The sequence below is a fragment of the Elephas maximus genome, chromosome 12 (genome assembly GCF_024166365.1).
Source record: "Elephas maximus indicus isolate mEleMax1 chromosome 12, mEleMax1 primary haplotype, whole genome shotgun sequence".
In the NCBI taxonomy this organism is placed as follows: domain Eukaryota; kingdom Metazoa; phylum Chordata; class Mammalia; order Proboscidea; family Elephantidae; genus Elephas; species Elephas maximus.
In genome coordinates this window covers 15737338-15809426 of record NC_064830.1, presented here as the reverse complement: position 1 = coordinate 15809426, position 72089 = coordinate 15737338, and positions in this window count along the sequence as shown.

Here is a 72089-nt window from a genome sequence, read left to right as displayed (position 1 = left end):
GCCCGGCCACAATCGATGTCTGCCCTGTCAGGGAACACAACAGACAACTCCTGAGGGAGCAGGAGACCAATGGGATGCAGACCCCAAATTCTCATTAAAAGACCACACCTAATGGTATGATTGCGACTAGAGGAATCCCAGAGACAATGCTCCCCAGAACTTCTGATGGCACAGGACAGGAACCATCCCCGAAGACAAATCATCAGGCATGAAAAGGACTGGTCAGTGGGGGGGAGAGAGATACTGATGAAGAGTGAGCTAATTAAATCAGGTGGACACAGGAGAGTGTGTTGGCAACTCTTGACTGGAGGGGGGATGGGAAGATAGAGAGAGAGGGAAGAAGGTAAAATTGGCACGAAACGAGAGACTATAAGGGCTGACTCAATAGGGGGAGAGCAAGTGGGAGAAGGGAGTAAGATGTATGTAAACCTACATGTGACAGACTGATTGGAATGGTAAATGTTCACTTGGAGCTTAATAAAAATTAAAAAAAAAAAAAAATTCGATAAAATAGTTATTAAACACACACACACATACAAAAAGAGGCGGTGTTGCTGTTGGTTGCCGCTGAGTTGATCCCAACTCACGACTATCGCGTATAACAGAACGGAACCGTGCCCAGTCCTGGGCCATCTTCAGGGTCACTGGTATATTTGAACCCATTGTTGTGGCTACTGTGTCAATCCGCCTCATTGAGGGTTTCCCTCATTTTTGCTGACCCTCTACTAGTTTTTCTACTTTACCAAACATGATGTCCTTTTCTAGAGATTGTTCTTTCTTTCTTTTTTTTAAGTAAACTTTTTATTTTAGAATTTTTTTTTAATTTTATGTTTATTTTGTTACTGTTGTTGAGAATACACACAGCAAGACATACACCAAGTCAACAGTTTCTACATGTACCATTTAGTGCCACCGATTGCTTTCTTCCAGTTGTCCAATGATTCTCACCCTCCTTTTCTGAGTTGTTTCCCTCATTAATGTAAGTTCACTGCCCACTAAGAGTTCCTACCTAATCATTCAAGTTGCTGTTGTCAGTTTGGTTCCATGTAGATCTTAAAAGAGCATAATGCTCAAGGCAGACCTTTTTTACTAGTTAAGCTAAATAAAATATTGTGATTAGTCTTTCTTGATGACATGTCCAAAGTAAGCAAGACAAAGTCTCACCACCTTCACTTCTAAGGAGCATTCTGGTTATATTTCTGCAAAGATGGTAAAGAATACAATTTAATACTTTAATTTTAAATACAGTATTGGATTCAAACTTCAATACAGAAGCCTAGTAAACTGGGCTGAACAATAAGGCTTCATTTTCCTTTCATTTGTTAAAAAAAACAAAACAAAACAAAACAAAACAAAAAAAACCAGTAACCACTGCTAGGAGTTTATTGCTGTGTTAAGTTTAAATTGGGCATTTTTCCGTAGGATGATGTAATCTGTGTGCTTTTGAAAAATGCCATCTAAATTGCATTTCTGTAAATAGAATTTTTTTTTTTTAAGAACTGATTGTAACGTTTTCACACATTCATGAAAATGTTCTATATCTCAGGATGGTTACAAGGTTGTATATGGTTGTGAAACTGATCAAACTACACTTAGTATCTGTGCATTTTTGTATACAAATTATATACCAATTAAAAGAGAGAGATATAACTGCATACTTAGAAACTTTGCCTCCTCACACCCTGCAAGTACGTGTGAAAATATTGCTGGCTGACTTCTTTAAAAGCCACGCCCACAGCTTCCAAGTCTGGCAATAGAAGGAGGTGTTTCATCTGAGTGTTGCTTAGAACTTTATGTCTTGACTTTTGTCTTTAGAGTTTTAGTCTGCTTTCTCAATATCTTTTAATTATTGCATCATACACGCCTTGCGGTACTTAGAACATATATTTGTGTCTCAACAATATTCCAAATTAGTACATGGCATATATCGGGCAGCCTTAAAGGGAAAATACTCAGTAGAAGTTGGAGAATTACATTATCATACCCCGTTCGTTAAAAATGTATTTTCCTTTGGATTTTTTTTTTAAATCTAATTATTGTTCACCTGACTTTAGAGTCCTTTGTCTTTCAATATCAGGCTACCTGGTGATTATTTGGGTCCCTGGTTATGTTGTGACATATTTTTCCTTCCCTTGTTTTTTTAAAGCAGGTGCTGTATAATTTTTATACTCACATGCAATTCTAATGTAAAACTAAGATAGAATTCTTGCCATACCCTCAATGTCTTAAATGTCTAGGAAAGCCAAGTGACTGCTGTGCTTATGGATGGAATACTAATATCTAGGAACTCAAATGCTCTCAAACAAAACAGAGAGAGGACTTCAGAGGACAGTTCTTTCTGAATGAGATCAGGTTGGGAAATCCCTTCTATTGCAATCCTGATGTGAAGCTCAGAGAAGGGGGGATTCCTGAAATTGGTGGAATGTTAGGAAGTATTGTGCAGCGGTAAGGAGATCCTTGGAAACTGCTGATTTCCTGAAAAGATATATTCATCTTTGAAAAAAGGCGTGAGGTTTCTCACTGCCTGCCTCTAAGCCATGCTTCAGCATCAGTAGCATAAGAGTATTTTCCAAGCCTGCGACCAGATTGGGTCTCCCCTTTAAGGCTGCCCTACAGTCCAGATTCAGTGATTCTGAAGGGGTGTAGGGTAACTTACAGCAGCCAAAACGTTGAATATTAACTGTGGGATCAACAGGTATCTTCTGTAAGAGCAAAAAATAGAAATGAGAGCTTGTTTTTTTTTTTTCTTTAAATGGATAAAACCAAACTAGTTAACAGATACTGAAAGGACATAGTTATTCAGTAAGCAGGATACAATCCTTTTAAAAGGAGATTCTGAAAGAAATTTGAAGTAAGAAGAATCTCATATTTGAACATGTGTTGATGGTGTAGAAGACAGGGCACCACATCTAGATGCAAGGTCTTGGATCTTTCAAAACTTAGCTGTAGAATTTTGATTAGTCGTTTTATTTTTTTTTCTTCCTTTGTCCTAGTTTTTTCATAGCTTCCATGATTCCAGACTATTCTGGTTTTTCTTTTCTTTCTCTGGCAGCTTCTTCTCTGTCTCCTCTGCCATTTCCTCCTTCTTTTCCCTGCTCCTTTTTTTAAAGGGTAGAGTTATTCAGCTTGGTCTTGGAGCCACTTCTCCATTTATCTCTATATTTGTTTCTGGTAATCTCATATGTGTCTACAACTTTAAATTAATTGGTGGGAGCCATGCACTCATGACTTTCACATATGTACCTCTAGTTCTCAGCCTTGAACTCCAGAGTCTTATCTCCAATTGCCTTCTTAATATATCCACTTGAGTCTCCAATACCATCATCCAGCCATTTGCTTTTTTTTTTTTTAATCATCATATCCAGTCCAAAACCAAGTTCTGGTAGATCTCCCATCAAAATGCATCCTGTATTATATGTTTTTCTTCATTTTTACTGCTGGCATCCCAGTTAAAGCCACTATTATCTTTTTCCTGGATGACTGTGATTGCATAGTAATTTGTTTCCCTATTTTTACTGTGTTTCTACTCTTGCTGACTCCTAACCCTCTAGAATCTACCTTCCTGAACTTGTTAGTTAAAATAATCTTTGTGTCAAATGCAAAGATACTGATGACGCCATTTTGATTCAATCCCTCCCGTGGTCTCCCATTGTCATCGGAATAAAATCTAAATGCCTCACTATGGCCTATGGATTATCTGCCTCCTGTCTTCTGTGTTACCTTCTACTTGCCTTCTGATTTTCTATCCAGCCTCATGGGACTCCTGTATATGCCAGGGTTGTTAGCATCTCAGGCCTTTAGAGTAGATGTTCTCCTGACCCAAAAGTCTCTTCATATACTTTTCTTTCAGTTCTGTGGTGTTAAGTATCCATTGCCAAGAAGGCTTCCTTGACTACTCTTTCTAACTCTGTTTTCCCCTGCCATCTTGCCATGCTTTAATTTCTTCATTTATCAATGCAAGAAAATATCTTCTTGATTTATTTTTGTATTAATTACCAATTCTCCCACTAGATGTATAACATCCATGAACACAGTATTCACGTCCATCTAGTTCACCATTGTATCTTGGAACTCTGCCTGACACAAGGTTGGCTTTAAAATACATGGATAAATACATTAATGAGTGAATGAATGCGTTAGTAAAGAAAGGAGAAGATGTGGTAATCTGTAAAAGTCTCACCAGCACATATAGCATGCATCATTAAGAAGATGAGTTGTGTTTTCAGTAAAATGTTTTACTTTTGCACTGCTGGTGTGACATGTCTAGAATTTTCACACAGAGGTGCCTCGGTACCATACAAATCTGTTGGCTGATTGGAGGTAGCTTAAAGAAGAGGAACATATGATAAAGGGACAAAAGAGATTGATTTATGAGCAAAATTAAACAAGCTAAATGCATCCAACTTGCCTAGAACACTGCAAGGGATGAGCAGGAGATACTGTATAAAATTTGGAAAATTGACAAAGTTAGGACAGAGATAAATTTTTTAGCTTTGTGTAAGGATTTGTAATTAGACAGCAAAGCCTGAATGGAACCTGGAGAACTCTTAGGTTGGGGAGTTGTCTTCCGCGGACTATCATGCCAATCCTTTTATTGTTGGACAGAGAAAGCTACAGAAGGCAAACATGGGAATTAGGGTTTGCTACTTGCAGCCTTCTTAAGGAGGTCAACATTCTGAAAGTCTTTGAAAGAGGGGAAGGATAATTGGAAAAGTGCCATCACTTTTTATGTTCACTCTAATTCCTGGTCAGTCATCTGGACCAATCTCAAATTTATGAGAACCTCAAATTCAGCATCAAAACCCATTGCCGTCAAGTCGATTCCAACTCATAGTCACTCTATAGGACAGAGTAGAACTGCCCCATTGGATTTCCAAGGAGTGAATGGTGGATTTGAACTTCTGACCTTTTTGGTTAGCAGCTGAGCTCTTAAACACTGCACCACCAAGCCTCCAAATTCAGCATAGGTAGTCCCAAATTCAGAGTAAATAACCGCCCCCTGCCCCACACAGGGATGTTGTGTGAATGGACAGTTTTTCCTCTTCCAAATTGTATTAGCTTCCTATTGCGGCTGTAACAAATTACGGCCCAGTTAGCAGCTTAAACAACTCAAATTTATTATCTTGCTGTTCTGTAGGATAGAAGTCCTACATGAGTCTCTCTGAGCTAACACCAAGGGGCTGGCAGGGCTGTATTCCTTTCTGGAGTTCTGGGGGACTACACATTTTCTTGACTTCTCTAGCTTCTAGAGTGAGCCCACATTCCTTGGCTCGTGGTCATCTTCCTTCATCTTCAAAGCCAGCAATGTTGCATCTTTGTGTGCCTTTCTTCAGTAACTACATCTCCCCCTAACTCTTCCTTTCTGCTTCCGTCTTCCACTTTTAAGAACTCATGTCATGCTATTGGGCCCACCCATACAACCCAGGACAAATCTCTCTACCTTAACTCACATGAATAGTATCCTTAATTCCATCTGCACCCTTCATTTTTCTTTGCCAGGTAACCTAACATATCCACATTTCTACAATTAGGATTAGGATGTGGGTACCTTTGGAGGGCCATTTTTTCTGCCTACCACATACATTAAAAGAATATGGATATGGCTGGGGCACAGAGGCAGAAGGAGACCTTTCGAGGCTTTCCACCCCGTGGCTTTGAGGACCCTGGTTCTTACACACACACACACACACACACACACACACACAAACAAAACAGAAAAAGCACAACGAGGCAGGTTTTTCCAGTCAGGATCCCAACAGGAAACAATGGCATACTCAAACTGTTGTGGGTTGCCACTGGTTGCCATTGAGTTGGCTCTGGCTCATGGCGAGCCCATGTACAGCAGAAGAAAATGTTGCCTGGTTGTGCTCCATCTTCATGATCATTGGTAGGCTTCAGTCGATTATTGTGTCCTCTGTGTATTTTGAGTAACTTCCAACCTAGGGGCTCACCTTCTAGCACTATATCAGACAATATTCGGTTGTGATTCCTGGGATTTTCATTGGCTGGTTTTCAGAAATAAATTGCCAGATCTTTCTTTCTAGTCTGTCTTAGTCTGAAAGCTCCACTGAAACCTGTCCACTATGGATGACCCTGCTGGTATTTGAAATACTAGTGACATAGCTTCTAGCATCATAGTAACACACACAAGCCACCACTGTACAACAATCTGACAGATGAGTGGTGGATACTCAAATTAGGGGTGTCTGTTTGGCACCAGGAAACCCTGGTGGTGTAGTGGTTATGCGCTACATCTGTTAAGGTTAGCAGTTTGAATCCACCAGGCACTCCTTGGAAACTCTGTGGGGCAGTTCCACTCTGTCCTTTAGGGTTACTATGAGTCAGAATTGACTTGACGGTAATGGATTTTTTTTTTTTGGTTTTGGTTATTTGGTGCATTGGTTAAGAGCTTGGCTGCTAACCAAAAGGTCAGCAGTTCAAATCCACCAGCCACTCCTTGGAAACCCTGTGAGTCAGAATGACCTTGATGACAGTGCGTTTGGGTTTTTGTTGTTGTTGTTTATTTAAAAAAGGACTAATTATAAATCTGGGCTTGGGGTGTTGAGAACCACAAAAGGTAGTGCAAGATCACAGGTCTAGAAGCAGCTGAGCTGCCAGCACCCTGAAAGGGTGAAGCCAGGGAACGCTTATTGGATCTCCTGAATAGAGAGACTCTTATAGAATGGGCCACCTTGAGTAGAACAATTACTTTCTGTGAAGGACAAGTGTAGCCCAAAGTAACCCCACAGAGGAGCCAGGAGAACAAACACCCAGCCACCACCGTCTTCGCTCCCTCTGATCTCCTGTCAAATGCGGCCAGAAGCCAGAGAGCATGCGACTGCTTTGCGAATATTCATACATGCTGACTTGGGGCAGAAAGGAGTTGAAAGTGAGGGGACCTGACGGGGCAAAAGGAAAGCAGGTGGCACACCCATTTTAGAGATGCAGAAAGTGAGAGACAGAAAATTTCAGTAAATTGCTGATGTTCTCACAGCCAGTAAATTTTGGAGCTGGGATTAGAACTCAAGCAGTTTAATTCTAGAGCCTTATTCGCTGTGTTGTATTGCACCAGCCATAGTGGGTATGCACTTTTGGCCAACTGTTACAAAGAAGGAGGTGGAGAGGCAGCAGGAAGAGCTATTTCCCTAAGGCAAATAGGTAGATGCTAAGTGAGAGCCAGAAACGGGCTTGAGAGGAAGAAATGGTATGTGTGAGGAAGAAGATCACTTCAAGTAGAATTACAATATTCAGAATGTAAAGGGTGATAAATAGGGGCAAAGAGAGCTTGTGATGCTTGTAGGCCTAATATGGTGGCAGTAGTGGCAGCGGCAAAGGAGAAAAAAAAAAAAAAAAAGATGAGAAAAGAAGATTGGCTCCATGGCTTCCTCTGCCAGCCACTAGGTCAGGCATCAACTGACACATTTTGTTGCTCTGAACCATTCATTTGGTCATGAATGACAAAAGAATAAACCTGGTAGGGTGAGGGGGTTAAGGGCTGGCTAGGGCTGAGGTAGGATTTCTGTCTACCATGCTGGAGACACTGGTTCAATTCCTGACTGATGCACCGTACGCACAACCACCATCCTTCTGTCAGTGGAGGCTTGCGTGTTGCTATGATGCTGAACAGATTTCAGCGGCGCTTCCAAACTCAGACAGACTAGGAGGAAAAGCCTGGTGATCTACTTCTGAAAATCAGCCAGCGAAAACACCATGGGTCCCAATCAATTACGGGGACGGCACAGGACCGGGGGCCTGCAGAAGGGGCTCTTTTTCTTAACAGAGGTGTTGTCAGTGACTCTGTCTTAGACTTGTGTGAGTGACTTCATGAAGAAATAGAACATGTATGAATATCAACTTATACCAGCTTGGTGACTTTTGTCATGAAGATTGCCTGTGATTTGGGATTCTAATATATCTACATTTCTTTAAACAGATCGAAATCTCCCCAAGACACCACCTCCAACCACACACCATGTTAATAAAAATATGTCCACATTACAAAAGAAAGATAGGTTTTGATTGAAGCATTCTAAATAACTCATCAATGGCCTGATGTGCTCTGATTTGTCTGGATCAAAATCCCTTCTAGATCCTGGACCTTAACTTCCTTTCTGGTAAACTTAAAACTTAATTATTTAAATCCTGTATTTTGGTGCCCACGGACGGCACATAAAAAATTTTACCATTACAAATCTAAAAGGTAACATTTAAAAACTTTTGGAGATGCCTTCCACTTCAAGCTCATTTTACTACCAGTCCATATTCCGTAATGAAAAGAAAGTGTCACACTTCTACAGAAGGTATAATCTCCTGGCATATTATATTTTGTTCCTGAGCTGGTTTGTTTAGACTGAAGGGGTTTTAACAAGCTGTGTTGGATGTGAATATTAGAAGGAATCAATGCAGCTTACCTTTTGCCTTGAAGTCTTGTACAGCTTGTACCCCCTTCTACTGTATAAAACAATTTACCCATTTTTCCTTGCATAATCAAAAAAATGAAATTTAAAAAAAAGAAAACAAAAGAACTACTACTAAGATGTCTCTGTTCAGCTGCTTTAGGCGGCTGACTTTTCTTACAGAGAGAGAACATTCCTGGAAATGGATTTCATTAATTTTAAACAGCAAATGGATGTATTTAAAAAAAAAAAAAAATTACCCATCAAAGCCAACAACACTGCAGCACTCAGTTATTTATGAGATCATAAATCTAGTTCTTCCAATGAGCGTCACAAAATATAATATAAGGCGGTATTGCTACTTAAGTTATAAAAGGGCTCACACACTAGCATGCGTGGGATTGTCTGAGAATATTACATGCGTCACATCTGTTTCCTTTTTTTTTTTTTTAAAGCAAATCCAATATATCTAAACATTTCCTCAGGAATAAAATGCAAAATGGCTCATATTTCAAGGTGAAAGGCCTCTGTTGACTAAAGGGGCTTCCATTTTTATTGTGGTTCTTGCTCTTTTTTTTTGTTTTCAGTAAACTTTTTCCTTCCAAGCTGATGCATAGATATATTTATGGTTCAGTTTCATTTAACTACATTCATTTGTACTGATCTCTGACAGATTTATATGATCATAGATCCTCGGTTCACTGTTGTATTATTTATCTTTCTATAAATTAAGGCCATTATTATCCAAGATGGCCCCTGACAATAGGCTGCGGTAGTTGGAAATAGCATTTAATATTTCCTCTGCTCTGATGAATTCTCTATGGATCACATCCTGATGCAGACTCAGAAATCATTGTCTTTGCTGGGAAAAAGGAGGTCTTGAGTAATAATAATAATAAGTCACCAATGAACGACCAAAATATCAGGACTATTTGTAGACACTGGTTTTTAATCTCCCTAATGATAGCCCTGACGATAAATAGATCAGAGAGGTAATACATGGCTGATGACACCAACCAAGCCAGCTTTTCTCCTTCTCCAGGGCATGCAATTAGCCTCTGGGACAGACCCCATCATGCATTTTAAATCTTCCTTTTATCTCTGTATTGGAGTATGATGTCTCCACCAAACGATGCTTAAGCAAGGGTTTTATGACAGATGTAGAACACGAGAAACTTTATCTGCCTGATGCCAATAAAACAATCAAACTTAATTGGTGACTTCGGCATAAAACAGTTTATTTGTGACTCTAGTATACAGCGAATTAATAATCAGATTTAGAGGATGGGTATAGAAAAGGCCAAGGGAAAAGAGTTGTCTCAGATTGCTTTTAAAAATTGCTTTATAGAACCAATCTGGCAGTAAAAAGCTAGACAGAGATGAGCTTGACTGCTGGCTTTCTCTCCTCCTAGCTGTGTGAGCTTGGTCAAGTTATGTAATCTCATTGAACCTCGAATTGCCTATCCGTGAAATCAGGATATTTATACCACAGAATGTGAGGGGCTTCATTCCTTAAATTTAATTGTTGTTGCTATTAGCTTCCGTCTTGTTGGCCCCAGACTCACGGCAACCTCATGCACAATGGAACAAAACATTACCTGGTCCTGAGCCATCCCGCAGTGCCAGGCCTGTAATGGGTGCCTGTTCTGCTGGGACTCTTCTACCCATTCCATAATACCTTATGTTTCAAAGGCTCTTGAAGTCATGTAAGACTAAAAAGAAAATAATAATGCAACGAGAAGGAAATGACCCCAAAAGTCAGGGAGATCCCAGTGTCACCAGAACTTTGCACATTGTTTCCCTCACTCCTCTCTCAGTCCCAGACTTGGCCCCAGACTGTCATCTCATTGGTACCTCAGGCACAGGGTGAAAAGAAAGATATAAGGGATGGGGAGCCAGAATGACAAGCCACAAGAGGGGTTCAGATTCTCACTTGAGAATTAAGAGATGAACTGAAATTTGTCTTGAAAAGTTTTTATTTTGAAAATCTGGACCCATCCATTGAAGCTGGAAATGCCTTTTTTTAGAAACAGCAACCAAAGACATAGAGGTCCACTTAGCCCCAGAAACCTGCTCCTCCAAACCTGACAGGCTGCCTCTCCTCTGCAACTTCTATTCTGATGAACCATATGGCTTTTTCTGTACTTAACTGTTGTTTGAGCTACAAACCCGGCAATTTCATTCAGCTCAACCTATGTTCGAAGTATGAAATGTTTTAATAGTCTCTAAAAATAACCTCTATGACTCTTTCTTTTTTTAATCTTAGTAGAAAGCTTATTTTCACCTCATGCTTCTTCACATTGCTTTTAGGTTCTGGGTCAAGATATGCTAGAGTTTAACACTCTAGGATATAAATTATTATTTAGACAGCAGAGGTTAGGAGAAAATATGTAAAGATATCATAGAACTTGCATTTAAAGGTAAATTTTAGAAGGGTGGATAAACCAGAAACTAAAAGATCAATTATTATTTTAATAATTCCATTCCTTTCCATATGCCTGTTCGTTGTCTAATGTTTTTGCCTGAGAATTTATTCCTAAAAGCTGATGTGGAATTGGCATCCTAAGAACACTCAGGGCCTCATAGATCCTTATGGGCTAAATGGAACTGCAAGAACATATAGTTAGTGAGGGCTTGGGGGCGAACCATCCGGTTTACACCTTCTTGGTTGAAAATACCTTGCAAAAAATGTGCAAGATATTCTATATCAGGCCACTGGGGAAGATAACCCAAGATCAGGCATATGGTGCCAGGATAATCTTAAAAAACAAATCCGATCATGACATGCCCCATTATGTAACCTCTATTGGTCTGTATACTAAACCACTCTCCTACCTTGTCCTTGCTGGGTACCCAACTGTCCCCTAAATCAGACTTTGGGTCTCTTCCTGGGGTTGTCCACAGAAAGCAACCAGGACCTCTTATTCTTGTTTCTGCCCTACTCTGCCTACTGTTTTGTCTGTCTGATTCAGGAACCAGATCCTGGCCTTTGGACCTTTGTCTCTGTCAGTACTAGATCTCTTCAACTCAGTCTGACCAACCAGGCTCTGGCTTAGCTTCACCCTGAGTTTTTATTAAAAATCTGTGCTGCCTCAGGGGCCCTAATTACCCTGAGCAGGGCCTCCCCCAGGCCCTGAGGGGAGGAGCAGAAATTAGAAGGCAGACAGAACAGCTGAAATATCAAATATCAAATTTCTTCTCTGAGTCATCCTTAATTAAAATGGTTCCTATCACTTTTGATGCTGGCTTTCAAAGAATATGTATTTCACAAGCTGAGTTCACTCAAGCTTTTCTGGTTTGGATTCCATTTCTACTAAGGAATTTATTTAGGAGGACTCAGAGGAAAATAAGCTTTCAAAATATTACAAATCTATTCTTAATTTTCTATCAGTTTTCATAAATCATTTAATAAGAACTTAGCCTACCATTTTCTTTGACTAGGTTAGAAATAATAGATTGAGAAAAAAAAAACATGAAAAATATTGTTTTAAATCAATTACCCTTATAGAACTGCCAATTATAAATTTTTGCACATGTTATAAGTATTATATTTTGTGTTACTTCTCTTCATTTAATAGCTTGTTTTCCCAAGAGTGAAGAGTCAAATAAAATACATAAGAGTTTTTCTCTTATGAGAAATACATCGCATAGGATCCTGAGACATGAAGCCTGAGAATTGCTGTAGAGATAATCTAGTCTAGGGAGTCTTGCTCCAGGCTGAGTATTCCTTCGAGAATGCATGGTGAGCCCCAAAGAAGCAGTGGGTGCCCTGAGATTGCACGTTGTGTGAATGAGCTATTATTCTTTTCCCCCTGTGTATAAATTTCATAACTTTCATCAGGATTTCAGGGCAACATATGTCTCTCAAAATTTAAAAACCACTAATCTAACACTGGACTTGTGGAAAGGACCCTAAGACTCAAAGCCTTAAGGTCCAATGGTGAATTAATATCAAGACTGGAAGTAGGACTCAGGTATTGTCCTGTGTGCCGTGTTATCGAAAGAAGTGGGCTCAAATGGCATTTGGTGTTAAAATAATTTGTACTCTGTCTCTTCCACTTTAGCTGGGACAGTTTGGGCAAGTTCACTTAAACCATTAGCCCCAGTTTCTTTTTTACAAATGAAGGTACTAACACATCCACATTAAACAGTTGTTGTGAACATCAAAAAATATATTGAGTGTGAAAACAGACCGTAAGCTACTAAGCCTTGAGTAAATATTTATGAGTTATATCAGCAATTTTCAAACCCCATTTAGGTCTGAGAAAATGGAGGCTCAAAAAGTCACATAACTAGAACCTACATCTTTCAGCCAGTGCTAAGCTTTCCCTGTTTGTTTAATTCACTTTTATTTTCTAAGGAACTGATATCGCTCACTTTGTTACAGAGAACGGAGAGAAGGTTCTGGCACACAAACACTATTTAACATGTGTTTTTTGTCCTTATCTTATTGACTCAACATGCAGATATCTCTGCCAGAAATGTCCAATTTTACCTTCGTCTAAAGAAGATTTTATATTGATCTTAATCTAATTAGCTGGTTTGAACTATGGTTCGTGTCATGATTCATGCCTTGATCTAATTAGCTACTGTAGTTCAAGCAGCAGAGATCTGAAATCGTAATTGCTGGTGTGCAGAAAGCTTTCCTGTCAGAATCTGTGTGCTAGATAGAGACATTTCTAAACATCGCAAATCACTGATGGCTTGAAATATGTTTGCTAAATTGGCCCCAAATTCTTCTAGGAATGCCATTTGATGTGACATCAGTAATGAGCCCTAACCTTGGCTCACTCACTCCCCAGCTATGTGACCTAGGCAAGCTACTTATCTCTCTAAACCGAATTTTCCTTATCTGCAAAATATGCCTGGCTTTGGGGATTAAATAAGGAGATACCTAGCCAGCTAGCTACATACAAACATAGCACTAGCATAGCACCCAACAGGCGGTAGGTTGAATCTTTTCCTCATTCCCTTACTCTCCTTGAGCTTTCTCCACAAGGCTGAGGAAAAGGTTTTCTCCTGTCTGTATAATTTCCCACTCAGAGATAGTGGTTCTTTTCTTCTCTCTTCCTGTCTCCCTCTCTCTTTCCCTCCCCAATGGCTTTCTTTCTTTTTGCTTTTGATTTTCACATATGATCCCTTGAAGTTATAATCACTAAACATGTCAGGGAAAGCAAAACAAGTCCAACGTGTGATAACATTTTGAGGAGGCAGAAGTGGGTTATGAACTAAGCAGAGTGAAAGCAAAGCCAGAAAACTGTCTACAATCTGAAATTTGAGGAAATAGTAGAAAATGTTAGTCCAAGTGTGGGCATGTCACTTTGGACATGGTATCAGGAGGGATCAGTCCCTGGAGAAGGACATAATGCCTGGTAAAGTAGACGGTCAATAAAAAAGAGGAAGGTCCTCAGTGAGATGGATTGACACAGTGGCTGCAACAGTGGGCTCAAACATAACAAGGATTGTGAGGATGGCGCAGGACCAGCAGTGTTTTGTTCTGTTGTACATAGTGTCGCTATGAGCTAGAACCAACTCAATGACACCTATCAACAACAACAAACAATATGGGCAAGCAGGAGAACGTCAGTGAGTGGGGCAAGCTTAGAGCAGGACCCAGACGGGCTGACCAAAGACAGGTCAAGGTTAGCTGGATATCCCTAGCTCCTTCCTCATGGGCACAGTACATTGTTCTCGGAAGCCACTGGCACCCTGTGCAGCATTTTAGTTACTTTGAAACTTTCCTGGTCCGACAGCTACTTGGTGTTTGTTATTATACACTGTGAGCATTTTGCCTGCATTCATTTTCTTTTTTCCTGCCCTGCTGTTCTGCCCTGGGCCCTAGGGCCTTAAAGTTAATTAATGGGTATTGCCGCCCTTTGAAATTCACATTAGCCTTCCAGCAGGTTGCCTTTATAGAAATATAGAAAGCTTTCTTTCTTTTTTTCCCCATACTCCTTTGTCATCACGTCTTGAAAGTAGCAGGTTGGTGTTTATTTTTGAGCTTCAAAGATTATTTTTGAACTGTGGTTTACTTTTTCATGGAACCTTGAAGGTTTTGCATTTGTGAGAAGCCACGGCATGAGGTTTTAGAACTCCCATATTGAATTTTAGCGAGTTCTGTTAACAGAGACCCTAACCGCTCACTTGTCCTGAAAGCCCCTGTGCTAAGAAAGCCAACTCATTTTCCCCTGGAGACATGTAATACAATTAGTTCTGTTAGCTTTAAGGAGATGTAAATGTTACAAATTAAGATCATAATTAGAACAAACATTAATATCAATTTCCTTAGCCATACCCATTCCTGCCCTAATTAAAAAATACAAAAACAAACAAACAAACAAACTTTAGTGTAGCTGGATTTAAATAAATGGTGCCAAATACCTAAATGCTCAGAGAAACACCACAAACTATTGTAACTGAATATATTTATTGTGAGTAGATATGATTTGAATCAGGCAGCATCAGGTGGAAGGTATCAGGAAGGTTCTCCAAAGAGGGGAGAGTGAAAGCAAATTATATAGGCAGGGCCTGGGCAGGGTAGTTTCCTTAAGGTCATTGCAATTCTCCAAAGAAGCCTAATGCCTGTGGTAGATTAGTTACTTTTGTGTGTGGCCTTTCTAGCCATGGTCTTGTAACTCCTACCCAGGTGATTGTGTAAGAGGGTAATTGTGGCCTACCAAGGGCATTGGCCAGTTTTGCCTTAAAAGAGAGCCAATTCCAGGGTAGAGGGGAGGGGCCCATTACCACCACCAAGGAAGGAGGGACTCAGCAGCAGGAGACTACTCATTGGGCTTCCCAGCCCACTGAGAGAGAAAGCTGAGTTCTTTAGGCAGAGACTAAGGGCCAGGGAGATGGGCACCTGTGAGCACAGCTGGGGAGAGGCTATCCTGACAGAAGAATTATATCCTAAATGTTCTTAAGCCTGAATGGTAACTGCTACTTCCTTTATAATAAACCCCATAATTGTAAGTGTGGTCTTGGAGTTCTGTGTAGCCACTGCAATGAATTATCGAACCCAGCAGAGAAGTAGAGAGTGCTGTGCAAGGGACGGTTGGTGTCAGAATTAGTAAGGATGGTGGAGAGAGGAGGCTTGTCTGACCCCCGCCTCATTGGTATCAGCCCTGGGCTCTTGATCTTTTTTTTGTGGGGTAGGAAGAGATCAGATACCTCTTCCAAGCCCTTGTTCACAATGCCTAAGGCAAAATGATTTCGCTAAACTGCTTATTGTTGTTCTGTGCCTTCCTGTGGATTCTGACTCGGAGGGACATATAGGACAGAGTAGAACTGCCCCATAGGTTTCCAAGGAGCAGCTGGTGGACTTGAACCTCTGACCTTTTGGTTAGCAGCCTGAGCTCTTAAACACTTAACCACCAGGGCTCCAATAAACTACTTACTAGGCTATTATTTGACTTGGAGGTGATTTTAGGAAAACAATTCCTTAAAGGCTCAAGGTTCAAAAGGACACCTAAGGGCAAATGGCCTGAGTGGGTCACGCAACACCATGGACCCAGAAATCTGTATTCCAGGAGAATTAAAACAATTTCTCCATTGTTAATAATAAATTGCTAAAAACACAATCCAAGACACATAAGTTAACATTTAAAAAAATGTTAACTGGTATTGACACCACTTCAGCTGACTTCCAAATCTTCAGAGAAAGGAAAGTTGCAGAACCAAATTAAATGCACGGTGTTATAGACTGAATTGTGTCCTCCCCCAAATGTGTTGAAATCCTAACCCCTATACTTGTGGATGAAATCCCATTTGAGAATTGGGTTTTCTTTGTTATATTAATGAGGCGGAATCAGTGGGGGTTGTGTCTGAAACCTAAAAACTTATGAGATATAAAAAGAGCAGATTAGAGACAGAGAGAAGCAGGCAAGCAAGCAAACATGAATAGGGAAGAGAGAAATGCCAAGTGACATCTCCAAGGAACCAAGGAACCCTGGGGTTACAGAAGCTGAGACAAGTATCTTCCCCTAGAGCAGGTGGAAAGACAGCCTTCCCCTGTAGCTAGTGCCCTGAATTCAGACTTTGAGCTTCCTAATCTGTGAGAAAATGCATTTTAGTTCTTTAAAACCACCCACTTTGGCATTTCTGTTACAGCAGCAGTAGGAAACGAAGAAACACAGCTATTCCAAATTGCAGATGAATGTCCTTTTCCGTCATCTACATTAACACTGTCATTACTACACAGTGCCTGTGAGGCTCAGGTGGCATCTTCTGGAAAGCTTTATTGTCACTGGATTAGTAGGGAGAGGAATTTGTGGGAGTGAGGTACAGCTCATCTGCCCAACAGCTTCATTAGTTTGTCTTCATGTTCTGGAAATTTCTACCGTAAATATCCTTCTTTGTGTTAATACATTGTCTCCAGAAGGTCACAGACATGTTAACACATTAAAACCCACAAGAGTTAGGAGATTGGATCAAGATGAAAGAGTAAACCAAAACAAAACCCACAGCCGTTGAGTCAACTCCGACTCATAGCGACCCTATAGGACAGAGTAGAACTTCCCCACAGAGTTTCCAAGGAGCCCCTGGCAGATTTGAACTGCCGACCTCTTGGTTAGCAGCCGTAGCACTTAACCACTACCCCACCAGGATTTCCAAAACACATGTGGAAATTCCTTCCTGCTACAAATCCTGTGGAATGACAAAAATATGGTGTTATTAAAAAAAAGTATTAGCACTGGACTATAAGAAATGATGGTTGTTAGTAAACCTGAAATTGTTAAAACCCTAGGAATAGAAAGTAGAGGCGATTGGATTTACAGAGAAACAAGAGGGCAGAAAAGCACAGTCTAAAACACACATCACCTGATATTCATCACGTGCTTGTATTGGAAACGTCATCTATAAACTGCGTTCAGCACTTAAACATAAGCTTTTGGTAGAGATTACATACTTCTCACTTGGCTGTATCACTTCCTCATATCATAACCCCTCACTTGGAGCCTTGACAAGGGCCTCATATAAGGCAAGTGCTCCAATATGTTTAGTGCATAAACACTACCTCAAATTTTACCCAAGGCCGCCCTGAATATTGTACTTTTCTCGGGAAATTTAGCCCGTCCTAGGTTTATAAAGGTCTGGTAATGAGTCTACACTTTTCTGCCCAGCCCAGTGCCGCCAAGTCGATTCCGACTCATAAGTATTTCTTAAAATGCTGTTTCCTTGGATTGACTGTTGGAACTTTGGATGTTATATGTCATTTAGGATCCAAAAGCTAATAAGGAGCACAAAATAGAATTCTTGTAATGGGAGGGTTTAGGCTGATTTTGAAAAAGATACCTACAATCTTCTCTGCTTATTCAGGAAGGTCTGGCATGGTTCCTTGATTTTATATCGTCTCTATTAGTTTTGCAAAATGCATCACTAGTGTTCCAGAGGCAACAAACTTGCCCACCTTAGCATAGGCTTGATAATATGCTAGTCAGAGAAGCAAAATTAACTACCGATAAAGGAATACTAGCCTGCCTTCTCTAACTGCAAAGGTCAGAAGTTCCATAAACACCTTAATATTAAAGACTCCCCCAATCAAGGTGGGCTTCTTCCAGTTAGAAGCAATCCCCCTTGACATACACACAGGCACACATCCTGCAAACCTACTCTGTCTCTTGCTCTGTATCTCAGGCTGTTACCACCAAGCTGGGCATCTGGGAGTCATCCGAGACCCTCTGCCCTCCCTCAACCAAACACCAAACTACTCTGTATTCCTTTAATCAATGGCCTCCTTTTTTAAATTCCCACCACTGTCTGGGATCGGGACACATCTCTTGCTCAGACTATGTTAAAAGCCAGTTAGCTTGTTTCCCTGCCTTTCCTTTTTGCTCTTTAACTCCTCAAACTACTTCTCAGATAATTTTTCTACAGTTGCAAATGTGACTGGAAATTATTCAGTCGCCCTCCATTGTCCTCAGGGTAAAGTCTCTGACTTGGCCATATCTCCTTAAGTAGCCCTTCTTACTTTTTACACACCCATTAATACTAAATTGCAGTTTCCTACACACACGTGCGTGCACACGCACAGAAGTGCATGCGTGCACAGACACAATTTCGTGCCCCCATGCCTTGGTCATGCTCTTTCTTTTATCTACAGCCTCTTCCCATTCCCACCACTACAATATTATCATCTATAAATTCTTTTTCCTCTTTCAAGACTCAGTTTACTTCTTTTCAACTCCAGGAAGTTTTCCCCGAATCAAGACCGGGTGAGAGTCCCTTGTCCAAGTTTTCATAGTACCTTGCTTATTTATGAAATAAATAAATATCAGCATTTGCTATTTTATAACAAAATTATGTCTTGATACATTTACGTACTGTTGTGCACCATGAGGAGCCCTGGTGGTGAAGTGGTTAAGAGTTCAGTGACTAAACAAAAGGTTGGCAGTTCGAATCCACCAGCCACTCCTTGGAAACCCTATGGGGAAGTTCTACTCTGTCCTATAGGGTCGCTATGAGTCAGAATTGACTGGATGGCAACGGGTTTGGTTTGGTTTTTAATTGGTACACTATGGACTCCTCATGGGCTTGGGCTATATTTTACATATTTTTGAGTTCCCAGATCCTATCACAGTGCCTAGATGGAAGATGCTCTCAATATTGAGCTGAAATGAAGCCAACTGATTTTTTAAAAATTTTAATAATTATCCTGACTGGACACAGCTTGTTTTATAATGATGGAGGTTACAAAGTGAAGTAGAACATTCTCTTGCAGGAATTGTGTCCCTTAATTTTCACACAATGCTGTGAAATAAAGTGAACCACTTTCAGATTTAAGGGATGAGAACACTGAGAATCAAGGAAAGAAGGGGGTAATTTTAGCAACAACCTATGTCAGGCCCTGGCCTAAGCCCTCTGTACCTGTCATCTCTCATTTTCAGAATAACCCTGTAAAGTCATTTCTCTCTATACAGGTGAAGAAACTGAGGTGCACTCTTGCCCAAGGCCACTCAACACATAGATGCCAGCCCTTTAGCCCCTGGTCATATGTTCTTTGTATCACCAAAGCAACTTTTACCACATTTCTTTCTGACACAATGTATTACGTGTTTAGGGAAAATTCTTAACTCGTTCTTATTTAAATTCTTAACATGAGCCAAACAAATAAATTTGATTGGGTTTGCAACATGTGAGAAACAAGCCAAATAAAAGATGCATGGGTAACAAATAAGAAGCTGACTAGCAAAGAAAAAAAAAAAAGAATTTTTCTAATCAGTACACACAGGATGATTTTCCAGGGAATGAGGAATCCAGCTCACCAACATGATGCTGGATCTTCCTTCCTTCTGATAAATTCCTCCCACAGGCAATAAATAATCTTTCCAGGACATCCGATAACATTTGAAGCATGTGGCATGTCATTATGTATGTTGCCATTAGCTACCACATGCTGGGTTGGAAAGTGATATATAATTCCATTAATCAGGGTTTTGCCGGTGTCTCTAGTTTGATGACATCTATTACTTGGGTAGAGTTAGAACTGAGAAAATGAAATCTTTCCAGTAATGAAAAACAAAACAAGAACATTTAGGATCGTGATGGTTAATGATATGTGTCAACTTGATTAGGGTATGATTCTTAGTGGTTTGGCAAACATTGGACTGATTGCTCCTCCATGATTAATATAATGTAATCACCTCTATGATGTGATCAGCCAATCAGTTGTAAGGGGAGTTTCCTTGGGGGTGTGAACTTTATCTGATATATATGGATGTTTGGCCAAGCTCGCTGGCTTTTCTCCGGATCCTGCATCTGACTCATCAGCCTCTGACCTCCAGTTCATGGGATATGAGCTAGCAGACTGCCACCTGACCTGTAGATCTTGGGATTCACCAGCTACCACAGCCCTGTGAGCCAGCAGCCTTTCTCTTGACCTGCTGATTTTGGGTTTATCAGCCCCTGCAACCACATGAGTCAGGAGACATCTCCAGCTTGATGCCTGACCCATAGATTTGAGACTTGCCAGCCTTCGCAACTGCATGAGCCATTCATTCCCTTGAGATAAATCTCTCTACGTATATTTACGGATTATATGCTTCACTGGTTTTGCTCCTCTAGAGAACCCAGCCTAAAACAAGGGTCAAGCTGTGCATAGAAACATTAGCAGCAGAGTAGAACAGTTGAGTGAAAGAATATGATCTTTAGTTTAAAAATTGTTTAAGACAGAAATCACTAATTCACATGACAATATAGAGAACTTACCAATAACAAAAACACACTTCTCAAATATCTAATGAATTAGATTATAATCAGAGTTTCATTGTACACTTTCCAAAACAAAAACAGTTGCCACTCGGTTGACCCTGACTCATGGCAGCCCCACATGTGTAGAATTGTGCTCCAATGAGTTTTAAAAGGCTGATTTTTCAGAAGTAGATCTCTGGGCCTTTCTTCCATGGTGCCTGTGGGTGGACTTGAACCTCTAACCTTTCACTTAGGAGCTGAGTGGATTAACTGTTTGCATCACCCAGAGCTGACCTTATTGGAAAGACTAAAGCCATTGGATAAATGTTTACATTAGAGATTAAGAGGGATGACCTTGGAAGTATTATATGTAAGAATTGCCTTTCTTCATGTCTTAGTTATGCAAAGTATATCTATATCTATTCCCTCATTTGACTGTCAGAATAGCCTTAATATGGAGGCAGAACATGGATTACCGTCCCCTCTTTTCAGGTTAGGAAAACAAACCACCTACTGACCTTACATGATTTGCCAAAACTACCCAAAGGTGAATGATGGAGCCATACTGTGAAACTCTGGCTTGTAACTTCTCTCAAAATACTTTTTTTGTTTTTGGCTTCATCATGCTGCCCTCAACCAAGAATAAGATGTTTGTTGACAAGTAGAGTATCAAGCCTTTGCAGGACACATAGAGATTTTGAAATTATGGGAAAAAAATGCATTTTGAGTTTGGAGAGGAAAGAAAGCTTCAGACAGGGCATTCTTCCTACTTCCCTATGGAGCCAGCACTTCTCCAGCATCTTGATAAATGGCCATTCTGGAAACTCTGGGATGCCATCCTTCTGAGGAGATACCAAAGATGGCCACCACTGATGTCGGCTGTGGAGAGTGTGTGTCCTTCAAGGAGCTTTGGGAGCCTCAGACATCAGTTTAAGGGAATTAGAGTTGAAAGAAATAACAACAAGCAGAGATATGTGATGGAAATGATATGAGAAAGACAGCACAGCCTCTAAATTTTAGACTACGACCTCCGCTGTTTTAAAAGTCTGAGGAAAGAAAAAAATGAGGAAAGTATCACCAGCCAGAAACTGGGTGGCTGCTATGTTTCATTTCTAAACTCATTAATTCTCTTTGATACGTGAGGACTATTCAGTGTCTCCCTACACACCCTTTCCAGTAATTGCTTTATGATCCAGAAGGAAAGAACTACACAAACTTCAAAAAAGCAAATGGAAAGGAAAATTGAGGATGAAAACATCAAAATAGACTATACGTTTGAAAATAACAGCACTCATGTTATTTGTTCAGAGAAACTATGGGAACTATGACAAGAAAAGCTATATTTGTTCAGGGGATTAAGCTATGTTAAGACGTTTTTGTATGTTACATTTTTAACTTAAAATATATAACATGAAAGTGTATCGATTAAGGAAGTATTGATTTTCTCTTTAACTACTGGCAATAAATTAGTATTTCTGTTTGCTTTGTTTTGTCTTTAGATAAGACTTTCTAGGAAGCCAGATAACTTATGAGTGTCTATAGAGCAATAATATGAACCTTGGTTAACCATTGTTAATATGATTTCATTAGTACCAATAGTATAGTAAAGCTTGGGTTGTATGTTTGCCTGTATAAACACACACACACACACACACACACACACACACACACACACGTACTGCATAGTGGTACAGTGGTTAAGAGCTTGGCTACTAACCAAAACGTTGGCAGTTCAAATCCCCCAGTCGTTCCTTGGAAACCATATGGGACAGTCCTACTCTGTCCTATAGGGTCTCTATGAGTCGGAATCTACTTGATGGCCAAGGGTTTGGTTTTGATGTATACAATACATGGAATCCCAGTGTGGTGCAAAGGTTAATGCTCTCAACTGCTATCCAAAATGTTGACAGTTTGAGTTCATCCAGAGGCACCTCAGAAGAAAAGTCTGGCTATCTACTTTTGAAATCTCAATCATTGAAAATCTTATGGAGATTCTACTGTCACAAGTGGGATTGCCATTAGTCAGAATTATTCAACAGCAATGGGTTTGATTTTGGTTATCTATGTATCATATGAAAATAATGTACAGTAATGTTAATGAGGAAACGCTGGTGGTATGATGGTTAAGAGCCAAGGCTGCTAACTGAAAGGTCAGCAGTTCAAATCCACCAGGTGCTCCTTGGAAACTCTATGGGGCAGTTCTACTCTGCCCTATAGGGTTGCTGTGAGTCAGAATCGACTTGACGGCAATGGGTTTTTTTTGGTTTTGGAATGTTAATGATATTGGAAAATAAGATACTTTTAAAGCTAAATATTTCCAGTAAGCATTTCCAACATCATTAAAAATTTCCAGAACATTTTAATAACTTTACTATGTTCTATACAGAGTTACATGTTTTTTACTCCTGTCATCTCATTTCATGCTGAATTTTTACGCATTCTTACCAGGTCTTCTATTTTATCTCTTGCCTTATGAACTATGTTTCTATTGCTATCATCTCATTTTGTGATAGAAGATTTAAATATTATTTGAAATTCTACTAGTAGCTACATGTAAATTTTTCAAAAAAATTCTTGAAACTATATTTTTGTTTTTATTAAAGTTCAGAATTAAACTTTACCTTGAATTCCCTAGAAATAAAACAAGGAACTGGTCATTCTTTTACTTCCTTTCTTACGTGGAACACTGACAAGTTCTACTAATGCAATCTGATACCTTGAACTATATAAATACTCATAGTCATCATTTCTGCATATTCTTTTTAACAAGATTTAATTTTGGACACTTGGAGTTACTTTTATAACCACATCTATATACTCTTAGATTTAAATTGAACTAGTTTCAATGCTCATAGGAATTATCATTTTATTTTTCCGTTGTTGAGTCCTTCATTTAAGTATTTGTCTTGTGATTGAAGCATGTCTTTAAGTAATTTTAAAAGGTTGTTGTTATCTGCCTACATTCTTGAATAGTACAGCATGTTTTCTTGTTACCCACATACATGATTTTCATTGTTCATAATTAACCTGGATTTTAAATGAGAAGTTTGCCGGGAGAAAAGGGCAGGTTGGACCATCTAAACCAAAGCAACGATGTTTACAAAGGCAAAGAGGTAGAAAAGGAGTCTGACAGCGTGGAGTATGGCAAGAAACTGAGGTACGTGTATTATTTTAGGGCACTCAGAAAGGAATGATGTTATATGAACAGAGAATTATTGTTTGTGGCGATCTTTCACAGAAGGTGAAAGGGTTTGCATTTCACCCTTTTAGTCTCTTTTCCCTTTCATTTCTGTTTTTGTGGATTTTATAATACATATTATATGGGTAAGGAAACCCTGATGGCATAGTGGTTAAGTGCTATGGCTGCTCACCAAAGGGTTGGAAGTTTAAATCCGCCAGGCGCTCCGTGGAAAATCTATGGGGCAGTTCTACCCTGTCCTATAGGGTCGCTATGAATCGGAATCGACTCAACGGCACTGGGTTTTTTGGTTATTATACGGATAAAGTAACAAGTGTCTAATTTATGAAGAATTGACATGCATGTATTGAGTGTGTGTGCTCAAAAGATATTTTTAACAAGAGTAATACCAAGCTTTAAAAACATTGTTGTAAATGATAGAGTTCAAGAAATTATTTTCCAGAAAAAGTAGTGACATGATAAAACCCAGGCTTTAGAAAGTATATTCCGACAGCTGTATGGAGGATGAAATCAGGAGGCAGCAAGACTGGAAGCAGGGAGACGCTGGGAAGCCTTTAGAGGAGGAAGGTATGGCTTCATGAGGTTTCATTAGCAGGAACTGGCTTACAGCGGGGTTGCCGTGTTGTAGCACTTCAGCAAGAGGTAAGTATATGACCACTAAAATCACATTTAGAAGGCTGTTCCTCCCAGAAGCTGTCATGCAAGCCAACGTGTATCTTCCTTCCCACGTTGCAGGGTGACCTTGTGATGGCTACCCTCAAAAGGAGTTTCAGGGAGCCTGCCCAAGAGCACAATAACGGAGGTGAGCTACAGCCATGAATTTTATAAACAGCTTGATGGAAGCCATATAAAAGGCTATGGTAGGCCACAAATCAGCTTAGACTGCTAAAGGCGATTCATTCAGCTTTTGCTGCCCATTGCACGCTTTCTGGCAGTGCCCTTTGTCCAGAGTGTCTTCAGTTCTTCTGATAAGGACTTTCTTTTAATGGCCACTGAAGCCGAGCTTGCATGTGTGCAATGACACCTGTCCAGTGCCTTCAGGATCCCCAGTGGAAAGGGCTTACCCAGCCACTCTTTGCTCAAGTATGACTGTGGGTGTCTGAACGAGCTGTCCTGGTGACTCTTACTGGGCCTCTAGTTTACTGCTTTGGAATGATTACCATACAGGCCTTTCTCCTTAGAGCTGAGCTAAGTTCAATTTCTGTATGCTATTGGTGGAGGAATAGATTGCTCTAAGGCTTTTGAAAAGACGGAAGTAGCTATCTAAAGCTTGAAAGATATAACTTCTGACCAAGCAAGTTCCCTTCTGAGAATTCACTCTATGAATAAATCTACAATTTAGACAAAACTATATGCGTGGAGATGCTGATGGAAGTATTACTTATTTAACATAATGGGAGATGTTATTCTAGTGGAGCTGCCCTTCTCAAACTAATACTCAGTGTTAGTTTGATTCTTTGGAAGCAGATGAGGGAGCCACGGGACAGAAAGTATAGGGGAGAGCTGTGTGGCAATGAGGCAACCACTTGGAAAGAAAAAAGAAGTTTTAGTAGCCCTGTGAGTGCCGATTTTTGAATAAACAGAGAACATACTAGATAAATTATTTAGGAACTCGTGCTGTGTGATGTACTGTATATACCTGCTGCTACACTCTTAAAATAAATATTCAATACAGATTAGTATTATTCTTTGGGACCTTGGTCAATGCACTGGGAGCACTTGGAACGTGACCACACGCTGAAATTGATAATAATGTGGGCAAGCCTTTTGTTAAGTTTACATTTTTAATGTGAAAAGACTGAAGAAAAAAAAAGAAAACAACTAAATGCCCAACATATGCCACTATTAGGAAAAATGGTGATTGCGGTATGCGTATTTTAAGTAATTATTTAGGATGATGTTTCACAAACATTTGACAGAACTAGAATTTTTTTTATTAAGCTGATAGGTAAAAAAGAGAGAGAGAGAAAGTATTTAGTAAATAATTACCACTAACAACATATACCGAAAAAAAAAAAAAAACCCGTTGCCGTAGAGTCGATTCTGACTCATAGCGACCCTATAGGACAGAGCAGAGCTGCCTTGTAAGGTTTCCAAGGAGCGCCTGGTGGATTCGAACTGCCAACCTTTTGATCAGCAGCCATAGCTCTTAACCACTACACCACCAGAGTTTCCTAACAACATATAAAAAAAGAAAAATGTGCAAAAAATAGACCAGAAGGAAAGAAATTAAAATATCACAAATACCACAGGTCAATTCCTTTCAGTGATGGAATGCTAAATATTTCTTTGACTTCTATTGCTTTATATTTATTAATTTTTTAATATCCTACTTTTTCTTCAACAACAACTACATAAAGTACCAGATAAATTCAAACCTGAGTCTGAGTTCAAACGGTACAACATTACACGCTTAATTCAATTCAACTCAACTTTCATTATTGTCAAGCACTCTTTGAGCTAGAATTCAAAGAGATAACACATGTTATGCTACTTGAACACAAGCAGCTTCTAATGTTATAGGGGAATTCGGAAGTGAAAACAATTTAAGTGCAAGACTGTTTGGAAAAACATGTTAGAGAGAAGAACACTGCTATACAGGAATATGGAGGAAGAAGCTAGTAATTTAGAGAAGGGGAGCCATGGAGAGTGTCGGGAAAGAGGTGGCGTATGGTCTGATATATTAAAATATAAGCTATTTGGGACACATAGAAAATAGGGAAAGAGCATTCTAGGTAGAAAGTCCAGCCTCATCAAAAGCCTGAACTAATATAGTTATTAGAAGATGGGAGATGTTTGGCTTTACATGGGGTGGAAGGTTGGTACAAAGATTTGGTGGGAAATCAGGCTGGTAAGTTTAGAGCCTGACCATGAGAACCTAGAAGACTACATGGAAGAATTTGTATTTTGTCCCATAGGCAGAAGGAGAGGAAGAGAGAGATTTGGGGGCAAGAAACCAGTTGGGTTTCTTCCTTCCACATTCAACAAGAGAAAATACATTCACGTTCTAGTAAAATTTGAAAATTTGAGGTAATTGCCTTTTCTTCTCTCTCTCTCTGGTGGTGTGTTGTTTATATTTTAATAAATTTACCTAAAATATTTGTTTTAAGTATGGAAGCCAAATAACTGGTGATACCAAATATGAAGGCAAAGTGAAAATGTGGTAGCATTTTTTTAAAGCACATAAAATCAGTTAGTCTTCAAGCAATTAGACTCTTATTGCAGTGATCTACCTAACACTTATTGATGCTTCTCTTGCTGAAATGCCAAAGAGGCACTTAAAAAAAGAATAATAGAAAATTGAGTTCAATATGTTAGAGGTCCACATCATTTTAGGCCACAAACGGTAATTTTGAGCTTAGTTACTTCGTTTGTTGATCTTTCTTTGTCCTGATGGACTTTGATCATCTCCAGAAATAAACTCACTCTCAAAGATAAAGGTTTGCCAAAAGGAAGACACTCTTGGCAACTGTGTATCTTGAGCAAAGATAGATTCATTGAAGTAGGCTAAGCCCACAATGAGGGGTTATTGGAAATGACCACCATTCCTTTGAATAAATTAAGTTTTATTTATTTGTTAAAAATATAAGACTCCTTATGGTGAGTAGGCATGTGAAGTTTGTTGGGTCCCAGAATAGATGGGTTTAAAAAGAAAAAGTAAACAAGACAAAATCACCTTACTTTTACCAAGTGTGAGAGGAAATTCAGAAGTCTTAAAAAGAAAGAACCCAAGATAGAGATAATACAGAGACTCTGAAAGCCCTGACTAACTCACCCCAGGACTCTTTTTCCAGCTTCAGCTCTTGTCATTCACCTCCTAGCACTTCGTGATGTCTAATATGCTCATCATTTCCAAGCACATGAGGCTACTTCTGGCTTCCACGGCTTTGCGTATGCTGTTTCCTAGGTTTAAATGGGGGTTCCTGGGTGGCATAAAAGGTTAACGTGCTCAGCTGCTAACTGAAAGGTTGGAGGTCTGAGTCTACCCAGAGGTGCCTCAGAAGAAAGGCCTGAGGGTTTGCTTCTGAAAAATTGGCCAGTGAAAGCCCTATGGAGCACAGTTTTGCATTGACACCCATGGGGTCATCATGAGTCAGAATATACTGGAGGGCAAACTTCCTTTTTTTTTTTTTTTTTAATGTTTAAGTGTCTTTCACCTCTTTAATCCACTAAGTAATCTCATTCCTTCAAACCCATATCAGATATTATACCCTCCTGGAAGCCTTCCCTAACACCCTCAAAAGAATGAGTTTTTGCTATTATAGCATTTATTACATACCAAAAAAAAAAAAAAAAAAAGCCAAACTCACTGCTGTCAAGTTGACCCCGACTCATAGGGACCCCAAAAGACAGAGTAGAACTGCCCCATAGGGATTCCAAGGCTGTAATTCTTTATGGAAGCAGACTGCCACATCTTTCTTCCCCAGACTGGCTGGTGGGTAAGAACTGCCGACCTTTTGGTTAGCAGCAAAGGGCTTTAACCACCGTGCCACCAGGGTTCTGTATTTATTTATTGGCTAAGATGTACGTCTTCGTATAACACAACCAACTCTTTAATATGTGGACCAGTGTATTTTGTCCCTCACCAAAGAGGCTGGCAATGTATTAGCTTCTCATTAAAGTTTAATGAATAATTTAAAACAATCAAAGAATGGATTTTTCATTCATGGCTCCATCACTTATTGTCTCTGAATTTTGAAATCCAAACATTTGTGAAGTCTACTCTCCTCATTTGTAGAACAGGGAGAGCAGTAATACCGTCACTTATTGTCATTTTGAATACAATTGTGTGCGTGTGTGTGTTTTAAGAACACTTTCTAAAACAAGTCAATAATCATGCAATAACCCTTTTAAGGTTTCTCTTCCTCAGCTTGCTGTGATCTTTATAAGGAGGCTGCCAGAACCTAAGGATTTTCCTTTTAAATGCATTTTCAGACAATAGACATGAGAACATGTCAATAGGGCTACAGGTCATTTGATACCCTTGGAAATATTAATAATAACTTCCTCATGAAGACGTGTTTTCTTAGATAAAGTGGTAAGTGGCATTTGAAAGCAGAAAGACCAAGAAAATGTCAGGCCCAACCAGCAATTATGGCTCCTCTGCCCCCATGTCTGTAGATGACTCATGAGGTCTTCAATCTTATAAAAGCTGAAAGCTCGATTCCTGCATTTGAAAACCCTGTGCTCTTTGAAGACAATAAACATAAGAGGACTGGGAAAGCAAAACTGTCAGAAAGTGTCCTGGAAATAGCCAGAACCACATATAAAAGCGCTGGGTAAACAATTTAAAACCTCTAACCTATCTGAGGAAACCCTGGTGGCATAGTGGTTAAGTGCTACGGTTGCTAACCAAAGGGTTGGCAGTTCAGATCTGCCAGGTGCTCCTTGGAAACTCTGTGGGGTGGTTCTACTTTGTCCTATAGGGTCGATATGAGTCAGAAGCAACTCGATGGCGCTGGGTTTGGTTTTTTGGAACCTATCTGAAAGGTCTCATGATAACGTGATCTTTCTATTTGTAGAGAAGTCACAAATAGTTTAGGACATATGTGTATCTTACAATAATATAAGCAATCATGTCAGAGAGAGGAATCTGAAAAATGCGTTTGAGTTAAATTCAGTGACAGAGCTCTCAGGCCTGAGAAGTGTGCTTTATTTGTTGAATGCTAAAAATATACCTTTGTACTAGATAATGAAAGGGTTTTATTTAGAACAGTCCAGAGCTTGGAATTGCACCTTTGTCAAGGGAAATATCCTTGAAAATTATGTTTACCTGAAACTATTTATTAGATTAAAAAAATAGTCATTACTAAAAGGATTTAGATACATAAAACTTTCCAAATAGAAATTTCTCAGTATAAAAAAATTGTAGATTAGATTTCTAATTATCACCTCAGAGCCCTATTTGACCAATCAATAAAGACAATCTCTGCCCCACAGAAATGAAAACAATTGAGTCTTTGGATGTAGAAGAGGAAGAAAATTCCAGTATAAAAAATGAAGCATGGAAAATGTACTCTCTCCTGGGCCTCAAATCTAGGGACGATGATTGGGTGTGAGTCTCAGACCTAAATTGCCATGACAACCTCATTTCTTATGTATTATCTTGAAGTAACCAGGATTCAAACTTAATGGGATTTATAGGTTGAAACCATCACCTCCTATTAACCCAGAAATAAATTGCAAGGTAGTATGGAGAGAGCTTTGCTGTTTAATAGTGCACGCTTACAGTGTCTAGGGCCCTCTACCCAATATAGGCGTGGCAGTCGCTGCCTTCTAGAAGACTGGTTTTCAGATATAAGGGTGTCTCAAAATAAACTCTCAATTTTTACATTCCTGAATGGCTGTCGGCAGCAGTTCGCGTGGGGCACGCATGTCCGTGAGTACACCTGACAATGGCTAACGCATGTCCGTGAGTACACCTGACAATGGCTAACGCATGTCTGTGAGTACACTCGACAATGGCTAACGCATGTCCGTGAGTACACCTGACAAGGGCTAACGCATGTCCGTGAGTACACCTGACAATGGCTAACGCATGTCTGTGAGTACACTCGACAATGGCTAACGCATGTCCGTGAGTACACCTGACAAGGGCTAACGCATGTCCGTGAGTACACCTGACAATGGCTAACGCATGTCTGTGAGTACACTCGACAATGGCTAACGCATGTCCGTGAGTACACCTGACAAGGGCTAACGCATGTCCGTGAGTACACCTGACAAGGGCTAACGCATGTCCGTGAGTACACCTGACAATGGCTAACGCATGTCTGTGAGTACACTCGACAATGGCTAACGCGTGTCCGTGAGTACACCTGACAATGGCTAACGCATGTCCGTGAGTACACCTGACAATGGCTAACGCATGTCCGTGAGTACACCTGACAATGGCTAACGCATGTCCGTGAGTACACCTGACAATGGCTAACGCATGTCCGGGAGTACACCTGACAATGGCTAACGCATGTCTGTGAGTACACTCGACAATGGCTAACGCATGTCCGTGAGTACACCTGACAATGGCTAACGCATGTCTGTGAGTACACTCGACAATGGCTATCGTTTACTGAATACGTCCAGGTGCCTTACAAACGTTGCCTCTCACAACAACCCTGCAAGGGCATCTTGTTGTTGTTAGTTGCTGTAGAGTCCATTCCAACGTACATCAGAGGAAATCGAATTCTAGAATTTAAGCAACTTACCCAGTGCTACACAGGCTCAAAGCCAACTTTTCTCCCCCACGTCATTGCATTGGCTCAGCCCCATAACATGATGTCCACCTCTGTGGATGTACAAAGTAGCTCTAGGTCTGCCTGACTTCCAGGATCCCCTTTTATATTAATATTTAGTAAAACAATTGAGCTCTGTTTAGCTGCAGAAATTCCATGTTTTTACTGGGCTCTCCAAGTGATTTTGCAAGCACTTCTCAGTGTGTGAGAACACCAGGCTTTCACCTTGCATAAATCTGTCTTAGGAGTCATTCGTCATGCTTCATTCTGTACATAGCTTTGCGCTTCACTGCTGCTTGCTGTTCACTGGCTAGTCACCTCCCAGCATACTCGCCCCCCTGTGCTCCTAGCCAACAGTGCCTTCTTCGTCTGCGGGGGCCTCAGGAAAGCCTGCTGGGAAGGGAGGGTGTACGTCCTCACTGCCCCATCTCAAGCAGTGACACAGAAGTTTCTTGTAATTTTGTACAACCAAACTGAAAAGCTCTGATGGTTAACAAAGCTGTAATTAGTAGCTGTCACAAAGAAATTCAATACAGAGGCGGAGCCAAGATGGCGGACTAGGCAGACGCTACCTCGGATCCCTCTTACAACAAAGACACGGAAAAACAAGTGAATCGATCACATACATAACAATCTACGAACCCTGAACAACAAACACAGATTTAGAGACGGAGAACGAACTAATACGGGGAAGCAGCGATTGTTTCCAGAGCCTGGAGCCAGCATACCAGTCAGGTACGGCACAAGCACAGAGACCTGCTCCACCCCCCTGAACTAACCCCGGGAGGGGGACTAGCCGGTTCCACGGGCGGCGTGGGACGCAGCCGTTAGGAGAAGTCCCCGGGAGGCAGTGACTGATCTTGGAGCAGAAAGAGCAGCATCCGAGCCGGGGAACCGTCCCACAGGGATTTGGACTGCACGCAGGTACGCCATAAACACAGAGAGTTGCTCCACCCCCTGAACTAACCCCGGGAAGGTGACCATCCGGGTCGCGCGGGCGGCGTGGGACGCAGCCGGTAGGAGAAGTCCCCGGGAGGCAGCGACTGGTATTGGAGCGGGGAGAACAGCGTTCCAGCCGGGACACTCGGTCGCGGCACAAGCACGGGGAGCTACTCCACCCATCTGAACTAACCCCGGGAGGGGGCCTACCTGGTTCACGGGGGCGGCACGGCCACGCGGCTGGAGGGACGAGAAGTCCCCGGGAGGCAGCGACTGATTTTGGAGTCGAGAGTGCACCGTCCCAGTAGGGGAGCCTTGACGCTGGGCGTGGGGCTGGAAGCGGAGGATCTGACCGTGACTCCAGCGGGCCAGACCCCCCGGGGGCAATCTCCACACAGACAGCACACATAGGCGACTGCGCCCGCGGGAATCTCAGATATAATAGTCTTTCCAAGCAAGACAAGCAACTCTGGCTATATTCTGAGGTGCTACTCTCCTATCTCTCTGTTCCCTCCCCCACCCTCCCCAGGCGGCTTCATTAACATCTGAATAGCCTGAGCCAGAGGGAGAACTCTGATAGGGATCTGACTGCAGTTTTTTTTTAGCGGATTTTCTGGAAAAACTAGTTTCCCAGTGATGGCTCGGAGACAACAATCCATATCAAACCACTTAAAGAAGCAGACCGTGACAGCTTCTCCAACTCCCCAAACAAAAGAATCAAAATCTTTCCCAAATGAAGATACAATTTTGGAATTATCAGATACAGAATATAAAAAACTAATTTACAGAATGCTTAATGATATCACAAATGAAATTAGGATATCTGCAGAAAAAGCCAAGGAACACACTGATAAAACTGTTGAAGAACTCAAAAAGATTATTCAAGAACATACTGGAAAAATTAATAAGTTGCAAGAATCCATAGAGAGACAACATGTAGAAATCCAAAAGATTAACAATAAAATAACAGAATTAGACAACACACTAGGAAGTCAGAGGAGCAGACTCGAGCAATTAGAATGCAGACTGGGACATCTGGAGGACCAGGGAATCAACACCAACATAGCTGAAAAAAAATCAGATAAAAGAATTAAAAAAAATGAAGAAACCCTAAGAATTATGTGGGACTCTATCAAGAAGGATAACCTGCGGGTGATTGGAGTCCCAGAACAGGGAGGGGGGACAGAAAACACAGAGAAAATAGTTGAAGAACTTCTGACAGAAAACTTCCCTGACATCATGAAAGACGAAAGGATATCTATCCAAGATGCTCATCGAACCCCATTTAAGATTGATCCAAAAAGAAAAACACCAAGACATATTATCATCAAACTCACCAAAACCAAAGATAAACAGAAAATTTTAAAAGCAGCCAGGGAGAAAAGAAAGGTTTCCTTCAAGGGAGAATCAATAAGAATATGTTCTGACTACTCAGCAGAAACCATGCAGGCAAGAAGGGAATGGGACGACATATACAGAACACTGAAGGAGAAGAACTGCCAACCAAGGATCATATATCCAGCAAAACTCTCTCTGAAATATGAAGGCGAAATTAAGATATTTACAGACAAACACAAGTTTAGAGAATTTGCAAAAACCAAACCAAAGCTACAAGAAATACTAAAGGATATTGTTTGGTCAGAGAACCAATAATATCAGATATCAGCACAACACAAGGTCACAAAACAGAACGTCCTGATATCAACTCAAATAGGGAAATCACAAAAACAAACAAATTAAGATTAATTAAAAAAAAATACACATAACAGGGAATCATGGAAGTCAATAGGTAAAAGATCACAATAATCAAAAAGAGGGACTAAATACAGGAGGCATTGAACTGCCATATGGAGAGTGATACAAGGCGATATAGAACAATACAAGTTAGGTTTTTACTTAGAAAAATAGGGGTATATAATGAGGTAACCACAAAAAGGTATAACAACTCTATAACTCAAGACAAAAACCAAGAAAAACGTAACGACTCAACTAACATAAAGTCAAACACTATGAAAGTGAGGATCTCACAATTTACTAAGAAAAACGCCTCAGCACAAAAAAGTATGTGGAAAAATGAAATTGTCAACAACACACATAAAAAGGCATCAAAATGACAGCACTAAAAACTTATTTATCTATAATTACCCTGAATGTAAATGGACTAAATGCACCAATAAAGAGACAGAGAGTCACAGACTGGATAAAGAAACACGATCCATCTATATGCTGCCTACAAGAGACACACCTTAGACTTAGAGACACAAACAAACTAAAACTCAAAGGATGGAAAAAAGTATATCAAGCAAACAATAAGCAAAAAAGAAGAGGAGTAGCAATATTAATTTCTGACAAAATAGACTTTAGACTTAAATCCACCACAAAGGATAAAGAAGGACACTATATAATGATAAAAGGGACAATTGATCAGGAAGACATAACCATATTAAATATTTACGCACCCAATGACAGGGCTGCAAGATATATAAATCAAATTTTAACAGAACTGAAAAGCGAGATAGATACCTCCACAATTATAGTAGGAGACTTCAACACACCCCTTTCGGAGAAGGACAGGACATCCAGTAAGAAGCTCAACAGAGACACGGAAGATCTAATTACAACAATCAACCAACTTGACCTCATTGACTTATACAGAACTCTCCACCCAACTGCTGCAAAATATACTTTTTTTTCTAGCGCACATGGAACATTCTCTAGAATAGACCACATATTAGGTCATAAAACAAACCTTTGCAGAGTCCAAAACATCGAAATATTACAAAGCATCTTCTCAGACCACAAGGCAATAAAACTAGAGATCAATAACAGAAGAACGAGGGAAAAGAAATCAAATACTTGGAAAATGAACAATACCCTCCTGAAAAAAGACTGGGTTATAGAAGACATCAAGGAGGGAATAAGGAAATTCATAGACAGCAACGAGAATGAAAATACTTCCTATCAAAACCTCTGGGACACAGCAAAAGCAGTGCTCAGAGGTCAATTTATATCAATAAATGCACACATACAAAAAGAAGAAAGAGCCAAAATCAGAGAACTGTCCCTACAACTTGAACAAATAGAAAGTGAGCAACAAAAGAATCCATCAGGCACCAGAAGAAAACAAATAATAAAAATTAGAGCTGAACTAAATGAATTAGAGAACAGAAAAACAATTGAAAGAATTAACAAAGCCAAAAGCTGGTTCTTTGAAAAAATTAACAAAATTGATAAACCATTGGCTAGACTGACTAAAGAAATACAGGAAAGGAAACAAATAACCCGAATAAGAAATGAGAAGGACCACATCACATCAGAACCAAATGAAATTAAAAGAATCATTTCAGATTATTATGAAAAATTGTACTCTAACAAATTTGAAAACCTAGAAGAAATGGATGAATTCCTTGAAAAACACTACCTACCTAAACTAACACATTCAGAAGCAGAACAACTAAATAGACCCATAACAAAAAAAGAGATTGAAACGGTAATCAAAAAACTCCCAACAAAAAAAAGTCCTGGCCCGGACGGCTTCACTGCAGAGTTCTACCAAATTTTCAGAGAAGAGTTAACACCACTACTACTAAAGGTATTCCAAAGCATAGAAAATGACGGAATACTACCCAACTCATTCTATGAAGCCACCATCTCCCTGATACCAAAACCAGGTAAAGACATTACAAAAAAAGAAAATTATAGACCTATATCCCTCATGAACATTGATGCAAAAATCCTCAACAAAATTCTAGCCAATAGAATCCAACAACACATCAAAAAAATAATTCACCCTGATCAAGTGGGATTTATACCAGGTATGCAAGGCTGGTTTAATATCAGAAAAACCATTAATGTAATCCATCACATAAATAAAACAAAAGACAAAAACCACATGATCTTATCAATTGATGCAGAAAAGGCATTTGACAAAGTCCAACACCCATTTATGATAAAAACTCTTACCAAAATAGGAATTGAAGGAAAATTCCTCAACATAATAAAGGGCATCTATGCAAAGCCAACAGCCAATATCACTCTAAATGGAGAGAACCTGAAAGCATTTCCCTTGAGAACGGGAACCAGACAAGGATGCCCTTTATCACCGCTCTTATTCAACATCGTGTTGGAAGTCTTAGCCAGGGCAATCAGGCTAGACAAAGAAATAAAAGGTATCCGGATTGGCAAGGAAGAAGTAAAGTTATCACTATTTGCAGATGACATGATTATATACACAGAAAACCCTAAGGAATCCTCCAGAAAACTACTGAAACTAATAGAAGAGTTTGGCAGAGTCTCAGGTTATAAAATAAACATACAAAAATCACTTGGATTCCTCTACATCAACAAAAAGAACACCGAAGAGGAAATAACCAAATCAATACCATTCACGGTAGCCCCCAAGAAGATAAGATACTTAGGAATAAATCTTACCAAGGATGTAAAAGACCTATACAAAGAAAACTACAAAGATCTACTACAAGAAATTCAAAAGGACATACTTAAGTGGAAAAACATACCTTGCTCATGGATAGGAAGACTTAACATAGTAAAAATGTCTATTCTACCAAAAGCCATCTATACATTCAACGCACTTCCGATCCAAATTCCAATGTCATATTTTAAGGGGATAGAGAAACAAATCACCAATTTCATATGGAAGGGAAAGAAGCCCCGGATAAGCAAAGCACTACTGAAAAAGAAGAAGAAAGTGGGAGGCCTCACCTTACCTGACTTCAGAACCTATTATACAGCCACAGTAGTCAAAACAGCCTGGTATTGGTACAACAACAGACACATAGACCAAAGGAACAGAATTGAGAACCCAGACATAGATCCATCCACGTATGAGCAGCTGATATTTGACAAAGGACCAGTGTCAATTAACTGGGGAAAAGACAGCCTTTTTAACAAATGGTGCTGGCATAACTGGATATCCATTTGCAAAAAAATGAAACAGGACCCATACCTCACACCATGCACAAAAACTAACTCCAAGTGGATCAAAGACCTAAACATAAAGACTAAAACGATAAAGATCATGGAAGAAAAAATTGGGACAACCCTAGGAGCCCTAATACAAGGTATAAACAGAATACAAAACATTACCAAAAATGATGAAGAGAAACCCGATAACTGGGAGCTCCTAAAAATCAAACACCTATGCTCATCTAAAGACTTCACCAAAAGAGTAAAAAGACCACCTACAGATTGGGAAAGAATTTTCAGCTATGACATCTCCGACCAGCGCCTGATCTCTAAAATCTACATGATTCTGTCAAAACTCAACCACAAAAAGACAAACAACCCAATCAAGAAGTGGGCAAAGGATATGAACACACATTTCTCTAAAGAAGATATTCAGGCAGCCAACAGATACATGAGAAAATGCTCTCGATCATTAGCCATTAGAGAAATGCAAATTAAAACTACGATGAGATTCCATCTCACACCAGCAAGGCTGGCATTAATCCAAAAAACACAAAATAATAAATGTTGGAGAGGCTGCGGAGAGATTGGAACTCTCATACACTGCTGGTGGGAATGTAAAATGGTACAACCACTTTGGAAATCTATCTGGCGTTATCTTAAACAGTTAGAAATAGAACTACCATACAACCCAGAAATCCCACTCCTGGGAATATACCCTAGAGATACAAGAGCCTTCATACAAACAGATATATGCACACCCATGTTTATTGCAGCTCTGTTTACAATAGCAAAAAGTTGGAAGCAACCAAGGTGTCCATCAACGGATGAATGGGTAAATAAATTGTGGTATATTCACACAATGGAATACTACGCATCGATAAAGAACAGTGACGAATCTCTGAAACATTTCATAACATGGAGGAACCTGGAAGGCATTATGCTGAGCGAAATGAGTCAGAGGCAAAAGGACAAATACTGTATAAGACCACTATTATAAGATCTTGAGAAATAGTAAACCTGAGAAGAACACATACTTTTGTGGTTACGAGGGGGGGAGGGAGGGAGGGTGGGAGAGGGTTTTTTTATTGATTAATCAGTAGATAAGAACTGCTTTAGGTGAAGGGAAAGACAACACTCAATACATGGAAGGTCAGCTCAATTGGACTGGACCAAAAGCAAAGAAGTTTCCGGGATAAAATGAATGCTTCAAAGCTCAGCGGAGCAAGCGCGGGGGTCTGGGGAACATGGTTTGCGGGGACTTCTAAGTCAATTGGCAAAATAATTCTATTATGAAATCATTCTGCATCCCACTTTGAAATGTGGCGTCTGGGGTCTTAAATGCTAACAAGCAGCCATCTAAGATGCAGCAATTGGTCTCAACCCACCTGGAGCAAAGGAAAATGAAGAACACCAAGCCCACATGACAACTAAGAGCCCAAGAGACAGAAAGGGCCACATGAACCAGAGACCTACATCATCCTGAGACCAGAAGAACTAGTTGGTGCCCGGCCACAATCGATGACTGCCCTGACAGGGAGCTCAGCAGAGGACCCCTGAGGGAGCAGGAGAGCAGTGGGATGCAGACCCCAAATTCTCATAAGAAGACCAAACTTAATGGTCTGACTGAGACTGGAGGAATCCCGGCGGTCATGCTCTCCAGACCTTCTGTTGACACAGGACAGGAACCATCCCTGAAGACAACTCATCAGACATGAAAGGGACTGGTCAGCGGGTGGGAGAGAGACGCTGATGAAGAGTGAGCTAATTATATCAGGTGTACACTTGAGATTGTGTTGGCAACTCTTGTCTGGAGGGGGGATGGGAGGATAGAGAGAGAGGGAAGCCGGCAAAATTGTCAAGAAAGGAGAGACTGAAAGGGCTGACTCAAGACGGGGAGAGTAAGTGGGAGTAGGAAGTGAGATGTATGTAAACTTATATGTGACAGACTGATTGGATTTGTAAACGTTCACTTGAAGCTTAATAAAAGTTATTAAAAAAAAAAAAAAAAAAAGAAATTCAATACAGAAAGAAAAAAAAAACTAAAAAAAACCTGTTGACCATACCGCTTCCCTGGGGGTTCCCCATTGTTGGGTGCCCTCCTTGGCCAGTGGTCTGTATTTCTACTACATGGATTCCTTCTTCCTCAGACCAGAGTCTCCCACTCCTGGTTTTGCTTTTGTTCCCCTAGCCCCAGGTCCCTCATAGGCCATTCTGGATCTACCGGAGGAAGAAAGGAAAATCATTAAATTAAAAAAAAAAAAAATCTGTACAGTGATGTGGCTGCTTCCTCTCCCTGCAGCATATTCTCCCAACCCCCAATAAAGAGTGCTTTGTAAAACAATTGTTCGAGATAGCCTCTCTTTTTACTCAATTTCCTCTATACTTCACTCAGTTACTTAAGATCTTTACATGACCAAAATAAATAACCATTGCCGTAGAGTCGATTCTGACTCATAGCTACTGTATAGGACAGAGTAGAACTACCCCATAGAGCTTCCAAGGAGCAGCTGGTGGATTCAAACTGCTGACCTTTTGGTTAGCTGCCGTAGCACTTAACCACTACACCGCCAGGGTTCCCAAAGGCCATTCTTTTCTCAAATCAAAGTGCAGTTCCCCCAGCAATACAAATTATGTTGTCACCCCTGAAATACAGACCGGTTGCTGTGGAGTTGATTCCCACTTATAGCGACCCTAAAGGACAAAGTAGACCTGCCCATTGGGTTTCCAAAGAGCGGCTGGTGGATTCAAACTGCTTAACCTTTTGGTTAGCAGCCATAGCTCTTAAGGACTATGCCACTGGGGTTTCCTGAAATGCTGACAGCGAAGCTTAAATAATGTTCCCTTAGTTCTGTAACATATATGTCTACCTGTGAAAATTATATTAATATCTTACAGTATGTGCTTGGCAAAACATTATCTGCTTTAGGGAAGATTTCGAGAAAGATACTTTGTCAAAACAAAACAAACAAACAAAAAGGCTGGTATATTTAGCAAATGCAATGTAGGGCTAGTTTGAGTCTTACCTCTACTCCATAAGTGGTCTGGGGTAGCAAGGCTTATACTGCCAACTTACACGTAAAAAACCTCACGTTCAACAGTGTTAAATCATATTCCCAGGGTCATAGGGCTAATAATGTAGTGCATCTAAGTTCTCAAACAGAGTTCTTCGGAATCCCATTTCATTACTCTTTCTTCCTGACAATATCCTTAGCCTAGAGCAATCAATCGTTAAGGGAATTCTAGATATTAAAGAAAATGGATAAGCGTGATAATTTTGAGGATCTTCTACTTCCTCAGAGAAGCTCTGGTGGCACAGTGGTGAAGTGCTAGGCTGCTAACCTGAAGGCTGGGAGTTCGAACCCACCAGCCACTCCAGGAGACAAAGATGTGCAATACTGATGCTTATGATACCAGCTCACTTCCTAGGGCTTCCACTGCTGCTTACCAGATTCTCAGAGGACATCTCACAACTTCTGCCCTGGTTATAAATCACTAACTTTTTAGCATGGCTCACATTCAGGCTTCCCAAAGTGGATCCAATGAATGCTTGGAATCAGTCAGTGTTATTGGACTAAATTCTCATACCAGGCAATCTTACAGGCTGTTGGTCTTTCCATAGATTTATTGTCTCTAGGTCAGGCTCCTACCCCTGCTCTAATCAGCTATGGCTCTGCTGGCAGGATCCCATGATGAAGAACCCTCTGTGTCAGAAGGCTTTCCGTGGGGGCTGTAGGCACGGCAGATATCAGGAGACTTCCCAGAAGAGAGCAATATAACAGGAAAGTGCAGGGCTTAACTTGTCAGGCTCATTCAATAGGCAAGGTGAGTGCAACGGCAGACACAAGAACGACAAGGTCATTTGCTGGGAGGGTTTGGAGGAGAACAGATGGACACACAAGGAATATGTCAGGCACGTCATTCAGAGCTAAGTTTTGATACAGTGCAGATAGGGAGGTATTCAACTTCCCTGAGATGCCTGAAACAACCAAACAGTACTGGGTCATGACCGTAGACGGTTTTCATCACTCAGAGCATTATATATATATATATATAAAAAAAAATATATATATGTATTTTTTCTTTTTGTTCAGTGTGTGGTTGAACAAAAGCCAGGTATCAAGCCTGACTCAGTTCTTATACGTGGGAGAAGTAAATTTCTGCTCTGGGGGCATTCTGACTCTGTAGCATCTTTTAGGACTGCCAACTGGCTTTCCCATGGCGCCTAATCCAGGTATTAGAATGGCATTGTTAGCAATGTGATTGGGAAGGCAGCTGCTACCAATCTGTGTACACATGAAATCCATTATCTTTGAATAAGCTTTTACTGAACGGGGTGCTCTGGAAAGAATCACTTGCTAAGAGAAATGTCACAAATCTCCCGCCTGATTATTCTTCAGCATTCTCAGGCATTCCATGAGGTGGTGGGGGCTGATGACTGAGAACCTGGGGAAAGCCGATTCAACGTTGATGCTGAGTTTCCAATATTTTGAAAACATGACTATTGAACAAAGTAAAGTGAATCCTGAGGATAAATGTTGAGTGATTGATGGATGTCCCCTCTGGGTTGGTAGTCAATGGCTGGAATATTCACAGGGCCCTCTTGAATAGCTTTTGGCGTTTGGTTAGAAGTCAAGTTTGGGAATATCCACCCCCAGTCTTCCCACAGGCACTACTAACATAGTTTTTGTAAAACAAGCCAAGTTTCTCAGGTAAAGTGTTTAAAGATTTTTAATTCGGGTGGACACTAGTAAAACTACCCCTTGTATGAAACCCATTGCCATCAAGTCGATTCTGCCTCATAGCGACCCTATAGGACAGAGTAGAACTGCCCAGTAGGGTTTCCAAGGAGCGTCTGGTGGATTTGAACTGTCAACCTTTTTGTTAGCTGCCAAGCTCTCAACCACTGTGCTGCAATTGACTCGACAGCAACAGGTTTGGTTTTTGGTATATTATGTAAGGACTGCCAAAATAATAAATAAATTTGGCTGAATTCATTCATTTTGATGAAATGGCAGACTATGGAAATTTTGAAGGTGCAGGCTTGCAATTTTTGTTCCTTGTGAGACATGACATTCTCAATTATATTTTGTTAATTAGCGTTTAAATAGAGCTCAGTTGAAACCCCAGCGAAATCACATACAGGTTGTGACTGACTTAAAGGAAATGGGTGTATGTCTCCCATCCTCTCTCTCACATTCTCACTGGCTGACTTTCAGAACTGACAAATGGAGCCAGAGCAGATAGCTGGGAAAAAGCGCTTAGGACTGGGTGGGTTAACCAGGAAGCACAGTATGCACCGGCTGGTATTGAGCAAGGTACACACGGGCTTAATTCTATTGACTTGCTAATCTGTGGTGAGCAATTTCACTTGGGTTCCACCACATCTGTGCTGTGGTGGGGGACAGGCGAAGTTGTGCACTGCAGATTGGTGGGAAGGCACAATTGGGCCCATGCATACCTTACTTTTTGGGTAATCAGGTCCTGCTTGAGGGCTTTGTGTTAAGACTGTGGTCAAAAAGAGAAAAAAAAAAAACTGCCTGGGGTCTGACACCACCAAGTTTCCTATACGTTCTGGACTTTCTACTGAGACTTCTTAGATGTGAGAAAAGTAAACTTATTTGTTTAAGCCATTTGTGTTTGTATATCTTTGATACAGTAGCCTAACTCAGGGATTAGAAAACTATGGTCCATGGGTCAGATTTGACCCACTGCTTGTTTTTGTAAATAACTACTCACTGGAACACAGTCATGCCCATTCATCTATGTGTGGTCGCTTTCATGCTATAGTGGCACAGTTGAGTAGTTGTGATGAAGATGGTATGGGCTTACAAAACCTAAAATATTTGTTCACTGCCTTTTTACAGGAAAACAAAATTGCTGCACCTTGGCCTAATACAAAACCTAAATTTAATGTTGGCGATGGTCTGTAAGTGAGTAGGGGTTCATTGCTTTAGATGTCTATGGGCCTGAAAAGGTGCCCTGGTGGCACAGTGGTTAAAGCTCTGGGCTGCTAACCCAAAGATCAGCAGTTCGAACACACCAGCTGCTCCGTGGAAGAAAGATGTGACAGTCTGCTTCCATAAAGATTACAGCCTTGGAAATCCTGTGGGGAAGTTCCACTGTGCTCTCTAGGGTCGCTATTAGTGGGAATTGACTCGATGGCAATGGGTTTGGTTTTGGCTTTTATGGACGTAGATGCTAGGCCTAACTCTGCTAACAATTAGAGGGCAAATCAACTCATCTTTCCAAATTGGTTTCCTCCTCTTAAAAAAAAAAAAAAAGAAGAGAGAGGCTTGGACTAAGTGTTTGGTGACCTATCCTGCCTGACTCATTTGATCATTGTGCGGTAAATTAAGCAACGTGCAGAATTTTATGTTCTTATTTCTTCTTTGAGCACAAAGTATCATCAGCTATAAGTAGTCTTTCCATCTTTTCTACTCATTTTTCTTTCACAGCCCTTAGGATGATGCCTGTAGAGGTTCTGATTAAGAAACCCAAATGCCCAATTTTATGGAGTAGGATCACGGGTGATTTTCTTTTTTAAAGCTAACAACCTTTTAGAGGATTCTGCTGGCATTTAAACAGTAGGTCTATTCAGGCTTGCCATTTGTCAAGTGGTGCCAAAACAGTAAGAACTACCGATTAGATGAAACAAAACAGATAGTAGAAAACACTGTGGATGTAGCAGATTCGGAACAGAGAGGTTTTCTGAGTTTCGTCAGGGCATATTGAGGATCATAGCAGGCAATTATATTTAAGAAAATCAATAATATCTCTGCTTATATAACCTCCCTTGGGCAGGAGTGCTTGACTCACAAATAACTTAAAGGCATCGTTTCTATTAGATCACTTAGAAATCAGAGGAACAGCTAGTCCATAAAGTAATGGACTGTAGAAGTTTGCTATATTTGAAAAAAAGAAGTTAGGAAGTGTATTAGTTTTTTTGATGTTGTTGTTATTATCCTAGAGTGTTCAGCAACCTAAGTCAGAAACAAATGCTCTAGAAGAAGTAGCAGTAGATACAATTCTTTATGGCCCCAATGTTTGTATCCTTTTTCCTTTGTATTTGTACCCCTTTGGAAGCAGTTGGGATCGCTGGTGGCTTAGTGAAGTGCTACAGCTGATAACCAAATGGTCGGCAGTTCAAATCCACCAGGCACTCCTTGGAAACTCTATGTGGCAGTTCTACTGTGTCCTATAGGGTCGCTATGAGTCAGAATCGACTGGACGGCAGTGAGTTTTATTGGAGCAGTTGTTCAAACAGGTTAACTAACGTCCACCTTACCTCATGAATGGGTGGTAATTTCATCATGCTGGAGAGTCAGCCTCCCAGGTTAAGCGAATTTCCTACTAGAGGACTTAAAAGTCCCCGTCGGCCATAAAGGAGAAACAGAAACAGCTTGCATTCTCTATCAAAAAAACCAAAACCAACCCCCTTGCTGGCGAGTCGATTCCGACTCATAGCGACCCTATAAGGACAGAGTAGAACTGGCTGATAGAGTTTCCAAGGAGCGCATGATGGATTCGAACTGCCAGCCTCTCGGTTAGCAGCCGTAGCACTTAACCACTATGCCACCAGGGTTTCCCATTCTCTGTCAGTCAAGGCCTAATCAGGAAAACATAATGCTGCCAGTTATTTTAACAGAATTTTAATTTAAGGAATTAGTTGAACAGGTATTAAAGGACTGTAAAGGCAAAAGGTGAGTGCTGAGGTTGAACAGAGAACGCTCAGCATGAAGATAGTAACTGCGGGAAACAGCTAAGGACTCTAAACTGGGGGTAATTAAAGGAAGGGTGCGGCAGAAGTTGTGTGCAGCAGGGACCTAGACCTCTGAGAAGGGTTGCCGAGTGGCCAGTGTTGACAGCGGAATGAGGGTGGTCCTTGAAGTGTTGAAAAAAACAAAAACTGAAGCCAGCCATCACTGCCATGGTGAAGAGCCTTGTTGGGCTACTGCTGACAGCAACAGGTAGGAAAACTGGAAGGAACAAGTCCCTGCTATTCTTCCTCCCTTTCTCTGGTGTTGTTCTTAGGTGCTGTTGAGTGGTTCAGACTCACAGCCACCCTGTAGGATAGAGTAGAACTGCCCCACAGGGTTTCCAAAGAGCAGCTGTTAGATTCAAACTGCCAGACTTTTGGTAGCAGCTGAGCTCTTAACCGCTATTGGCAGAGCCTCAGGAGAGCCATTGGCAAAGGAAAAATGAAATTTTTGTAGGCCCAGTTGCAATATCAGAAAGCCAAGTATATAGGGTGGGTTTGGCCCTGCGAGACAATAGCTTAAGAGCCAACATGGTTCCTTAGCAGATCCTTGGCACTTTCTTGGCAGTTGGTGTTATTGTTCTGATCCTGTTTTATACTATGTTATAGCTGTCCTTTATATATATATATATATACATATATATATATATATAGCTGTCCTAGGCATTCCTGAGTGGTACAAATGGTTTGCACTTGACTTTAACATAAAGGCTGATGGTTCAAACTCACTCAGCGGAGCCACAGAAGAAAGGCCTAGTTAACCTCATTCTGTAAAGATTGCAGCCAAGAAAACCCTACGGAACATTTACACTCTGTGTCACCTGGGGTCTCCATGAGTCAGAACTGACTCCGTGACAACAGTTTTTTTTTTTTTTTTATAGTTAGCATGAATGAATAAAAGGCTTAAGGGACAGTCATCAATAAATAATAAAATCGCATTCTGTAGCAATAATGTCACCAGTTCTTTGGGGCTTAATCATGTCCCAAACCACAAGCTTTTATTTAGTGTCTATCACATGCTAGACGGATCCCCGGTGGCCTAGTGGTTAAGAGCTACGGCCGCTAACCAAAAGGTTGGCAGCTTGAATCCACCAGCCACTCCTTGGAAAGCCTATGGGGCAGTTCTCCTCTGTCCTGTAGGGTCGCTATGAGTCAGAGTCGACTGGGTGGCAATGGGTTTGGTTTTTTATGTGCTAGACAGTTAATAAACACTAAAGGAAATTTGAAATACATAAGATATGGGTCTTTTATTTCAGAAGTTTTTGTTCTATTGAAGAGAGAGTGGTAGATAAGATGAATGATAAATCCAGTTTGCCTAATAGTTATGATTTCATGTACCAGCAGGGCTGAGATAGACATGGGTTTTATTGCTATTTCTGCCATTTAAAACATGCATGATTTGGGAGTCGCTTAGTTCTTTAAACAATTGATTTTCTCATTTGTAAAATGCAAATATTAATAATGCCTTCATACATAGGGTTATTGTATAGGTAAAATAAGATAATCCAGATAAAGGTATTAATATAAAGCCTGCCACTAGTAAGCACTTAATAAATGTAAGTTGTATTTATTACTTTTGTTCCCTCGATTCATTATGGCAGTTAATGCTAACATTTATACAAAAGTTGATCAGACATCCTAGATATTCTTCTTTCCATTTTCTTCTACATCTGAGTAGTCATCAGCTATGCTACTTTTCATTTAGAAATTTCTGCCTCCTTTTTCATAGCAAATGTCTTAATCACACCTCTTCATCATCGATTATGATTAAGGACTCCTTGTCTCCTAACCAGTCCTTCTCCAATCCATTCCTTATTTCGCTGCCAGACTGATCTTTACAATTGAAACCCGAGTGTCTCTTTCTTCTGTTTTAAAACATTCCACAGCTCTCCATCATGACAGGGTAAGTGTCACAGATTATAATGTGGTAAGCTTGTGTTCTCCACAATCCGATTGCTGCCTACTTTTCTGTTTAGATGTCCCGTTAGTTTTGTCCAGTAAATCCCTGCCATCCTTTCAGTCTGATGATCACCTGGTCACACTTGACCACTTAGTAGGTAAACCCTTTTCTAGACCCTCACAAGGCAGAGTTAGTGGCTTCCTCTTCTATGATTTTATAACACGCGTACATTTTTGTGCTATGGCACTCAAAACTCCAAACCCACTGCTGTTGAGTCAATTCCAACTCCTAGTGACTCGATAGGACAGAGTAGAACTGCCCCATAGGGTTTTCAAGGAGCACCTGGTAGATTTGAACTGCCAACCTTTTGGTTAGCAGCCGAACACTTAACCACTCCGTCACCTGGGTTTCCACTATGGCACTAGGTGGACAAAATAGTCCATGTTTCTCCTATTTAGATTGCACATTCTTGGCAGGTGGAGAAATAACTTCATGATTCATCAGTGTCTAACACAGGCTTGGTACATATTAGATATTCCATGAGTGCTGAGTAAATGAAAACATGGACAAATAAATTCTGTTTCTAAATGTTATAATTAAAATCCCTACCTCATCAGCGCATCAACCAACTTTGATTTTACACCGAGAAACACACAGGCCCCTCTCCAAGGAGCATGGTCTTCTGGTTACAGAAACAGCTTTATAGTCGTCTGCCTTTTCATGAAGCATCCCAAGTACGTAAGATACAGAATTTGTTTTTCTCTGAAATCTTGATCATTGAGCAATATATCACACCTGTCTATGACAGCACAGACCGTTGGATTTCCAGACATCTGTTTTAGGCATAATATTATGAAGTATATATGCTAGTTGACCTACCCTTTTCAAGGACTTCCTCCTACTTGAAATAAGACCACTAATTCAGAATCTATTCTATCTTTGACCTCTTTTAAGATTCTGGTCATCCCTCTTTGCAGAGCGGAAAAGAAAAATGAGTGGAGTGAACGGAGAAATTCCAGGAGATGACAAATAGCCTGAACATTAAAATGTCATTGCCAGGAAAAAAAAGAAAAGGATCAAATCTGTTACCTTCTTGGAGGACAGAGAAGGTAACCAGGCAGCATGGGATGAATGCAGATGTGAATACAATTATAAGAAAAAAAAAATTACATATTCTAACAATAATTCCACGAAGCAAATTCTCACTGACTCTAAAAATATTAAGAGGGAAGATATTCCTCACCTAATCTTCAATGGAAGGCCTGGTGGTGTAGTGGTTAAGTGCTACAGCTGCTAACCAAAAGGTTGATGGTTCAAATCCATCAGGTGCCCCTTGGAAACTCTATGACTCGATGGCAACAGGTTTGTTTGTTTGGTTTTAAGCTTCAATATTCTAAGATTCATTTATGAATACTTGATGATGAAAATTCAGTCTAATATTAAAAATATGTAAGGATTCAGTTGCCTGAACAGCGATACTGGCTGTATACCAAGGGCTCCTTGACGCATCCTCCTGTCATAAACGTGTCTTGCATGCTTTCAGGAACTCACTGAGTCCTCTCTAATCTTTTTAGTGTGATAACATCTTTTTAACTGAATTCATTTTTAACATGGTAATGAGCACCTCAGTTTGATGTTTGTTGTCTGGCCACTTTAGTGGTGTCAATAGGCGTTTTGACTCCGGTGACTTTTCATTATAACTCACTACAATCACTTGGTAAGCCTATGACTTTTGAGCTCATTTTCTATACTGAGTTTGTTCTCTTTCCATGTAAAGAGCTTCCTAAACCTGTGAGCTTTTCATTAAAGGATCTGAACCACTTGCAGCTTGGGAGTGGTTTTGGAGTCCACTGTTCAAATCAGCCATCATTCCCAGAAAGATGATTGTCACTGACAGATGCATCAGAGGAAGGAGAATTATACCCCATCAATGTCACTTGTCTAAACCAGTCATCCAGATTTAGGCACTTGTTTTGAAGGATAATTACAATAGAGAATTTAGCCTGTATAGACAAGTAAATGGAGCTGCTACAAAACAATTATCCACTTCTGAGTACATTAATAGTCAAAGACAAACAGTGAATCCTCTTTTATCTAGCAGTCATTCATCTGGCAGTCTTAACTGTCTAGAACACTGGGAAGAATCTTGAAGCAAGCCACATTTCCTTCTGAGATTATGAGCTATCTGAAACTACGCACTAAAGCTTATGCGCCGAACCTATAAAAGAACCCATTAGGTTAATATTCTTTACCTATTTATTCTCACGTTAAACATTGAATTCAGACTAACCTGTTCATTAGTGTTCTCCGTATGTTGTTGTCAGGTGCTGTCGAGTCAGTTTTGACTCATAGTGACCAACAGAATGAAACACTGCCTGGTCCTGTGCCATCCTTTACTATGTTTGAGCTCATTGCTGCAGCCACTCTGTCAGTCCCTCTCACTGAGGGTCTTCTTCTTTTTCGCTGATCCACTACTTTACCAAGCATGAGGTCCTTCTCCAGGGACTGGTCCCATTTGATAACATGTCCAAAATGCATGAGACAAAGTTTCTCCATCCTTGCTTCTAAGGAGCATTTTGACTGTACTTCTTCTAAGACAGATTTGTTCGTTTTTCTGGCAGTCTGTGGTATAGTCCATATTCTTCACCGACACCATATTTCGGATTCACCTGTTCTTCTTTGGTCTTCTTCATTCATTGTCCAACTTTCACATGCATATGAGGTCACTGAAACTACCATGGCTTCGGCCAAGTGCACCTTAGTCCTCAAAGTGACATCTTTGCTTTTTAACACTTTACAAAGGTCTTTTGCAGCAGATTTTCCCAATGCAACATGTCATTTTTGATTTCTTGACTGCTGCTTCCGTGTGCATTGTTAGTTGACCCAAGTAAAATAAAATCCTTGACAACTTCAATATTTTGGGAAAAAAAGAAATTAGCTAGTGATAACTTCATGGATGGCAGCTTTCTCAGTACAGTTACCAAAAAAAGACATGGGTGTGGAAGTTTATTAGAAGCAAGAGTGTTAGGAAATCAAGAATCAATAGCTTATAGACACAAACTCTCTTATTATGGATTGAATTGCATTCCTCAAAAATTGTGTTGTAAATCCTAAACCCCTGTATCAGTGGATAGAATCCCATTTGGGAATAGACTTTCTTTGTCATGTTAATGAGACCATATCCATGTAGGGTTTGCCTAAGCCAATCACCTTTGAGATATGAAAAGAACAGATTAGGCAGAGAAGGAAGTACAAACAGAAAGATTCAAGGCACATGAATCTTTAAGGAACTGAGGAATGGAGCTGAAAAGAGATAATGACTTTTCCCGAGAGCAGACAGAGAGAGCCTTCCCCTAGAAAAAAAAAAAAAAAAAATCCTAGAGCCGCCCTGAATTCGAACTTACAGCCTTCTAAGCTGTGAGAAAATAGATTCCTGTTTTTTAAAGCCACCCCCTTGCGCTATTTCTGTTATAATATCACTCTCCTTCTTCTTCTGTTATAACTGTCTTCTGTTATAACCAGCACACTCTGCAGAGCTAACTACAAGAAGGCTGAAAAGGTGGGTGTTCATCTATGGAAAAATGTTGTACACACCTTAGTAGGCTTAGGGCAATGCTGTGTTATTATATAGTTCAACATACATCATTAGTTCAGTCTATCAAGAAATGGTTAAAGTATTAGTGTTGGTATTCTAATTTATGGAAGGGACATACATAATACACGTGACAAAAAATAAGAGGAAATGTTCTAATTTTAAAAAGAAGTTCTGGCATAGAAGAAGAAAGTTTTTATTATTTACAAAGTTATATTATCAGAATATTTCAATATTCAAACATACGGAATAAATGAGGCTTTTTTTTTTCCTAAGAAAATAAATGAATGTCTTGACTTACGAAACTAAAACACCAGTTTGCTTGATTGGCAATATAATTAAGGAAATTCTGATCTTCAGTGGAAAGGTAGAGAAGTCATTGTAGCTGGGCCCAACAGTGGAAGTCGAATTAAGAATAGATTCTGCAATGCTTTTGAAGAAAATCGTATTTGGGTGCTCGTAGGGTATTTTTTTTTCATCATTCTAGAATTGCATCAGATTTTTTCTTGAAATACCAGATGAAAATGTCAGGCAAAGGTTGGAGAGAAGGGACCACAAACGATTGTTGAAAACTTAATAATTGCCACGCATGATTCTTACTAAGAAGGCAGGGGAGTGGTTGAGAGTGCGGGGTTTGGACTCAGGCAACCTCAATTTGAACCTTGGCTCTGTTGCTTACAACATATAATCTTTTTACGTAGGTCTCTGTACTTGACTCTCCACGTGTATAAAATAGGGTAATAAGAGTAGTACATACTTCGTAGGGTTATTGTGAAGTTAAATGAGTTAATACATGTATAACACATACAGTAAGGCCTGGAACATAACAAGCAGTAAGTATTAGGCTTTCAATTCTTAAAACAGTCCTATGTCATTAGCTGCCATTGAGCCAGCCCCTGACACCTGGTGGCCCCATGCACAATGGAAACAAACATTGCCCAGTCCTGGGCCATCCCCATGATTTTTTGCAGATGGGACAGCTGGGATCCATAGGGTTTTCACCAACTAATTTTTGGAAGTATGTTACCAGGCTTTTCTTCCTGGTCAGTCTTAGTGTGAAAGTTCCAGTGAAACCTGTTCAGCATCACAGCAACGTGCAAGCCTCCACCGACAGGTGGATGGTGGCTGCGCACGAGCTGCCTTGGCGGGGAATCAAACCTGAATCTCCAGCATGAAAGGCAAGAATTCTACCACTGAACCAACCCTTCTCCTTAAAAAGGCAGGTCTTATGATCCTTACTTTACAGATGAAGAAGCCAAGACTCCAAGAGGTTCAGAAAGTTTCCTAAAGTCACAATGCAAATGGTAGATTTTTACAAAGAAGATATGAAAGGAGTGTTTGCATTATGCAATGTGGAGAAGATTAATTCTCATCTTCACAAAAGCTTATGTTAAACATTTTTTTTTTTAACCCCAAGATTAAAAAAGAAGGCTTAAAATCAAAGAACACATAAGAAAGAACCAATGTCCTCTGGCACTCCATGTAGATGCTTGGAACCATTTCTTAAACTCTGATCACTAAACTTTCATATCTTGGCAGTTACATATGGTGAGACCCCCTGAGAAACCACTTAGCGCTATATCACGTTTGCTTAAATATATTTTTGCACCCATTGTCATCGAGTTGATTCAGGCTCATGGTGGCCTGATTGGACAGAGTAGAACTGCCCCATATGGTTTCCAAAGTTGTTATCTTTATGGAAGCAGACTTCCACATCTTTCCTCTGTGAAGTGTCTGGTGGGTTTGAACTCCTGATTGTTAGGTTAATAGCCAAGTGCTTAACCACTGCACCACCAGGGCTCCTAAATATATTTTAAGAGCCCTAAAATAACTAAATTGTTTGTCAGTTCAAAGAGTTAGCAGACAATTGTTATGTCTTATCTTGGTTCTGATTGCTTTCTAGGGCCAATGTTACAAACCCAAATGACTTCAGGAGCAGGGCCAGAAATTTAAATCAGTGTGATGGAGAGGGATTATGATAGGGTTGGGTGAGACTTGTGGTGAACTGCACAGCACTGCTCTGTGTGACCAAACCCAATACTGCCCTGGTCTGGGCTTGCCCTTTGAGCTAGTATTTTGTGCTCCCTGGTCTAAAAGAACAACCCACTCTCTCCTTGTCTAACTGCTGCTTGGACTCCTCCTCTCCAGCTTCTAGTCATGAGGTTGAGGAAAGAAAAATGTGAGCAAGGCAGCCCAGTTGGCAGAAGATCATGGAGGTTCAGGCCGGGGCGTTAGTCTGCACCTTGTTTTTCTCTTATTCTGTTTAGCAACTGATTCAGACTCAGCATGCATTTACAAAGCACTTACTAGGCAATCTACTTCCGAAAACTCAGCCATTGAAACCCGGTGGAGCACAGTTCTTCTCTGACACAGAGGGGTTGCCATGAGTCAGAGTTGATTCTTTAGCAACTGTGTGTGTGTGTTACTACTCAGGTTGTTGTATTTTGCTCTGTCCCTGGACTAGGTCCAGAGAGGATTGCAAAGATGAATTTAACAACAGAAAAATAAAAACAGCCAAAATAGTCTCTGTCCTGAAAATTTAGTTCTGAATTCATACATGCTCACAGATAACTAGGATATCATGTGTTAAGTACTATAATACCAAGAAAACGGTAATGAGGGAATTTATGCGGAATGTAAGTGCTCTTTGAACCAAGAGCACTCAGAATTACTATCCGCAGTTAATCGACTTCAGGCTGCATTAGCTGGAGAGGGCTTTTGCAACTCAGAGAAGTATTACACTGAGGATCTCAGAATAGAAATTACCACATGCTTCTCAAGCCTCTTCTCCTCCTGGGATCATTTTAGTATCCAAATTTTTCTCATCTACCCATGACCAGCTCAGGCCACACATATTGCACAAAGCTTACTCACCCCAAGCAGTAAGTTTTAAAACCAGAAAGGACTTTGGTGATGATTTCTGCAAGTCCCTTGTGTTTCATTGGAATACCGTGAGACCTGGGAAGGGAACAAGACTCCCAAGAGTTCATCCAAGTGTTTAGTAGTAAAGTTTAACTTTTAATCCTATCTTCTGTCTCACTGTTCAGAGATCTTTTTCCTTTTTCTATCACTTCACATTCCACAACTTTCATTGTCTGAATTACCCACTGCCTATGTTACCATTCAGAGTCCCTAGGTGGTATAAACAGTTAACACTTTTGGCTGATAACTGAAAGGCTATGTTCAAGTCCACCCAAGAGCACCTTAGAGGAGAGGCCTGGTGCTCTGCTTCAAAAAAATCAGCCATTAAAAACCCTATGAGGCACAGTTGTACTGTAACACAAATGGGGCAGCCAGGAGTCAGAATTGACTCCATGGCAACAGGATTTTTTTTTTTTTTTTAGTGTTGCAATTCAGCTTGTTTCACTTTTCCATTTACTATTTTTTTTCCCCTTACCAAGTAAACTGTAAGCTCACTGAGTAATGAATGCATATGAGTTTTGGCTGTGCTTTGCCTAATCATTGTGACACATAAACAGTAGATGCTCCCAGTGACTTTTAGAATTCAATGGACAACTTTGAATCTTCAATGACCCGAGAGCAGAAATTCAAGAGAATGAATATGTACATGAGATATTAAAATTATTTTTTTTCCTTAATTGTAAATTAAAATGAAATCCTAACTCAGAAGATATCACAAAGTTCAAATATGATGATACACACAAATAAACTCTGGTAATTGTAGCTCACTTGATGAGTGTAAGGCTAGGACACTTTATAACGAGATGGCAATTCTGAACGCCTCTTGGGCTGTTTATTATCTAATATGGGGAGGAGTATGACCAAGCCAGCAGCTAATTCCACCAAAAAAAAAAAAAAAAACTTTAGAAGAAAAGTAAGCCTTTTTCTCTGAATTAGCACTTTTTAAATGGGAGCTTAACAATAGAAAAGTAGGAAGGTCATTGTCTTGGAGTTATCCAGTGATTCTGCGCCATCTAAACTAACCTTCTCTTATGACCTCTTCTCCATCAAAGAAATCAGAACTGACACATTGAACATTCTGTTTTGCGAGGTTGAACACATCATCCGACCTTAAATTTTATAAGACTCAAGACTGAATAAAATTATATGATTTTTATTTTTAAGGCTATACTCATACCGTAACATCTAAAAAAATTCCTGTCCCCCCAAATTAAAAAAAAAAATGGTCTAAGACTAGAGACATGATATGTAAGTATTAGCTTTCTTCTCTCATCGGAAAAATATATCATGAAACAATATCGTATCCCCTAGTGAAATGAAAGAGACAGGCTCAGAATTAGTGAACACGGTGAAAGGCACTAATCACGGAAGGTGCTGCAGCCTCATCGGGGATGATCTGTCATGCCTGAATCACTGACAAAGCCACTGTCTGATCTCACCAGGCACCAGAGGAAATGAAGGAGCTGGCCAATGTTTAGACAGGGTGTCAGATTCATCAATCTGTCCTCTGCCAGAGCCACTGCAACATTCATCCCTGTGTGTGGCTCTCAGAAGGGAGCTTTTAACTCCATTTTCAAACCTGTGGAAGGAGGTACTCACTGGCTTGCCAACACAAAGTAGGAGAAAAGTTGTCTCTTTAGTACAAATATGATGATTATAGGAGAAAATAGCTACTAGTTCCCAAACACAGATGCTTGGGCTCCACCTCAAGTCTGATTTAATTGCTCTGGAATGGGACCTGGAACTGGCATTTCAGAAAATGTCTCAGGTGATGTTAGCATGCAACCCGAGTGGAGAACCACTGCTCTGAGGCTTCTAAAAATTCCATACCCATTTGAATCATCCAGAGATTTTGTTAAAATGCAGATTCTGATTCAGTAGGTCTGGGCGGCTCTGTATTTCTGACAAACTCTCAGTTGGTGCCAGTGCTTCCTGTCTAAGGACCACACTTGAAGTAGGAAGGTTGTATGCTAAACTCTCTAAAGTTCAGATTTCTCTTACCTTTAGCTTGGGAGGCGGATGTCTCATCTATCCCATTTTGCCCTCAAAAATGTACACTTTAGAATAATACCTGCCCAAACCCACTGCTGTCGAGTCGATTCTGACACACAGTGACCCATAGGATTTCCAAGGCTGTAAATATCTGCAGAGCCAGACTGCCACATCTTTCTCCCGCAAGGCCACGGCGGTTTCCAACTGCCGACCTTTCAGTTAGCAGTTGATCGCTTTAACCACTGTGCCACCAGGGCTTCTTTTAGAATAATACAAATTTTATCCCTTTATTGAATGCCTTGGTGGCAAAGTGGTTAAAGTGCTCGACAGCTAACTGAAAGGTCAGGGATTCAACCTACTACCAGCTGTTCAGAGGGAGAAAGGTGTGACAGTCTGCTCCCAAAAAGATTTACAGCCTGGGAAACCTGTGGAACAGTTCTTCTCTGTCCTATAGGGTTGCTATGAGTCTGAATCGATTCAAGGGCAGTAGGTTTGGTTTCACGTAATGCTTATATTAATTACCCTTAATGTAATTATTGCTAATGCATTTATATACATTTGTTCGTATGGTTTTTGGGTGCCATAGAGTCAATTATGACTAATAGCAACACCACGTGACACAGTAGAACTGTCCCCTAGGGTTTCCTAGGCTGTAATTTTTATAGGAGCAAATCACCAATCTTTCTCCATGGGGCCACTGAGTGGGTTTGATCCACCAAATTTTTGATTAACAGCCAAGTGCATAACTGTTTCGTCACCGGGGTGCCTTGTTTTTGTGGTTAGGGTACTCTAATTTGGTATTCCCCAAGCTTTGCTCGTCATCAGAATCATCTGAGGTGCTTTAAAAGTTTTGATTGTAGACCTCCACAATCGAGATTGGCGGCAGGAGGGACCGAGAAACGTTTTTTATTAAGTCCTGCTGATGATTCTGATGCCCTGACTGGTAGAGAAGAAGAGTGGGATAGTATCTCCCCCTGGAAGCTTATGTGTATTTGGAAAGGCTAATAGATGAAGCAAAATCATCATCCACTTCTTTTTTATTCTATGTTAAAATACAACAACTAGCAACTTAGATGCTAAACGTTTGGCTACACGATTTTGTGATAAATTGAGAAGTTCAACTGAAATAAATTGTGAACATGCCTGTGTCAGTGTCAAAACCACACAGCTAAAAAAAAAAAATCCCCAAGCCCTTTGATTTATAGTCTGAACAGAAGTCAGAGTAGGAATGTCAGGGAACACCCTCCCACACCCTATACCTCTAGGTATGAGTGTCCAAATATTTTTGCCTTTTTGTCAGAATATTCTGGCCTCAAGACATCAGGTCAGCTGGCTGCCGTCTTGCCTATGGAGGAACCAAACCTCCTCAGCCAATTAATTAACCAGTTCATCAAATAGTTATGGCTTATAAATAATAACCAAAAAAAAAAAACCCTAAAACCAAACCCATTGCTATCCAGTTGATTCTGACTCATAATAATTTCATGTAATTCTAAATTATAAGGAAGTTCAAGAAAGATAAAACCAAATTGTGTATTTATTTCTTGTCTAGAAAACAAAAAATCTTGCTCCTACTCTTTACAAACCCTCCAATTGCTTAATTATCTTCCTCCCTCTCTGTCTCCTATTTATCTACGTACTTACTTTCTTACTAGCTTAACTTATTTTTGCAACACAGCACAGGGAAAGGATGTTGGTTTAAATTTGGTCCTATTGTTAATTGTAGAATCTTGTTCAGCAAGACATTTAATTCATTTAAAGTCTCAGGGTCTCCATCGTTTTTTCTATTGTCAGGATCAAGTGGGCTGATGGATGTGAAAACTATGAAATCAGGGTGGATTGTTATTTTCCTTCTTCCCAAGATCTCCTTGTACCCTACGCTCTTTCCATGGTGTGGTGCTCTCATTTCCCCAAGCCTGTCTTGTGGTTTTCCCCTTCATGTATTTTTCACCACCTTACATCTGCATATATGGTAGAATTAAAACTGTGGTTTGAAGGACTATTTTCTTAAGGTCTGATTTTATCTGTTCTCGATTATTCCTGCAAAATATCTCTAAAAACTCAATTTCTCATTGCTCATGTTTCCAACAACCATTGCCTATGTATTGGCAATTTCACCATGTCTTATTCTTATGTACATTACTTCTTATCCATGAATTTATGAGAAACTTGATATCAGGAACGAAATTATAGTCATTTTTTAACCCTCACAATTCCTGGTACATAGTAACTGCTCAATGCAGGCGTATCAATTTAAATTAATCTTCAAACTGTGGCAAGAGAGCCTATTAGTTAGGATTTAAAATAAATATTTAATATTCTCCTTGACACAGAGATGGCATGAAGGCTTCATTCTTATATTTCAATCATCTTAAATTCCTTTGAGAAAAGGTACAAAAATTTCAAATACCCAAATAAATAAAATTATACAGTGCTATGTTTTGAAACCTCAAAGCTTATTAAATTTGGGATTTATTATTATTATTTTTCATTCTAAACTCATCTCAAATATGAACATAGACTCTTTAAGAAAACTAATAATTGAATTCAGCAATGATCTTTCGGGGTTTAAGGCAAACTTACCTGCACTATCTTTTATCTTTCTCAACCTCTTAAGAATAAAACCTCATGCCTAAGCAGAAAGCATCTTAAAGTGTCCTTTCGAGGCTTAATCTTCTATCCTTTGGGCTAATTTTTCAAAGAATAAACTTTAACGTTCAAGAGAATGTGTTCATATCCTGAAAGAATCTCAGAGGGGAGTGTGTTGAAAATCTGTTTATGTTCAAAATGCAGACTTCGGAAAAACACTTTCATTTAGCCCTACATTTAATAAGTAGCGTTTTCCTGGCATTAATTTTTTCTTCCTTTACTTATTTTTTTCGTATTGTTAATTTTTTTTTTTATTGTTAAAATTTTATTTCAGTCTTGGGATTGTTTCTGTGGAGTGTTTCTAATGTGAGTATATAACAAAGGAAGAAAAAAGCCCGTGAATTTATCCCATGTAAAGGAGAATTGATGCCTTCTAATTATGGCGTTGGCAAAGAATATTAAATATACAGTGGACTGCCAGAAAAATGGACAAATCTGTCTTGGAAGAGGTACAACCAGAAAGCTCCTTAGAAGCGAGGATGGCGAGACTTTGTCTCAGGTATTTGGACATGTTATCATGAGGGATCAGTCCTTGGAGAAGGACATCATGTTTGGAAAAGCAGAGGGTCAGTGAAAAAGAGACAGACTGATACAGCGGCTACAACGATGGACTCAAACATAACAATGATCCTGAGGATAACGTAGGACTGGGCAGTGTTTCGTTCTGTTGTACATAGGGTCACTATAAGCCAGAACCCTCTTGGTGGCACCTAACAATAACAAATGGGAGAGCCTGGAAAATTCTGTCCAAGGCTCAGAAACTGATAATAATATAGGGCTTACATACCCCAGATATCTTTTTTAAATGTGAGAATAATGGGCACTTTACATTTGAAATTGAGAAACAATGTAAGGATAAGATAAAAACAGCTGAACTCATCTAACAGAATACAAGTTTCATGTAGCTTTCATAGATTCCAATTCACTGGTTTGGGTGCCAACCTGGTACAAAGTCAGGTAACTTTTTTTTTAACTTCCAAATTAAAAGACTCAGTCCATAATCTGCAAACTGAGATCCTGCTTTTCTTCTTTCTCCTGGGTTCACTCCTCTCTGTGAAAAGTATAAACACTCAGGAAGTTCTAATTTAATCCAGGAATGTAGGTCTAGGAGCCCTGGTGGCACAGTGGTTAACCTTTTGGCTGCTAACCAAAAGTTCAGCAGTTCGAATCCATCAGCCACTCCTTGGAAACCTATGGGACAGTTCTACTCTGTCCAGTAGGGTCACTATGAGTTAGAATCGACTCGATAGCAATGGGTATTAACACCTCAAAGAGAAAAATAAATCTAAAGCAAGACAGAGAACTCAAATTCCATCCTTCGGCAGGAGGTCTTATTGGTGGTCGCCATTGTGTTGCTGTTAGACTCAGTCAAGCTGAACGCTCAGGCATTGGAGGAAGTGTTGCAGAAGCTCAGATAGATACAACCTTGGAAGTCAGGTGAGCAGAAAGTCTGCAGATTCTGTGTCCGTAGTAGAGTGGGACTCCGAGCTGGCCGTGGAGTCAGGTGCCTGCTGCTTTAGTGGAGTTTTCTTTGAAAAAAGAAAGTTCTTCTGGGTCTGAGTTCCTATTGAACTGCTCCTTTAACTTAATCCCTCAGCAGGAGGACCAGAAGTGGAGACTCCAAGGAACAAGACTGTGAATGTGGTTGTCATACTGAGGCTTAGCCTGTCTATTTCTGGAAGCTCTTCTCCTGGGGAGTTTTGTTTTTTTTTTCTACATTTAGCAATTTGGCTGCTAACTGAAAGGCCGGATAGTTCTAATCCACCAGCCACTCCTTGGAAACCCTATGGGGGCAGTTCTACTCTGTCCTATAGGGTCACTATGAGTTGAAATTGACTCTACGGCAATGGGTTGGGGGTTTGATATTTAGCAAAGTTTGAGTGGCTGCTTATCAAAGTTCCAGGCATTAGCTCCTCAGGTAGCAGCCCTCATCTTAGCCAGGCAGACCACTTGTTTGAGCAAGTATTTGATCACAGTGGGATTTCTGACTGAATATGACTTCCTTAATTAGTATTTCATAAAGAAGACATTTCACAGGCATTAGCAAATGGATAAATATTTCAAAAGGTCAGATGTGCAGGATTTTAGAACTGGAAGGAATCTAACGCCTTCATATAAAGAAAAGGAAGCCAATGTCTACAGAAGCCAGATGACTAGTTTGGCATCACATGGGTAATTGATTAATGGTAGAACATGTTAGAATCCAGGACTCCGGAGTCCCAATGTGGGTTTTTTGAATTTGTTTTTGCTTTTACATCATGTGGAGTTCAACTGGTAAACCAATTATTATGAGAAAAAGACACCTCTGTTAAACAATTGTCTTTTAACTGTGGGTATTGGGTGTGGGGAAACACTGGTGGCATAGTGGTTAAGTGCTATGGCTGCTAACCAAAGGATCGGCAGTTCAAATCCACCAGGAGCTCCTTGGAAACTCTATGGGGCAGTTCTACTCTGTCCTATAGGGTCGCTATGAGTCGGAATCAACTAGACGCCACTGAGTTTGTTTTTTTTTTTGGTATTGGGTGTGGGGCATGAACTGGAGGTAGGGGACAGAACAGCACTTGTCTCCATCAGCACCTTACTTCCTGTTAACCCAGGAGTGTCCACTCTGCGTACTGGGACACTCAAGACTTCAGAAGAGAGTCTCTTCAGTCTATACTCACAAGAAGCTGGAGGGAGCAAAGGCCTACACTGAGAAGAGAAAACTGAAAACTGATGATTAGGAAACCTGGCGGCAGAGTGCAAAGTGCTACAGCTGCTAACCAAAAGGTTTGCAGTTCAAATCCACCAAGCACTCCTCGGGAACTCTATGGGGCAGTTCTACTCTGTCCTATAGGGTTGTTATGAGTTGCAATTGACTTGACGGCAATGGGTTTGGTTTGGTTTGATGATTAGCAAAAGAGACATTCTTATGACCAATTTAAACCAAACCAAACAAAACAAAACAAAAACTACTGCTGACACATGCTATATTGTGGCTGAAGTTTCCATAATTTAATTGATATGAAATGCCCAGAATGGGCAAATACAGAGACTCAGAACGTAGACTGGTGGTTGCCAGAGGCTGGGAAGAGGGGAGAACAGGGTGTAGGTGGTCAGTGAGAGCAGGGTTCCCTTTTGAGATGATGAAAACATTTCAAAATGAGAAAGAGGTGGTGGTTTTACAACATTGTGAATGTACTAAGTGCCCCCAACTTGTCCATTTTGTAATGCCTGATTTTATGTTATATGAATCTCACTGTAACTAAAAGCAAATAAATTAAAAAAAAATAGCTTCCTCTTACCACTAACCCAGTTTCCTCTTAGGCTTTTTGTAAAAAAAAGAAAAAAAAAAAGAGACTACAAGATTTTTGGATTTTTATTTCATAGAATCATCATGATGCATGAAACTTGAGAGACAGTCTTTTCCAAACTTTTCATGGTTTGATGAGATTCCCTTCTCATACATACACACACACACACATGCGCGCACACACTCACAGGCATATGTATATAGTGAGATTCACTTTAAAGAATTGGCCCATGCGATTTTGGGGGCCAGCAAATTTGAAATCTGTAGGGCAGGATGGTGGGCTGGAAACTCAGGCAGAAGCTGATGTTACAGTCTTGAAGCCGAATTTCTCCTCTGGAAAACCTCAGTTTTTGCTCTTAAGGCCTTCAACTTCTTTGATAAGTCCCGCCTGAATTTCGGATGATAATTTCCTTTAAAGCCAATTGACTGTAGGTGTTAACCACATTTACAAAATACTTTCCTGGCAAAATCAAGATCAGTGTTTGATTAAATAACTGGGTACACTAGCCTAGCTATGAGCCAGAATCGACTCGAGGGCAGTGGGTTTGGTTTGTGTATAGCCTAGCTGGAGACCTGGTGATGCAGTGGTTAAGAGATTGGCTGCTAACCAAAATATTGGTAGTTTGAATCTACCAGCCACTTCTTGGAAACCTTATGGGGCAGTTCCACTCTGTCTTATAGGGTCGTTATGAGTCGGAATCGACTTGACAGCAATGTTTTTTTTTTTTAATTGTCTAGCCAAATTGACATATAACATTAGCCATCACTGTATGTGTGTATGTGTGTGTGTGTAGAAAAACATATATGTGTGTGTATGTATATTCACAGGCACATATATATACATATTCTTTTTTTTTTAATTTTAAACCATTTTGTTTCTTATTGTTCTGCATTTTGCTATTTCCTCCTGAATGTCACTGTTCGTTTACATTTAGATGTGGCTCCATTTTCAAATTAGTGCAATATGATATTGGTTTTTGTGTAGCACAATGAAAAAACCGTAGCACAATGATTGGGCATGAAATCGTTAAATGAGAATGTCATGAACTGCAGATTCAGGGAGAACTTTTTAGCAACATTAAATAGAGAGCCCTAGGTTTCCCTCCAACCTAGAGATCTAATTTTGAGTTTATTCCTCAATCAGAAAATGACTTTTCAAACCTTCCAATTTAAAGTTTGAAGAGGAAGAAACCTCAATTCACAAATGAAGAGCAAAGATTTTTGAAAGCTAGACATAGCAGTTGTAGAGCTATGCAGGCAGATAAAGAAGCTTATTTTAGGGTGATATGTAATTAAAGACTGGCATTTTGCAGCCTACCATTTTGCAAAAAAATCCCATTGTATGTTACGAATTGTATGTACTAAAACTTGTAAGTGCTTAATTGTTTCAACTAAAGGTAACTAGTGAGGTCAAACTTGAGGCCTTTTCTTTATTTACTGTCTTTAAAAAAAAATTCTAAGATGAAATAAACTTTCATTTCATTGCTTAAAGTAAGTTTTAATATAATTGCTAATTACTTTTTATTTATTGTAGCAGAAACAAAAAAATGTTGATAACGGAGTAGAACTTTCTTGAAAAGGGAACAGCCATTGTTGTGGCCTACTTTTAAGGCAAGTTGATATTTTTTGTAGAGATTAAATATTATAAGGTATGAAAGACATTTATGAACTATAAATATTATTTCAATTTTACTGTTATCGGTAATAGCAAACTAAGTATTCTGCTTAATTTTAAGCTAATGCAACACTTGGATATGTTAATATACCTCTGGAAAAAATCCAGTGTTGGGGGATGGATCTCTCACATGGTCATAGACAGTTTGGCAGTAGTAATCAGCTTCTTGTGATCTACTTCCAAAAACAGCCAATGAAAGCCTTATGGATCAAAACAGAACATGGTCCAACTCACTTGCTTTGGACATGTTCTCAGAAGGGATCAATTGCTAGAAGAGGACGTCATGTTTATTGAAGTAGAGGGTCAAGAGGGTGAGGAAGAATCTGTTTGAGGGCCACTATCTATTTCAATCTCTCTCTCTCTCTGTCTATCATCATCATCTATCTTGGTTCTGCCTGAGTCAGTTCGAAAGACAGACTTTATTGGATTCTGTCTTACAAACTTGGTTCATACTCCAGACTGCTCAGGCACCAAAGGAAGGGAGCTAAAGATGATTCCTCCCATTTGGAATCTGCTCTGAATACAAATTGGGGTGTGAAGGGGTGGAAATATGTGTAGGATTGACAGAATACCAGTAACATTTGATCCAGTTTCTCCGCCAAGGCAAAAGATCCTCCTACACTTTCAATCAACTCAATGTCTACAGTTTTCCAGGAACTCTGCTAATTTTTAGAGGGGTAAAAACATTCTTCAGATATGATTTTACTTTCAAGAAATTCACCATCTAGAGAGGATAGAAGATAGGTGCACGATAGGGTTTTTAGGTTAAGTAAAATGAAAAAAAAAAAGGCAGGGGGGATGGAAAAGAATGAATCAGGTAAGGTAAAGAAAATGGCTATCAGTGCTCAAGAAGTGATAACAGCTGTGCCTTCTATAGAGTGTGCTTGGAGAAAGGAGATCATTCCTGTAGACGTGTGCTCTGAGAAGGTGCGCTGAGGCAGGTAGTAAAGGAGCTAAAGAAACATGAGAAAGGGTCTGGATTTTATTCCATGGAAAACAGGTAGTTATCAAATGCTTTTAAGCAAGTCAGGGACCCCATGTACTTCTTATACCCCAGATAAACTGTGAGGGCTGTGTGGATGATGAAATGACTGGGTCTGTGGTAAAACCAAACAAAACCCATTGCTGTCGAGTCAATGCTGACTCAGAGTGACCCTAAAGGACAGGGTAGAACTGCCTCATAGGGTTTCCAAGAAACACCTGGTGCATTCGAACTGCCGACCTTTTGGTTGGTAGCCATAGCTCTTAACCACTGTGCCACCAGGGTTTCTGAGTCTAGGGTGGGGGAGTACAAATGAAATAGAAAAAAAAAAAGTTTATAATCCTACTTTGTCACTAATTGGCTGATGTCCTGAGTCCCCTGACCCTTTTTGAAGAATAATTTCCCAAGCTTTAAGAAGCAAGTACTGGACTAGATAATGCTTAGAGTCTTTTCTATCTTTAAACGTTTTGTAATTATCCTATGACTCTTTTTTTTGGCCACTTTTGGCCACTTGGATTCCCTCTTCATCGTAGCAGTGATGTTGAACATATTCATTTCACCTGTTGCATTTTTAAAATACTGTGTTCAGTGATATTGACAAACATATTTTTTTTATGTCTAGGAGGCATTTGATATACTCAGTACTTCCGTGTTATGTAGTAAATATTTAAATGAAGTTACATTTTTAAGTTGCTCTATTATATGTTAACCATTATCATGACACATTAAGCTCCATGAAAGAGCTAGATATGCCAGTAGCAAGACAATAGCTGAGATTTACAGTCTGTTGGAATTGCATATTAAAGGCCAACCAGAGAACGGAGATGAGGGTTTGAGTCACACAAATATGGCAACTGAAACCATGATTAAGAACTGAGTATAGAGGCTTATCAGAGGCTGACAGCATTGTTGTCACGCAAAGGCTCTGTAGAGAGACAATACCAAGATCTTTGGAAAAAGAGATCACTAACAATGAAGAAGCTGGAAATATTTGAAGCAAAGATTTGATATGAGATTGGCAACATGAGAAAAAGCAAAGGATTTTATAAAGGATGAATGAATACTAATCTTAATTATAACAAGATGTATAGCTTAGGGGAGGCCACTTGACACCCTGAGCCTTGATGTCCCGAAACACAAATGAAAATAATAAATTTACAAGTAATCATGAAGATGAATGTGATGAATAAAAAATGCCTAAAACCAAAAAAAACCAAACCCAGTGCCGTCGAGTCGATTCCAACTCATAGCAACCCTATAGGACAGAGTAGAACTGCCCTGTAGGGTTTCCAAGGAGCGCCTGGCGGGTTCGAACTGCCGACCCTTCAGTTAGCAGCCATAGCACTTAACCACTACACCACCAGGGTTTCCACAAAAAAAAAAAAAAAAAGCCTAGAAAAGATAAATTTATTATTAGTATATTAATACCTGTGGTGAATCTGTTTCAGAGTTTATAGGATATTTTTCATTTCTAATGTTCTGCCATGTAATCTTTACAACCAAAATCATACTTGTCAAACAATATGTGTCAAATTTCTGTTGGAATAATATGGCATGTATGACTTTTGACATAGGGTGGAAGCATAATAAAGCCTCTCTGTGAAATTAATAGTAAGTTTTTTTAAGTACGGAAGTTGTCTCAAGGGTGTAGTCAATATTGGTAGACTCCTAGTGGTGGTAGAAATAATAGCGGTAAATGAATAGAGGAAGGTTTCACTAGAAGATGGGTAATTGACTGGTGATGAAATGCTTGCAAACTTAGATCAAAGACGCAGAACCAGGCATGCTCTTACTCATATCTGGAAGAGTGGCTTCACCAAAACTGTCAACCAAGCTGGTAAAAGATAAGCTCCTCTTTTGGTATTGCAAATGGCCTTTGTCTACCACCCAAATCATTCAACATATTGTTTTACTATTAAGTTAAACCATATGGGAATTGCCAATATTTTACTGTTTTGACCTATAAAAACAATTTAATATGGTTTTACCTATATAGCATTGGTTAGCAATCTAAAAGGATATTTTTTAAAAAAGATGCCTCCTTATCCCCTTTTTGAGGAAAATTTCAATATTGAGGATAACAAAGCAAAAGAAAAGTGGATCTACACATAGAAACCTTTGCTTATACATATTCAGAGTACAATACCCAAGAATTTGGATCATACGTATATTTGTGATACATCTGTATACTGAGATATGTCTGATAAAGAGGCATTACACAAAATATAAATAATTTTCACATTGTAGCAGCCTTATACATTTTGTTAATCCAAAAAAGGGTTTTTTTTTTTTTTTTTCTGTGTAGTAGAAAAATTAATGTTGAGGTAATAGGTTAAGAAGAGGGAGAAGACAAAATATAATTCCAAACCAAAACAAACAAACCTGTCGCTGTCAAGTCACTCATCATCGCAACCTACAGGAGAGATAGAACTACCACTAGCGTTTCCAGGGAGCAGCCAGTGGATTCAAACTGCTGACCTTTTGGTTGGCAGCTGAGCTGTTAACCACTGTATCACCAGCACTCCCAAAATATAACTAGGGATAGATAATTTAAACAAAGAACTCCTTGAAGTAAAATAGGTGATACTATGCATCGAAATACATTAGAAACAATGCAAAACCAGAATGAATGTTACAGTGAATGTACTCATTGATTTGGGGGATGGAGAAAAAGGTCAAAATAAAAAGAATCAGGAAAAAAAGAAAAGCTGTTTCTAATGATTGGTAGATAATGAACCCTAAACTATATATAGTTGATAATCTCAAAAAAAAAAAAAAGACCAGAATAAATAGGACTGCATAAATATTTTTAAAAAAGTGATAGGAACTTGGGCAAAATGAAAGACTTCACAGGGTACCAACATACTGATTTCAGTTAGAAGAGGTTAACGATAGCCTAATAAGAGGAGAGATCAGCTAATGACAATAAAGGACAAACCACAAAATTCCTGGTATTTGAGATTAGGGAATGGGCAAAAGCGGTACACAACTCATTAAATCTTAAGGGTTTGAATCGTAGCTCACTTATAATAATTTACATTCATAATTATAGGTCATTAAAATATGAAATAATATTCCATCCATATAGTCTCTTTAAGCAACAAGAAATTTTTGTTAAAAAGTTTAGGTTTCCCTCAAAAATCTTCAAACCATTATCAAACACTAATGTGTAAAATTTTAAACCTTATTTATTGAAAGGAATTCATTTACTCAAATATTATTGCTTTTAGTGCTCTAAATATGAGGTCAAATAAAAGGTTTTCTTTACATTCCAGGACGTGTTCTAACCTCTAAATTTGCCTTGTGGTTCCGAGAAAATTCTTTACATAAGTTTTCCTGCAGTTATCTAGGGAAAAAAGGATGTTAGGGGCTTAGGCAGGGTAGAAGGCAACTAGGGAAGGAAAGCAGAAACCTAGTAGTTACTGACTTGACAAGGGAATGATTTAGATAAGAAAAGAACTGAAAATTGATCCAGGAATGTTGAGCTTTCTGGCTGCTTCAATCTATACTGAATATAGAGCTGGAAGGCATTACTTGTTTATTGGGTGATAATGGGTACTCCAACTCTGAAGGAATTATAGGATGCCCTTCCACCACAACTTCAAAGGAAAGGCACCATAAGAAAAACACACTCTAATGGGAACGTCTGAAATACACCATGGCTTTCCTCTCTGCGCACATCCCTTTGATCCTTCTCTGAATACACTCCTTCACCCTCCAGTAAAAACCTGATCTCCACCCCAGCACTTGAGATGTGCATCTCCAGAGGCTCTCATCACTTTTTCTTTCATATTTTTTTATTGTACGGTATAACACACATACATAAAAAAGTATAAAATACATGTGTATAATTCAAGGAATAATTAAAATGTAAGTACCATGGTAACCAACACCCAAGTCAAGAAATATAATTTTGCTAGGTCCCTAGGGGCTCCTCGTGTGTGTTTCATTAGCCCCTAACCTAGAAATAGCAATCTCCTGAATTTTTATACTAATAAATTCTTTGTTTTCTTGTGATAGGCTAAATAATGGCCCACCAAAGATGGCCACCTCCTAGTCCCTGGAAACTGTGACTATGTTACCTCATATGGTAAAAGCCAAGAAAGATGTGCATCAGCATTGTATTCAATCTGTATGCTGAGCAAATGATCCTAGAAGATGGACCACATGTAGAAGAACATGGCATCAGGATTACAGGAAGATGCAGATGACACAGCCTTTCTTGTTGAAAGTGCAGAGGACTTGAAGCACTTACTGACGAAGATCAAGGACTATATAGCCTTCAATATGGATTATATCTCAACATAAAGTAAACAAAGATCCTCACCACTGGACCAATAAGCAACATCATGATCAATGGAGAAAATATTGAAGTTGTCAAGGACTTCATTTTACTTGCATCCACAATCAATGCCCATGGAGGCAGCAGTCAAGAAATGAAACGATGCCTTGCACTGGGCAAAGCTGCTGCAAAAAAAAGTGCTTTAAAGTGTTAAAAAGCAAAGATGTCACTTTAAGGACTAAGGTGGACCTGACCCAAGCCAAGGTGTTTTCGATTGCCTCGTATGCATGGGAAAGCTGGACAATGAGTAAGGAAGACTGAAGAAGAATTGACATCTTTGAATTATGGTGTTGGTGAAGAATATTAATATACCATAAAATGCTAGAAGAAGGAACAAGTCTGCCTTGGAAGAAATACAGCCAGAATGCTTATTAGAAAAAAGGATGGCAAGACTTCATCTCAGGTATCTTGGACATGTTATCATAAAGGACCAGTCCCTGGAGAAGGACATCATACTTGGTAAAATAGCGGGTCAAGGAAAAAGAGGAAGACCCTCAATGAGACAGATTGACACAGTGATTGTAATAATGGACTCAAGCATAACAATGATTATGAAGATAGAGAAGGACCAGGCAGTGTTTCATTCTGTTGTATATAGGATCACTGTGAGTGGGAACCAATTTGAAGGCACCTAACAGCAACAACAACAACCTGATGGTGCAGTTGTTAAGACTTGGGCTGCTAACCCAGTTTAGATCCACTAGCTTCACCTTGGAAACCCTATGAAGCAGTTTTACTCTGTCCTATAGGGTTGCTATGAGTCAGAATCGGCTCAACAGCAATCGAGTTTTTAGTTTGCTACCAAAGTTTTTCATAGTATTACTTTATAACCCTTAATTCCTGTAAAGTTGGTATAGATGCCTCCTCTTTTATTCCTTATTTTGGTCACTTGTATCTTCTCTCTTTATTGCTGATCAGCCTAATAAAGTTTTGTTGTTTATTTTTTTCAATCATTTCTGAATAACAGTTTTGTTAAATATAGAGTTCTTGGTTGAGAGAATTTTTTTTTTTGCTGTTTTCTTTTTCATTGTTTTAACTCAGTGCTTTTAACACATCATTCCACTGCCTGCTGGCCTGAATTGTTTCTGATAAAAAGTCAGTTGCTTTTCTTGTTGTGCCTAATGAGTTATTTTTCTCTTGAGGCTTTCAAGATATCCCCTTTGTCTTTTACTTTTATGAGTTTGACTACAGTGCATCTAGATTTGGATTTTTTTTCCTGTTTATTATACTTGGAATATGTTTTATAAACATACATTTCTGGTACATTCAACTCCAGAATATCCCTTTGATATTCAACTCTAGAATATTAACATTCTCTCTTTGATGAATCATTTTCATCACACTTTCCTTTAATTCTTTACACATCCTTCCCGTTCTTCCTTTGAATATATTTACAGTAATGCCTTTTAAGTCTTTGTTTTTTAAGTCTAACACCTACCTCCCTTCAGAGACAGTTTCTGTTGACTTCTTTTTCCCTTGTGCAAAGTTACGCTTTTTTCTTTCTTTATGTTTTGTAAGTTTTCACTAAAAACTGGACAGTTTAGATGATACATTTTAGCAACTCTGTATTCTGACCCTCCCTCCCCCATTGTTATTATTTTTGTTTCTTTTTTTGTTTAGTGGCTTCCCTGGAATAATTCTGTGGATCATGTCTCCCCCAGCAACATATGTTTTCTATGTTTCTGCTTACTTTTGCTTTTTTATTTTTTATGCCTGACTTCCTAGAAGTCAATTTTGGCTGAGTATAGCTTAGTGGTCAGCCAGTGATTGGTCAGAAGTTGTTTTTTTAAACTTATTCGGCCAGTAAGTCTTGCACTCCTTGCTAATAGTTCTGTAAGTGAGTTAGGGGAAACATTCAAAATTTAGGTAGCTTGTGAGTCTTCATCATCTTTTACATCATTTGTGGGAACGGCCTCATATTCATTAAAGGTTGAGGAGTATATAGCTAGGGCTATGTCTAGTTGCTTCTAAATATGAATGCTTTTCAGAGTCCTAGAATGATTAATTTTGTAATTTTGTTGAATTTTATCATTCTTTTGGTGGAAAGGGTTTGCTGAGCTGCTTACTCTGTCATTTCAGAAGTTCTGCCTGTCCTTGATATTTTCCTTTTTTATTTTGATTTTTGATCAGATTTGCTAATGTTTATAACTTTTATTATTTTTTAATCAACTATCGATTGATGGCAACGGTTTTTTTTATTGATTGTGTTGAATTTTTTATCTTATATCTGTTAATATTTCGTTGATTTCTTCTCTATTTTATTATTTCTTTTAACTAATTTTTGGTATAGTTTTCTTAAGCGTTTAAGCTTCTTGATTTGGAAGCTTAGGCTAAGGTTGTCAAACTACAGCCTGCAGGCCAAATCCATCTGCTGCTTGCTTTTTAATAGACTGAGAGGTAAAAATGTCCTACATTTTAAAATGGTTAAATAAATAAAAAGAAAAAAGATATTCCAAGAAACTAAAATATATGAATTTCAAATTTCAGTTTATATATATACATATATATATATTCGAATTGAATCAACAGCAGTGGGTGTTGGATTCTCATTTTTACATAATCCTTGGCTTTTCCACATCAAAATGGCAGAGCTGAGTAGTTGTGTCAGAGACCATAAGGCCCATAAAACTTAAAATATTTGCTATCTGGCCCTTTATAGAAGTTTAGTGACCTCTGACTAAAGAATGGTTTTTCACCCTTTTCTTCCTTCTTAATATTTTTACTTAAAGCTATATATTTTTCTATAACCACAGATTTTGCTAGAATCCCATATATTTTGACATATCACGTTTCATTCCCATTCAGTCTCAAAGCTACTGTGATTTCTTCTTTGCAACACTGATTATTTAACAGTGTTAAGACTTCTTTACAAATATTTAAAGACTTTCTAATTATATTTTTGTTCTATTATAACTTAATTCCTCAATGGTAACTGAACATACACTATGATTTTAATTCACTAAATTTGAATTTTTTGAATTTTATTGAAACTTTGTGGCTCAGTGAAAGGTGTATTTTGGTAAATACACCATGTACACTGGAAAAATGATCCCTGGGTAGTTCGCTCTTGACTACTAACCTAAAGGTGGGTGGTTTAAACCCACTAAGTGGTGACAGGCCTGGTAACCTGCTTCTCTAAAAATATCAAGCCAAGAAAACTCTATGGAGCAGTTCTACTCTGTTACACATGGGTTCACCATGAATCGAAATCGACTATATGGCAATGGTTATGCTAGGAAACTGTCTACTGCCTGATGTTCATTAGTGTTTTAAGAGTTTGGGTGTTCTCTATTCCTTTACTTTCAATCAATTCGTGACACTGTATTTAGATGTGATTTGGGGAGCTTTTTCGTTGAAGTGAGTTCTGAAACTATGTTCCTTTATTTGAAATATTTAATGTATTTACTTAAATATAATTATGATATGGCTTGATGTAAATCTTACCATAAACCTGGTGGAAATGCTGGTGGGGTAGTAGTTAAGTGCTATAGCTGCTAACCAAGAAGTCTGCAGTTCGAATCCAGCAGGTGCTCTTTGGAAACTCTATTGGAAAGGTCTATTCTGTCCTGTAGGGCTGCTGTGAGTTGGAACTGACTTGGTGGCAACGGGTTTGGTTTTTGTACAAACCCTGGTGTCATAGTGGCTAAGTGCCGCAGCTGCTAATCCAACAGGCATTCCTTGGAAACTCTGTGGGGCAGTTCTACTCTGTCCAACAGGGTCGTTACGAGTCAGAATCCACTTGCCTGCAATGGGTTTAGTTTAGTTTAGGTATAAACTGTCTGTTTATTTCATTAGTATTTCTTAGTTGCTCCTTTCATCTTTTCTTTTGGCTTCATCAAGATTTTTTGTTTTTTTCTTTAATTTTAGTAAGTTTTTTTTCTTCTATTAATTTCATTATAATAACATTTAGTTTAATTCTTTTAATAGCTATTCTATAAATTACAAAATACATTTTATCTCATATTAGTATTTTAGTATTCATAAAAAATATAAGATTATCTCTGTTGTGTAGCTCCACTTTCCTCCCTTCAACATTTTTGCTGTTATTGTCAAAAGTTTTACTTTTGCATATGTTATAAACTTCACAAAACATTTTTATTATTTTT